The 69526-nt window shown below is 59.5% G+C and overlaps 2 protein-coding genes across 2 annotated transcripts; both read right to left on the reverse strand.

Moving 5' to 3' along the window:
• Window positions 1–12451: 12451 nt before the first annotated feature.
• Window positions 12452–21186, reverse strand: TNFAIP2 (TNF alpha induced protein 2; the record flags this gene model as incomplete). Its single annotated transcript, XM_082834953.1, has 11 exons — window positions 20949–21186; window positions 20008–20641; window positions 17678–17792; window positions 17398–17520; window positions 17134–17234; window positions 16418–16516; window positions 15737–15860; window positions 14778–14900; window positions 14428–14583; window positions 14118–14239; window positions 12452–12593 (listed from the first exon to the last, which is right to left on the reverse strand). The coding sequence occupies exons 1-11, from the start codon at window positions 21169–21171 to the stop codon at window positions 12452–12454; spliced, it is 1962 nt and encodes a 653-aa protein (XP_082691079.1). The 5' UTR covers window positions 21172–21186.
• A 13259-nt stretch (window positions 21187–34445) lies between these two features.
• Window positions 34446–42935, reverse strand: EXOC3L4 (exocyst complex component 3 like 4; the record flags this gene model as incomplete). The annotated part of the gene is made up of 11 exons (XM_082839393.1): window positions 42515–42935; window positions 41009–41645; window positions 39932–40043; window positions 39590–39712; window positions 39122–39222; window positions 38841–38921; window positions 37616–37730; window positions 36923–37042; window positions 36684–36836; window positions 35891–36012; window positions 34446–34638 (listed from the first exon to the last, which is right to left on the reverse strand). Exons 1-11 carry the CDS (start codon window positions 42918–42920, stop codon window positions 34446–34448), a joined length of 2163 nt encoding a protein of 720 aa, XP_082695519.1. The 5' UTR covers window positions 42921–42935.
• Between the last annotated feature and the right edge of the window lie 26591 nt (window positions 42936–69526).

The raw sequence follows: 69526 nt of genomic DNA on the forward strand, positions 1-69526 counted from the left end.
CATGAAAAAATGTTCAATATCGCTAATTATTAGAGAAATGCAAATCAAAGCTACAATGAAATATCACCTCACACCAGTCAGAATGACCATCATCAAAAAATCTAAAAACATTAAATGCTGAAGAGGGTGTGGAGAAAAGGGAACTCTCCTACACTGTTGGTGGGAAAGTAAATTGGTGCAGCCACTACGGAGAACGGTATGGAGCTTCCTTAAAAAACTAAAAATAGAGCTACCGTATGATCCAGCAATCCCACTCCTGGGCATATATCTGGAGAAAAACTTGGTTAGAAAGTATGCATGCTCCCCAATATTAATTGAAGCACTGTTTACAATAGCCACGACATGGAAGCAACCTAAATGTTCGACAGATGAATGGATAAAGAAGATGTGGTACATATATATAATGGAATATTACTCAGCCATTAAAAGAATGAAATAATGCCATTTGCAGCAACATGGGTGGACCTGGAGATTATCATACTAAGTGAAGTAAGCCGAACAGAGAAAGACAAATATCACATGATATCTCATATGCGGAATCTTAAAAAAAATGATACAAATGAACTTCTTTACAAAACAAAGAGACTCACAGACTTAGAGAATGAACTTATGGTTACCAGGGGGGAAGTGGAGGGAGGAATAGATTGGGAGTTTGGGATTGACATGTGCACACTGCTATATTTAAAATAGATAACCAGCAAGGACCTACTGTGTAACACAGGGAACTCTGCTCAGTATTCTGTAATAACCTAAATGGGAAAAGAATTTGAAAAAGAATAGATACATGTGTATGTATAACTGAATCACTTTGCTGTACATGTGAAACTAACACAACATTATTAATCAACTATACTCCAATATATATATAAAAAAAAAAGCTGCCTACCACATGGCTGGAGATGGGGGATGGGTAGCTGCTACTGTGCTAGGAGCTGAAATTGACCAAAATTAATCAGCAACCAAAATTAATCAGCAATCAAAATTTATCATCCAAGTACTTCCGTACAATTTGCAAGCCTTCAACAGACTCCAGAGGTCCAGAATAGTTACATCAGGCAGACTCTGTCCATGTGATTGTTGTCTAGGTGGGGACATAGATCCCTGGTGCTTCCTCTTCTGCCATCTTCCCAGGATCCTCTCCAAGGTGTGTGTATTTTATAAAGATATAACACAATGCACATATACGTGTACAATGCCCCCAAATGATACTATTGTTCACCCTGAAAATCAAAGAAACTAAATTAGAACAAATAGCACAATCTGGTAAGGTCACTGATTACAAGACAAATGTACACAACTCAGTAGGTTAACACTTTATGCCCAGGACCTCATAAGATGATTTTTATGGTAAAAGGTCTGATTCACAATATTGGCTAAAACCATGAAAACCCTAGTAATAAGTTTTAAAAGAAGTGTTCAAGATCTATACGATAACAGCTCAATAGAGAATATTTAAAGCTAAAAATCAAGAAAGAGGACCAGGGAATTCCCTGGCAGTCAAGTGGTTAAGACTGTGCACTTCCACTGCAGGGGGCACAGGTTCTGGTGCGATCCCTGGTCAGAGAACTAAGATCCCACGTGCCATGCAGCATGGCCACCAAAAAAAAAGGAGGGGGGCAGAATCCATGGGTAGAGTACAAGGGGCTGCCTGGGGTGGTGCTGGTGGCAGGGGGCAGAGAACTGACTTTTTAATTATAAGCCTAGAAGTGGTATTTGACTTTTTTGAACAATATTTACACTGTTAGTCTGTAAATAAAAATATAAAATGAAATTTGAAAAAATTCACAAGACAGAACAAATTTGTGAGAAGTTACAAGATAATTTTGAAACCTTGGAATTACATTTTTAAAAATAAATATTCAAATGCCCTCCAGAAATTTTGTGCTAAGTTACAGTCCCACCAATGGTGGGTGCATGTATTAATTTCCAACACTTTGCTTGTGTAACCCTGGGAGTGGGGGTTGCTTTAGGAGTCAGGCAACTAGGGCACAAGTTTTAAGTGCAGGCTTGGTATTTGCATGATCCTTAGAAGAGCACTTCCTTAAGTTTTGTGCCTTGGCGCCTCACTGCTTCATCCTAGTCCTGGCCCTGATTGTGTCCCTGGGTAATTGCAGAGATTAATGCCACCACTGAAGACTTGAAAGAAGCAGGAATGGGAATGCCTAATACAGTCCCATACATCTAACTCGCCAGCTTAGCCTGTGCAGATGTTGAATGGATCTTGGAGAATGACCGTGAACTGTAATAAATGTGATTAGGTGGTGACTCCACTTGTATCTGCTGTCCCAGATGTAGTAAGTTTGCTGGGGCAAATCAAAATGGCCCTGGTACTAGGTACATAGCTACTGGCCTAGCTAATAACTTTTTCTCTGTACTAATTTTCAAGGACCACCAGAGACAGTTTGCTTTTACCTGGCAGGGTCAACAGTAAACCTTAACAATGTTGCCTCATAGCTATGTAAATTCTCCTGCTCTCTGCTACAATATATTCCACAGAGATACAATTGGTTTTCCACTATGTCTAGAGTGAGAGATGGCTAAAGGGACAGATCTACGCTCATTTAGACAGTTGCTAACAGTTTGGCTGGATGGACCCCAAACAGAATTGGGAGTTTGGTGACAAGAAAATCTGGGGAAGAAGTGTATAGACAGACCACCTCTCAGAGGGGGTACAGACAGAAATTTGTGCGTGGTATGAATACCTATCAAAGGGCATTCACTTCGGAAGACGCTTATTAATCAGGTGAAAGAATGAAGCGCTGCAGTGGTGTCAGTCAGCCTCTGTAACAGTTTGTTAGGGTTTCCTTAACAAAGCACCGCAAACCGGGTGGCTTGAACACAGAAATGTATGTTTCACAGCTCTGGACGCTGCAAGTCCCAGATCAAGTTGTTGGCTTCCTTCTGAGGGCTGTGAGAAGACATCTGCTCCATGCTCCTCACCTAGCTTCTGGAGGTTCTCTGGGAATCTCTGGTGTTCCTTGTCTTGTAGAAGCATCAGCCCAATCTCTGCTTTCATCTTCACGTGGCATTTGTGTGTGTGTGTGTCCAAATCTCCCCTTTCCATAGGTCAGCAGTGATATTGGACTAGGAGCCACCCTAATGATGCCATTTTAACTTGATTACTTCTGTAAAGATCCTGTCTTTAAATGAGGTCACTTTCTCAGGTATTGGGCATTAGGATTCCAATATGAAGGCAGGGGGGAGAACACAGTTCTACCCATAAGAGCCTCTTTCTCCAGCCACCCCAGTGCTTTCTCAATGGACCCATGAACAAAGCAGCTATGGTAACAGGGATGGTGGCTATGCATGGGGTCAACAACACAGACTTCCTCTTACCAGGCAGCACTGGCCACTGCTGAGTGCCTTATCCGACAACAGCTGTAGGTCAGCACTTAGCTCTTGGTGGTACCATTCCCTGTGGACAGCGGCCAGCTGCCTGGTAGCAGGTTGATTACATTGGACCTCTTCCATCACGAAGGGGCCATGATTCATCCTCCCTGGAATAGATGCATTCCGGACATGGATTTGGCTTTCTTGCCCACAGTGCTTCTGTCAGCACCATGACTGACAGACTCATGAAATGCCTTATTTACCATCATGGTTTCCACCTGCATCGCTTCTGAAACCAAGGAACTCATTTCACAGCCAAGGAAATGCATCGTGGCTCCCGGCCGTGGAATTCACTGATCTTACTGCATACCTGATCACCTGGAAGTGGCTGGCCTGACTGAAAGGGTGAGCGACTTAGCCAAGTTTCAGTTATGGTGCCAGTTGGGAGACAACATCCAGGACAGATGAGGCTCTGTTTCACAGGGTTCTTTATATGTTTGGATCAGAGACAGTTACATGGGTCTGTTTCCACCGTGGCCATAATGCACTGGTCCAGGGACCAAGGAGTGGAGTTGTGCCGAGCCCTCTCTCTTATACCCAACATTGAGCTGCTGATTTCAGGGTCTCAGTCCCCACGGTGGGGCATACTGTGGCCTGGGGACACACAGAGGCTTCATTAAATTGAAAGACAATACAACCACCTAGCCCTTTGGGGCTTGTTATGCATGGAAGCAAAAAGCCAGCGAGGGATTGCTCTGTGGATGGAGTGACCAATTCTGATCACTGGGGGGAAACTGCATTGCTGCTTTGCAGTAAGGACAGGAGGGTGGGTCTGCAGAGCAGGGCATTCTCTGCAGCTCTTCGGACAATTTCCATGACCAACAGGAAGGGCTAACGGAGAATCACATCAACCATAGCAGGGCAGCATAGCTGGGGACTCAGACCCCTTGGGAATCTTCATTCAGGTCATTTCATCGAGTAAACATCCCCGGCCAGCTGAGGTTCTGACTGAGGGTGGGGAAAATCCGAGCTGGGTAAGGAAAGAAGGATGAGTAATGAGAGAAGGAAGCCACAGACACCGTAGGGCCTCTCCATAAGCTCTCCACAGCTCTTACAGAAACAAGGGCCGTGGTACCTCTGCCTCATTCTCTTTGCTTGTTTAATGCGTTTGTTTGCACATGCAAACCATTTCCCTCTTTTCTCCCCTTGACATTGTGATTGTACGTGCAGTTTGTGGGAGGTGAACTTTACAATTCAGAGCTCAGGTAACAGACTATCCAGTGGGCCGTGACTCAATCTGAGGGATAATGAGCACAGCCAGCGAGGGATACGGTGACGCTCGCGACTGCAGCTCCTCATTTTGGAGAAAGAGTGAGCACCTTCTCTTGTAGGAAGGATAGGGGTCTTGTGTTGAGTGGAAATGTTTATGGAAGGTTAAGTATGCGCAGAAGGTGCGTCTGGAAGCTGATTGCCCGTGGGCAGTCTACTGCCCGCCCAGCCCCCAGCTCCAAACTCCTCCTACATTGCCCTGCTTGGGGATTCTGGAATTTTCTCCCTTGCAGAGTGCTAAGCTTCGTCAGTAGAGGGCGCTGGAGGGACAGTGAAGCGCGAAGGGGTCTTCCGGTTCAAAGTGTTTGTTGGCTGCCACCTGGCACATCTCTCCGTGGACTGCCTCCTCCGCCACCTCCTGAGGTGGCCTTGCGGCCAGCTCCGAGCACGGCACCTGCCGGTGCACAACTCACCTGCCATACCAGGGAGTGACTTTCCAGCAAGTCCTACAGGCAGAGCACCTCACTGAACTTCACCGGGGCTGCATCCTCCCCACTGAGGCCTGAGTCCAGTCCCAGTGCCGGTGTGGAGGTGAGGGGACGCTTCCAGATTTGCTCCTTCCTTGGAACGGTGCCTCAGCCCTCAGCAGGGGCTGCTGCACCTGCACTGTGAGAGTTCTCCTCATGCTTAGTAGCCAGTCCCTGTCACTCCAATGCGCTGCTGCCGTCCTGCTTTAAATGCTTCCTGTCCCAATTACTGTGTGGTTTCCACCTCCTGATTGGACCCTGAATGACGCAAAGACCAGAAAGGTACTCAGCTATAAGCGTGGACCATTGTTATGGCCGAGGGATGCTTAGAGGGCAGAGCCACGGGTGGAGAAGAGATGGTGGAGTCCAGAGCTGGGGAGAAGGATGGATACTCAAGGGCACCCCAGGGAATAGCCACCCTCTCCCGGAATAGGGGGTCGGGCAGCACACAGAGGCTGGCCTTCAGAGTTGCCTCCGGCCCCTCCTTTTTTGCGTGGCATTGCTAACTGACATCATCCTCTCCTCTGTGTTGCGTGTATAAAGTCTAACTAGTCTTTATAGTTCACAAGACTCTGGGTCAAGAGTTGCTCCACCCAAGGAGCTGTACTGGAGAAGCCCGTCTACGTTCACAGGATCACGGGATCACAAACAGACAGCCTGATCCATGATAGTATGAGACTTTGGGAGATCTTGGGACGGGGGTGAATATATTTTTCATGAGGGAGGAATAAAATAATTGTAGTCAGAGGGTAGATTGTAGGGGAAAATGGCCACAGCATTCAGCTTCTCCCATCAAAAGGGAGCCAGTTTCTCCAGCCCTTGAATCTGGACTTGGTCGTGTGACTGCCTTTGACCACTGGGACCTTAGCAGATGTGACGCAAGCAGAAAAAGTGGGGCCTTCCCTGGAGGTCCAGTGGTTAAGACTCCGCGCTTCCACTGCAGGGGGCGCAGGTTCGATCCCTGGTTGGGGAACTAAGATCCTGCATGCTGAGTGGTGCAGCCAAAAAAAATTTGTAAAAAAAAGACAAAATAGAATTCATGGTTGAGAATTTCTATCTTCTGTATAACACAGGGCACTATACTCAATAACCTGCGATAAACCATAATGGAAGAATATAAAAAAGAATGTAAATATATAGGTGTATAACTGAGTCATTTTGCTGTGCCACAGACATCGGCCACACATTATTTTTTTTAATTAATTAATTTATTTTTGGCTACGTTGGGTCTTCGTTGCTGCACGTGGGCTTTCTCTAGTTGCGGCGAGCAGGAGCTACTCTTTGTTGTGGTGCACGGGCTTCTCATTGCGGTGGCTTTTCTTGTTGCAGAGCACGGGCTCTAGGCACGCAGGCTTCAGTAGTTGTGGCTCATGGGCTCTAGAGTACAGGCTCAGTAGTTGTGGCACATGGGCTTAGTGTCTCCGTGGCATGTGGGATCTTCCCGGACCACGGGCTTGAACCCGTGTGCCCTGAACTGGCAGGTGGACTCTTAACCACTGTGCCACCAGGGAAGTCCGGCACAACATTATAAGTCAACTATATTTCAATTTTTAAAATAGTAATAAAAAAAGAGGAAGTGCTCGTGCACCAGGCTGCCCTCTAGTGCTGCAGGAGCCTTCCCACCATTGTGTGAACAAGCTCAGGCCAGCCTCATGGGAGATGAGAGGCCCCAGCTGTCCCAGCCATCCTCCCCAACCCAGAAACTTCCACAGTTCAGGGCCCAGGGCCATCCGGACAAGAGAGGCTGTGAGTCCAGCCTCAGGGTCAGCCCTAAACCATCGGACCATCCCCCCATCCACCAGAAGCAGAGTCACAGTAGAGGAGGTCTCAGCTGACCATCCCTGCATCCTCCTGACCCCACCCCATCCCAGGCCCTCAGGGTGTCTCTGCAGGGGAATAACTGTCCGTGCAGGAGCGCAGTGCACCCGATTCACCTCAGTCCTTAATGCAGGTTCATCAGCTGCGGCACGCACCTGGAAGGCTCCCTCCTTCCTGGGGTCACCCCCACGCAGCCCTCCCAGGTGAGGCTCCAGCAGAAGCCTGACCCGTCCACTAAATCCAAGGACTATTTACCGCCCTGCAATGATGGGCAGAAGCCAGGGGCCGAGCCCGCTCCGTGCCCACTTACGCCGCAGGCAAGCCAGCTCCACTTCCCTCGATGTCGCTGTGGTCTGCCTCACCTCTGGGTCTCTCCCTGGCATTCTCAGGGAATGTCAGCCCCTGCCCGCTGCCCCCTCCACCACGTGGTCAGCATCCACCTCTGCCTCCCGGTTCCTGGAGCCCTCGGCTCCCCGCAACGTCAGCCACGCTGTCTCAGAGCCTCACCCCCGCTGTGTCTTCACCGGTAACGGCAGCAGTAACGCGACCTCAACTGTCCTCCTATCCCCACACCTACCAACTCACCCCTGCAACAGCACCCCAGCCCCCTGGGACCCCATCTTCTGACCCAGCACCATTTCACAGCCCCTCCCCATCTCACACGCCCACCAGCCTCCTGCCAGCTGAGACCCCAGGTCCACTGCTCTAACCTCTCCTGGGGGAACCCCTCACATCTCAGCTCTGCTCACCCCCTGGTGTGATCGCCTGACCCAAACCGTGTTCTCGGTTAAACCCGACTCTGTGACTCCAGGCTGGTACCTGAGCACTGAACTTGGCGGGAGAAAATGTCAGGCTGATGAACCCACTGCAAGGACCCTCGGCTTCGCTGGGTGATCCCACACCAGAGAGTCCCAAGTCTCCTCTCTCCTGGGACCTCCAGCATCTCAACGAAATGTTAGATTATAACATGTATAACACGTTCACATGGCTCGATAATAAAAAAATTAAAACAGGACACAGTGAAATAGCTCCTCCCCAACTTCTGTCTCCCTCCCCTTCCCCTCCCCCTCCCCTCCTCTCCTTCTCCCCCAGCAGCCCTGCACACGCACTTGTGTGCACGCACTCACCAACAACCATGCTTAGTTCCTGGTGTGTTCTTCCAGGCTGCCTTAATGCACACACAGGCAGACACGAATGTCTATCTTTTCCTACTTCTGTTTTTTTCGATGGCGGAACACCACCAGCTGTTCTGCGTTGTGCTTTTTTCCTCAACATTATATGTTGGGACAATTTTCAAGTCAGAACCGAGAGAACTTCCCCATTTTCTTTTCTGGCCGAATGGTACTCCACTGTCTGGGCGCACTGCAAATATTTCCCCGGTGTCTACTGATGGACATGCAGGGAGTTTCCAATATTTTCCTGCTACGATGGAAGCGACTGTCCTGATCCCTGTGTCGTTTTGCATGGATGTTGGAGTGTTGATAAGACTCATTTCTGCAAGCGGGATGGCTGGTTCACAGGAGTATTTGTGGGCTTCACTGATCTTATTGAATGGCCCTCCACAGGGGCTGTGAAATCACACTCCCAGAGCAATGAGGAGAACGCCTGGTGGCCGTCAGGCTCGCCAAACACTGTCGTCACCCATACGCTTGAGGTGTGGACAGTCTCATGAGCCACCCTCGCTTTCTGCACATCTTTCAAACTTAACTCCCCAGATTTCTCCCCCAGGGATCTCCTGTCTCCTCCCAGGCCTCCCCTGGCTGCGAGGAGGCCCCCAGGTCCCCGGCTGGGATGGGGATGGCTCTTCTCCCTCATCCTGCCCCAGCCAGGCTCATCTCCCTCCAATCACAGGACTCACAGACCAAGCTGTCTCTCCCCAGGCACCCCAGCACCCCTTAAGGGCTCCCCTGGCCTCCCCGCTGCCCCCCACGCTCCCTGCAGCAGTCAGCAAGGCCTTTCCCAGTCACACGTCACAGCAAACGGCCTCTTCCAAGCCCTCCAGTGCTTTTCCTCTACAGCTGGAGTGAACCCCAACTCCCCGCCCCAGCGAAGGCCCCCGGATCCCCGCCTGCTTCTCTGGGGGTGTCTCGCTCCACTGACCACTCTCGGCCACCCCCGCCCTTGAGCTCTTTCTTCCCCTAAAACCTGAGCCCCTTCCAGTTCCCACCTCCTGGCGTGGCCAGGCTGTCCACGTCCCGCCCCTCTCCCGTCTGTGCAAATGGGTCACCGCGCATGGTCCCCCCCTCAGTGAGCACTCCCCGTGGCCACAGGGAGAGCTGGCCCCCGCCCGCAACCGCGGCATCACCCCCTCCCCGTCTCCCCCCGCACCTGGGCCTGGACTGTCTACTTTCTTGCTCCCTGTTCTTCCCGGGCCTCCCAGGAACGTGAGCCCTTCAGGGCGGGCCCGGGCCAGCTCTCCCCCGGCCCCCAGCAGGGATGGGGCGAGGGCTGGAGGGTCCCACCCATGCTTGTCCCACCATCCACCGCGGCCTCCCTTCCAGTTCACAGGAGCCTGGATGGGGAGCCGGGTCTTGGGGCCCCTGCCCAGGCTCTGCCCTCTGTCCGCTCTGCCCAGTCACTCACTCCCCAACTCTGGGGCAAATCCTTCCCTGAAAGGAATTTTCCTGCGGTGACCGGGAAGTTACTGAAGTAGGTGGCCTGAGCTGGCGGCCCTGACGGGAACTCTGTACACCTCTACCCCTCCTACAGGAACAGCAAGGTGTCCCTAACTGCGACGGCCACGTCCTCTTCTCATTGCCCTTCGCCTGCCCCGCCGGGGGTGGCCCTTCCTGCGCTGGGTCCAGCAGGAGTTGACCTGGCCCTGCCCCCCCAACCCCACCCCAGGGTGCCTGCCTCCGGCTGCCTCTATTCTCCTCGGACCCCGGCCCACCCCGCTGCTGTGAGACTGGGGGTCTCAGCACCCCAGCACTTTTGAGTCCAAATCCATCCTCTTTGGTCCATTAATGTCTGCCCGGATTGATCTAAAACTTTCCATCTGGTCCTCAGCTCCTTTCACGTCCCCCTGTGCACCCCCTTCCCTCTTATCTCTCACCCCGGATTCTGCAGGAGGAGCCAGGGGAAACCCGCGGCCACTCCCACCCCGCACTGCAGGCTCAACGCGCCCAGGACCCCGCACTCGGAGCCCAAACGCAGGGCGTCCCCGTCGCCACTGTCCCCTCCCCTCCCCTCCTTGCACAACACTGCTTGGTGGATCCATCCCACCCCCATCTCATCTGAAAGGACCTTCCCTCCCCATCCAGGCCTTTCCTGCCAGACTCCAGACTCCACTCACCCTTGGCTCCCTTGGGCGGCCCCCTCAGCTCTGTGGAATGTGTTCACCCAGGTTCCCCTTTCCCTCCCAGGGACTCTGCCCTTCCCCCAATCCTGGGCCAGGATGGGGATGTAGAGGACAGCTGGGGTCAGCTCTGTTCACAGCTGCAGCCTTCAAGGTCAATTCCAGAAATATGAGAGTCAGTTCCCACTGGCCCTATGCGTGGAGCTGAAAGGATTGTCCGGAGGCCCCGCCTCCCCTTCCTCAGTAAAGGACAGTGCGGGGGATGGATAGGGTCATGACCACCCTTTACAGGTGAGGAAACTGAAGGGCGAAGTGATGGGCCTTGCCCCGCAGCAGACCCTCCCAAAACTCACGCTCACAGGTAAGAAGCGGGTAGGAGGCGCTGGGGGGCCGGACTCATTGGGGATTTGACACAGAAACTGGGGGCACAGGGTCTGCCAGACCCCAAGAGGCTGAGAAAGCCACTGATGGCCCATCCTTGCTCCCAAAATAAATCACTCCACAGCCACTTTTGAAATCAGCTTTGTATCAAGCTATAAAAACTAAGATCATGTTATAGAAAAACACATACAAAAGCAATACTGTCAAAAATAATAATAATAACATCAAACATGCTAACTCCTACAAATGTACAAAGGCCTTTGTGCACCACTTACACGGGCCAGTTTCTGGCCACAGTACCTGGAAAGAGGGAGCACAAACCCGAGAGCTGGCTGCAGACCCCGTCGCGGCGTGCCCGGCGCAGGTGAGGTGGGGCTCTGCCTACGTCTGACTGCCGAGAGCCTCTGGGGTAAGCAGAGGCCGAGGAGGGTAACTGAACCCATGTTTTCCTGGGATAGGACAAGGCACCCCACAGGGCAGGGGATGGGCGGAGGCTGAGGTGGGCAAAATAATACCCCCCTCCAAAGATGCCCACGCCCACATCCCTGGAACTGCGACTACGTCAGGTTCCAAGGCAAAGAGGAGTTACGGGGTCAGGTGGAATTAAGGTTGCTCATCGGCTGAACGTGGCATCAGAAGAGGATCCTGGATTGCCTGGGTAGGTCAAAGGTCATTGTCTGGGTGGGTCAAAGGTCATCACTGGGGTCCTTAAGGAAGGAAGATGGAGGCAGGAGAGGGGTGCTGAGATGTGAAAAAGAGATCGACCGGCCGTTGCTGGCTTTGGAGATAGAAGGGGGCCGCTAGCCAAGAAACAGGGGAGGCCGGCCTCTAAAAACTAGAAAAGGCAAGGAAATGGCCCTCCGGAGCATCCAGACAGGACCAGCCCGGCTGACACCTTGGCTTTAGCCCACTAGGCCCATGTCAGACTTCTGACCTCCACAACCGAAAGAGAGTTCTCGTTTTAAACTACTAAGCTTGTGGAAGTTTGCTGAAGTGGCAATAGGAAACTAATCCAGAGGCCGAGGAGTCAGAGATCAAGCTTGCCCTGCCCAGACCTCAGCCTGACTTCCGGGGAGGACCTGCGGAGGCACCCCTGGGCCTGTCTCCGTGGGGGGGAAGGCGGAGGCCGAGAAAACCCAGGAGGTCCTTGCCCCTCCCGGACCCGTCCTCAGGGGAAGCCCGTGGGGAAGCAGAGAAGGGTCAGGGGCTGAGCTGCAGGGGCCCCAATGCCAGCTCTGCCCCCAGCTTGCCATGTGACCCCACAGGCCCCTTTCCAGGTCCCAGATGAGAGCTCCTCTTTCCCTTTTCTCCCTCCAGTTCTGCCCTCCATTCCACGCCCTGGCGGAGCCCAGCTCAGCACAGCCCTGGACCAGAGGAGGCAGGAGGGGTGAGGCTCAGGCCGCCCCCAGGAGCTGGGGAGGCGCCAAGACCCAGGCTGAGGAGGGCAATCCGGAGGCAGCCTGTGGAAGGACCCCACAGACAGGAGGTGACCCTGGAGCTCCGTCCCCTGGCCCCTCCCCCTCCTGGCCCCTCCTTCAGAGCGTGCAAGATCCCCTGTCATCTACAGGGAGCTTCTCATGTGTGGCCTCCTTGGGTCCCCACAGCTCCCCGCCCCCGCCACGGGAGGGGTGAACAAGCCAGGGCCTGTCCAGTTCCCGCGGCCCAGGGACCTGCGCCTAAGCCAGGGCTGGTCAGAAGCAGCAGCAGAAGGCAGGACGTCCGTGAGAGGCCGTGTGGGGCTGTGAAGCCGGTGCTGGTCCGAACGGCCCCCGAACGGGGTGGCATCCGCTGCTCGCCATGAGCTCACAAGCAGGTCAGGCCGCGGAAGCAGCTAACCAACCTTTACAAGTGAAAACAGGGACTTGGAGGGCTCGCGCGCCCCCGTGTGGATGTCCAGGATGCTCCGGATGCCCCTGGATTCACTGTTGGTCAGGTTCCCCTTGATGGCCAGGATGGCACTCAGGTGGCCTTTGCTGGCAAAGAGAGTATCCTGTCAGTCCAGCCCGCTCGCCAACACCCCTGCTCACACCCCCTCCCAGCTCCCCAGACTCCGGGCGGAGCCACAGGGCACTGCAGCCAAGCCCCTGCCCACGAGCAGCACCCCCCACACCCGCTCCTTTGCCCGCTGAGCTCCAGCGGCGCTGGCCACCGTGCGTCTCCAGAGTGCGCGAAGCTCCTGCCCACCCGGGGCCTTTGCACTGGCTGTCCGTCCTGGAGTGCTCTTCCCCGTGCTCTTGAACTAACCCGCTTCGTCTCACCCTTTAGCTCTCAGCTAAAATGTCACCTCCCCTGAGAGGCTTTCCCATCTCTAAAGTCAGCACCTCCTATCGTTCACAACCTTGGTTAAACAATCTTTAAAACTCGCAATTGAACTCCTTTGGCTGGTCACCTCATCGTTGCTAACCTTAAACAGACTGTAAGTAACATGAGGGAGAATGAAGACCTTGTCCGTCTTGTACTTCATTGCATCCTGGTGCCAAAAACAGAGCCTAAGGAGACCAGTACCTAGTAGGAGACCACTCAGTAACTGTTGGTAGAATGGGTGGATGGGTGGATGGGTGGATGGATGGATGGATAGATCAGTGGATGAATGGATAGGTGGCTAGGTGGATAGATGGCTAGGTGGATGGGTGGAAGGGTAGATGGGTGGAAGGGTGGATGAATAGGTGGGTGGATGGGTGGATGGGTCAACGGATGGACAGATGAGTCGATGGGCGGGTCATCAGATGGATAGATAGAAGATGGGGGAGCCGGTGGGTAACTAGGTGCTTGTATGAGTGGGGAGATGGATGGGTGAGTGTGTAAGTGAGGGATGGGTAGGTGAGTAGGTGGAGTGGGTCAGCCAGTGGCTGGACTAGGCTACGCTGGGACAGGCCAACTCATATCCCATAACTGGAACAGTCCGACAGCATTAGAGGACTCAGCCCATAGAATCAATTTCCCTGACTCACCAGATCCTCAGGCAGCCAGGGGCTAAGCCTCCACTCCGGAACAGGGGTACTAGGACCCAGGGCACAGGTCGCGCCCCTGAGGGCCCCTAGGCTGAGTGGTGGACCCCAGCTTCACTACTGACTTGCCATGGCCTCCAGCAGGTCCCTGGTCTCTCTGATCTCCGTTTCCCCTCTGAGGGGCAGTATCATAAAGGCTAAGAATGTGGGCTGTGGAGCCAGACCCCCTGGCTTTGTCGTCTTAGCTCTACCACTGACTAGCTGTGTTACCCTGGACACATTCCTTAAGCTCGCCAGGTCTCATCTGTAAACGGGGATGAAGAGTGTCAGCCTCACAGGGTGGCAGTAAGGACTGAGTGAACAGCCACTGTAAAGATCTGGGCATGGTGGCCGGTCCACAGCACTCAGCAAAGGGACTGCATCACGGTGGCCGGTACCTGAGCTCTACCCACCCTGGAGGGACTCATTCTGGCTCCACCAGGCCCTGACCACAGCCGGGTACATCAGGGCCATGCTACCTGCCCAGGTCCTCTGGTGCCCTGCTCTCACCTGAAGTCAGGGTACCAGGCGGCACATGTGGCCACCTCGATCTTGATGGCGCTGGGGTCTTGCAGGCGAATAATCTCTGCGAGCATGGGGAGGGCACGATGCAGCCAGGTTGCCGGGGAGCCCTGCAGGCACAGGCCTGGTTGGAGGGAGGCTGTCCCTGCCCCGGAGGCCACCCAGGGGCCCAGAGAGGCTCAGGTCCGACCTGATTGGGTTTGGAGAGGCCCAGAGGGGCTGTCCTGGCCCGTGAAGAGCTTGGAGCGGGAGGGCAGCCTATGGGAGTGGGAGCTGGGAGGGGCGGGTGGGGGCTTACGTTCTGAGTGCAGAAGCGCTGGATGAGCTCAGCGTTGGCCAGGATGTGCCCCGCCAGCTGCTGCTGCTGCTCTGCCGTCTTGAGGACCAGGCGCCGCTTGCTGAGGCGGACGATGTACTCCTTCACCAGGTGCAGGTGTACAACCTCCATGAGCTCCTGGGTGGGCGAGTGGGCAGGGTCGTGTGAGCCAACACACAGGGAACTCACCACCTCCCTCGAGGCTTCGAAGCCAGGGTCCAGGGAGGGGCGGATGCCAGAGCAAAGGAGCGCGTCCGTGTGTGTGTGCGTGTGTGCGCGCATGTCCAGACCCCCCCCCTCCGGCTCCTGCCACCAGCTCAGCACCCCCTTACCTCCCGGAAACAGTCCTGCAGTTCAGAGAACTCGGGCAGCCTCTCGCCCACCACGGAGATAATTTCCTCCAGGGTCTGCGCGGGGGCCGCCCAGCGGGTCTGTGTGAACCTCTTGAACAGCGGCTGTGAAAGGAGAGAAGCAGGATGTCTGGCCACGCCCTGCAGAGGAAGGGCCAGCTGCAGAAACATGCACACACAGACACACACAGACACACGGGGCCCAGGACAGGGGCCGGGGACGTTAAGGACTCCCAGGGAAGCCAGGGAGCGCTCGGGCCCTGCTCACAGGCAGGGACTGGAGGCGTGGTCTGCACACCCTTCTCAGAGGCCGACCAGCTGCCATCTGCCTGCCCTGAGGCCTTTTCCACTGGCCGCCCTCCTTAAATAAATAAATTCCTGCATAAACAAAGCCTTGTGCTTGGCTGGGCCTGTGAGGAGCCGGCCAAGTCATCCAGGGTCACCGCCTGGTCACTCACAGCTGCTGGGCACTGAGGCCAGGGCGGGTTCCCATGGAGGGCAGGCAGGGAGTCCCTCCTCCTCGTTTCCTGGGACCCCTGCCTCATCCTCTGCTAAAGGCGCTAAAGGGTTTCTGTGGATTTCTTGGCCCACAGCAGACGTGGTGACGGCTGCCAAAGGCTCTGAGCATCACAGCTGGGAGTTAGGCACGGGGACAGGGCCTGGGCAGGAGGGTCTGGGGCGTCTAAGCGGGGGACGGGCACTGAAGCTTCCTGTCTGTACCCGAGGGCCCTGGGCGGCCCTCTGAGGCCAAGCCCCGGGGCTGAAGCGTTGGGGGTGAGGTCAAGGGCCGGCATGGCCCCCTCACCTGGTCTCACACCACACCTTCCACGTGCCAGCTCTTCGCTTCTGCCACCCTCCCTGCCCAGCCCCCTCCCAGGCCCTCCCCGCCCTCCCCCAGCACTGCACTCAGCATGTGACACATGGCGGGAGGCTCCAGCTACCTTCAGGGCCCCAAACAGGCTCTGGAGCAGGGTATCAACGCCATGACTCTTGAGCTCATCCAGGGGGCTCAGCAGGTGGCTCGGGAGGTCCTGTGGTGTCTGCCACTTCTGGTCCACGAACATCCTGGAAGGACGTGGGAGGCAGGGAGATCACACCGGTCCTGCCCAGAGAGCCAGTGAGCCTGAGGCTAATCTTCCTAAACCATTCCTCTAGAACCCTCCCTGGCTCCCCACTCCCCACGGGAGCAAGTCCACGTCATCCCACCCATGCTGCCGAAGCAGGCCCAGCCTTCCCACTCCCAGCACACACGTAGCACCACATCCTCTTCTAACTGAGGGCCTCTCCACAGCACCTCACTTTGCTCATCTGCCTAATGGACGTGATCACTGCACCTACCTAACAGGGTTGTCATAGGATGAAATAAGATAAAGTGAATCAGTCGGGCGAGTGCTTGGCCCACCAGCACTAGATAAATGTTCACTGCTGCCGCCGCCACAGGCCCTGGCATTTCCTTACGGACCTGCTCGTTTTACTTCAACATCTCTGCTGAAGCTGCCCCTCCCCCCCCCATCCCGGGCACCTCCCAGCCGCCTCCCAGTTACCCTCTCTCTCTCTCTCTCTCTCACAGGCAGGCAGCCCCAGTGATGCCGGCGCCCACAAACCCCACCCAGTGCCCTCACCGGAAGGAGAGGCAGTTGTTGATGTTGGCGATGACATTGGCCCTGTAATTTCTCAGCTGTTTGCTCCTCTCCAGAAATTCATCAAAGGCACGCTGGTAGCTGGTGAAACCCGAAAGGGAACATGCGGGACCAGCACAAACACCGGGACAGGAGCAGCCTCCCTGGGTTTACATGTGGGCTCCCCGCAGCACAGGGAGGGGCCCCTAGCCCCGAAGCATCCTGTAACTGGCTTCACGTGCTCAGGCCAGTGAGGCCAGGGCCCCTGCAGAGCTCCTGAAGAGGGTGTCCACCCCGCTCCGCTGCCTCCCTCCTTCCCCCAGGCCCCCTCTAGAGCTGGAAGACTGGAGGCCTGGGCCATGCAGGGGTCCTCGGAGGAGGGGGAGGGAGCTAGCCAAGAGAACCGTGAGGGTGCAGACTGGAGCGTCCCCGGATGGGGAGGCCAGTGTCTCAGTCCCTCACGGGGCATCTTCTTTGCACCTGGGGGCTGCTCTGCTGGGAGCTTTGCCGAGAGCAGGTGGTCAGATTACCTGAGGCTCTCAGCACCCAGGTGGGTGGTACAGGGGGATGAGGACGCCTGCGCAGAATGACAGACCCCCGAGGAGCAGGGAGGGGCACTGATCTACCTTGGATCCCCACCTGGGGCACGAGGGCGGGGCGGGGCGCTGAGAGGGGTGGCCGCAGGGACCCTTCCTGTGTGCGCACAGGCCGTCACCCACCTCTTGAGGAACGCAGCCAGCTCCACCAGCAGCAAGTGCTTCATCTGCGCACCCAGGTCAAGGGTGATGCTCTCGGCCTTGGCCTGGCCCTGGGAGATGATCTGCAGGGGTGAGGTGAACTGAGCAGGGGCCCACCCGGTCTAGGGCTGGGGCTGGGGTGGGTGCGGGGGTCGGTAAGACATGGAAAAGAGGGACTGTGCTCAGGGGCGAGCGTGTGTTTGCACGCAAGGATGGGCGCTCGTGCACGAGGGGCAGCTGTGCTACCTGGATGACGTCAATGGCCAGCTCACTGTGGCAGCGGCCGTCCAGCCTCTGCGGAGCCACATCCTGGGTCCAGCGCTGTGACTCCAGCTCCAGGGCACGGGCCATCAGCTCCTTCACGCTGGCCTTGGGGGAGGGGGGGGGCTGGTCAGGGGAGCGCGAAGCCCACGTGGACGTGCCTGTCAGGCTCCCTGCCACGTCCTGTCTGCCCCGGCCGCCCCTCCGCTTCCTTCCCGCCCCTCCTTTGCCCCGGCCCTGGCACTGGCGCTGGCGCTGGACTCACCACCTGATTGGAGAGGAACGTGGCCTCCAGCAGCCGGATCTGCTTGGGGGACAGGAGGCTCCCAAGCCTGACTCCTTGCAGCTCGCCTGCCAGCTTGGGGCTGTTGATGACGTCACTGTGGGCAGAGGGGGCTGGCATGAGGAAAGCTCACGCCACCCCTCCAGCAAGAGCCCTCCTCCTCGGCCGCAGCCTCTGGCAGGCCCAGAGCTCGGCTCTCCTCGGCTGCAGCCTCTGGCAGGCCCAGAGCTCGGCTGCCTGCCTCCACTGAACCCCATCCCTGCTTCCCCACCTCATGCGGTGGGTCCTGCACCTGCTCAGCCTGATCCAGGCCCCCAGCCCTGGAACCGTCGTGCCTCCTTTACTCTCTCACCCCCATCTGCTTCTGCTCCGAAATACCGCCCCGAAACTGATGAGCCGCAAGCTACCCGGCTAGAGGCACCCCCCTGCCCAGCCACCGCCCTCTCTCGCCTGGCTCACTGCAGGACCCCCCCTCCCTGGCTCCCCACTTCTGCCCTCACCTCCAACAATCCCTCCTCCACCCAACAGGCAGTACCACCTCTCAGGTCTGATCTCCCGGCTCTAAGGGCTCCCCGCTCTCACACAGACAGGATACAGCTCCTTACCCTCTGCCTCCTTCTCACCCATCCCCCACCACACTCCAGCCCTGCTGGCCTTGGGCACCCACTGGCCCTGTGCCCTCTTCCCCCCGCCCCCCCAGCCGGGTCTGCTGCCCCCAGAGGTGGGCCAGTCCAAGCAGGAAGGGCTGTTCCCGCACCACCCTGAACTGCTCTGAGGAGGCAGATCCAGCCATCCCTGTGGACCTCTGTTGGGTCCCAGAGCCCCCTGGGGACTGCCCAGCCCTGGGACTTCCTCAGGGACCTTGGTCCGCCTGGAGGCTCAAGAATGGCCCTCTCTGCCCCTCCCCCAGCCTGGATGCGCTGTGCCCCTTTGCTCCCCGCACTTCTGGCCACACAGGCCTCCACGGAGCCCCCCTGGACTCCCCCCCTCGGGGCTCCATGCCCGGCTGGCCTCAGTTTCCTGCTGCAGTGACCCCAGTGGGTCCCAGGCGAAAAGCCCCTGGGGTCACTGGGACAGGAAGGCTGAGGGTGAGGAGTGTGAGTGCCTGGCATTTCCTGGTGAGTCGAGTGCCTGGCATTTCCTGGTGAGCCAGGGCAAGCAAGAAGGAGCAGGCTCAGAGCCGCCCCGGCCCTCCCGCACCCCCTGCCCTGTGCCAATTTCCCTATGCCCTGCCGGCTCCTCACCCACCGCTCCCCAGCCGGCCCTTCCTCCGGCCCCCGCGAGGCTGACCCACCAGCACCAACCGAGGCCACTGGCCACCCAGATGTGTCCCCGAGATGCTTGGGCACTGCTCACACGGGCTACACCTCCAGGCTTCCTGTGGGCTTTACACTGGGTGCCGGGCCAGCCCCTATAGGAGCCCCTGGCCTCTCGTGCCCTGGCCATCTCCATGCTGCAGTATAAGTCTCTCCCCACCCAGCTTATGTGAACGACCAGAGGTCTGGGGAAATGAGGGGATGCCTGAGGCAGTACCCGGCTGGTAACCAGCTATCCTTCACGGGCAGAGCAAGCCTTCCAAACTGAGGGGCTCCAGGCCTCGGGGGCCAGAGCCCAGCTCTGTGCGGCCTCACTGGGTGACCCTGCACCATGGGGATCTTCCCAACAGGCCCAGCGGCCCCCCCCTGCCCCTGCTCCCTGTCCTGCCTGGGAGTGCCCCCAGGGGCCTGCTGGATAATCCAAACACTGACAGCTCCACACAGCTCCCAGAATGCTTCACAGCTCAGCCTCAGGCCCTGGAAGATGACTCCCTTTGCCGGAACACCACCCTCCCTCTTACTGACCTGTCCTCCTCTTTCCTGCCCTGCCTGACTTCTATTAGACTGTGCGCTGCCCCAGAGCAGCAAACTCCTGTGGCAGGCAGAAGTCTGCGCCGTCTCTTCTGAGCTGGCTTCCTGGGCTGACCCAGGCGAGGTCAGGGCCCCCTCCTCCGGGCTCCCCTGCCACACCCCTTCCTGCTCTGGATGGGCGCTGCTTCATGCCCTCCCCAGACTGGGAACTCATGAGTGAATGATGAAGTCCCTGCCATTCTCTGTGCCTCAGTTTCCCCAACTGTGGAATGGGGCCGAGGCCCAAGAGACTAAGGACTCCAAGTGCAAAGCAGACCCAGCCCAGGCCCTGCCCCCTTGAGTCCAAGCCCATCTGTGCTTCTCCCACCTGGAACTCCCTGCACGCGGTGACAGCCCCTGCAGAGCGGCCTCCCTGCCCCTGGGGCCCCGCCCAGCACCGGGGCGCCCGGCTACCCAGCCGCTCACTTGGGGTAGAGGTTCTGCACCCAGACCAGCAGCACGTAGGTGTCGCGTTCGCTCAGCTCGAACTGCGCCAACTCCGCCAGCTGCGCCGCTAAGTGCTGGTGGTAGCTCTCGGCGTAGGCCGCCACCACGGCGAACTCGGCGGGGAACAGCGGCTTCAGCCGCTCCACCACGGCCTCCAGGTCCTCCTTCATGGTGCGGCCCATGTGCAGGAAGGCGCGCTCGGCCTCCGTGCGGCCCTCGGCAGCCGCGGCCGGCCGCTGGCCCAGGCGCTCCTCGGCCGCCTGCGCCACGCCGCGCCGCCACAGCTGCAGCCAGCGCCGGGGCCGCGTGGCCGCCAGTGCCGAGGGCCCGGGCCCCGCCGCCGCCGCCGCGCGGTCCTCGCGCTCCTGCTCGGCCAGCACGGCCAGCGCCTGGCGCAGCCGCTCCGGCGCCGCCTCCAGCGGCCGGCGCAGCAGGCCGAGCACCTGGTCGCGCAGCAGCACGTACAGCGCCTCCACCTTGCTCTGGCGCCGCAGCAGCTCCTCCTCGCTCACGCCGCCCGCCGCCATCGCCGCCTGCAGCTCCCGCTCCAGCGCCAGCAGCGGCCCCGCCGCCTCCAGCCGCCCGTGCTCCAGGTCGGCCTTGAGCTCCTCCACTGCGGCCAGGACCCGACGTTAGCGCGGCCCGGGACACCGAAACCCACCAGTCACCTCCCGTGGGCCGAGACCTCAAAAGGTGAGGTGAGGCGCCGGAAGGGGCGAGTCGACGTCCCAGACAGGACCGAGGACCCCTCCGCCCGCTCCCTGCCCCTGGGATCAGGGCGCGCAGGGGAAGCTGGCAAGGGAGACACCTCCGCGCCCACCTTCCCTGCCCTCTCTGTCCTGGGTGAGTGGGGCGTCCACTCCAGTGAGCCCCGATCCTGCCCAGACCCTGCCCGGCTGGGACCTGGGGCCCCTGCCTACCTGTGGGCAGCCGGCCAGCCGGCCCGGACTGGGACTCAGAGTCGCCCTCTGTCTCTGCTGAGCTGGGCTGACTCTTCTTCTTCCTCCCTTTGGTGAAGACGCTGAACATGTTGGCCAGGCCTTTCGACTTCTTCTTCTTCTTCGCAGCCTCTCCTTCATCCCTATCTGGGGCTTCGTTGGCCTCCAGGGGTGGCACCAGGTCCTCGGAGGAGGCCTCGGACATGGAGGCTTCTGACTCTGCCTCCGAGGTGAAGGGCAACTTCTGGGGGCTTCGGGGCAAGTCAAGGGCCCCTGGCGCAGGCTGCTGGCCCGTAAAGCCTTGTAAGGTCATCGTCTTCAGCATGACGCCGGCTCGGGCCTGCGGGTTGGCAAGGCGAGGTAATGAAAGGCTCAGCGGTCACCAGGGGATGGGCCTGGCTCCCGGCTCCCCGGCCCAGGTACACAGCCAGGTTGATGCGTTTTCACCCGTATGACCACCAGGCTCTGGCATTCTCCTGGCCCAGATGGGCACCAACAACTCAACTCTCTCCCCGGACACCAGTTCCTCAGGACCCACCGGCCCTCCGAGAACTGCCGAGGCAGGGAGGAAGCTGGGCTTGGGAGGCATATTCCAGACAGAAGGCAAATCCTTCCTTGACAGCCCACCCTCTGGGCAGGGAGAAGGGACTGCAGTGCATGAGAACCACCGGGATTCCACGAGACCCCAGGGGAGCAGGCAGACCACGGGCCGCCGTCCCACGGCGCCGAGCGAGAACCAAGGTCCAGAAAGGTCACAGAGCACCAGCGGCTGGGCCGAGGCGGGAATCCAGCCCCAGCCCCGTCCTCCATTTTGCCGGTTCTTGTCTTGACTCGTACAGCTTTGGGGTCACAGAGGAGCGCTCTGAGCAGAAACACGGCTGCTCCGGCTGGGACCACAAGGTAGGCAGGGCCTGACCCCTATATGACCTTGGGGCTCAAGTCTACAGAAACCATAGTGCCCCTTCAAGCTTCAGGGGGTCTTTCCCATGTCCGTAGGGACAAGGGGCCCAGTGAGGCACAGGGCTGTCTGAAGTCACACGGCAACTGGCAACTAGGACTGGAAACCCAAGCTTCCCGGCTCCACAAATGGGGTGACATCATCGTCACAAAAGCTTCCATTTTCTGGGCGCTTCCTGAGTGCCCATCCCATCACTTCCACACTCCCTTCCAGGAGGCGTGTTATTTTCCTCATCTCACACAGCTAGCTCAGAGGGGCTTAAAATGCCCCCATGGTCAACAGCCTGGGCTTGGAACTCAGATCACCTGGCTCCGGGCACCCCTGCCTCGTGGCCCCCAACACCTCGCGAGCCGCATTCAGAGGGGCAGCACCCTCCCCAGCGCCTTGACCATTGTGAAAGCCAGGCCAGGACCGGTGGAGGGGAACATGGCTGACCCCAAAGGAGGGAGCGGGGCAGGGCTGGGCCTCCCTGGTAACTGGGGTGATGCATAACCACAGTGCCTGCCCCACCACCCGAGAGTAAACACACCAAGTCATGACTCACACAAACAGTGACTTCAGTTCGCCCCTGCAACGGCCCTGCAAGGCAGATGGGGTGATCCAATCATCCAGAGAGAGAAATTGAGGCGGCAGGAGGCGGGGTGGGATTAGGCCTGTCAGACTTTCTACAACCCCTACTGCCTCCCCATCGGCCCAGCCTCCTCTCGCATCCGCCCGGGGACTCGTCCCAAACCCCCGGGCTTGACCAGAGCCACTCAGTAGCCAGGAAGCCGGGCTTTCTCACACTCCCACTGGTTTCAGCAGGTGCCTGGGCAGAGTCCTACCCTGCTGGATCTCCGTTGCGTCCCCTGTGCCGTCTGGCCTGAGAGTTCCACTCCAGAACCAAGCAGGGGGTACTCTGGGCATTTCTGCCCTGCAGAGCCCTTGCCCCAGCTTCCCTCCTAATCCATCTCATTTTCATGCCAGGCACCCACAGGAGCTGGTCTGGCCGGCTGGCTGGGGCTGCTCAGTGCCACCCTGGGCCCCCAGGCCCCACCTCTGCCCCCCGCTGGGGTGAGGGTGAGGGCCATCTGACCCACTGTTCTCCCACCGGCCTCACTTCTGTCCTCACTGCCCCCCACCTCCTCCGTCCCCACATGTGCTAGGCTCTACCCAGCCTCCAGACCTGGCTCCTGCAGGTCCCCGCATGGCATCGCTGCCTCCTCGCCTCTGTGGCACAAACTCTCCTCACCCTTCAGGGTCCCGCAGCAGCCCCCTTGGCCCACGTCCCAGGCCTGGACTCTGAGGCAGCTGGTGCAATAGAAAGAGAACAACTGTGGGCTTAGCTGTACCACCCACTAGGGTGTGGACCAGACTTCACCCTTCCTTCATAGGCCTTAGTCTCCCCATCTGGGAAATGGGGATGAGGACCCCACCTCACAGTACTGCTGAAAGGATGTGAGGAAACCACTCAGACACATGCTGGCACCTAGCCAGGCCTCAGTAAGGGTCTGCATCATGTGTCCCAGTGTCTGTCAGGCTAACCCTGGCGTCCAGATACAGCAGAAGAGGGCAGGAGAGGGATCCTTTAAGGCCAGGCTCGCGGCTGGGCACACTGAGACAGGAAGGGAAGTGCTCCGAGTCATACCCTGTGGCCACAGCCTGTGGCCCAACAGTGGCACCCCTCGGGTCCTCCCAGCTCCCCCAGCTTCTCCTCAGGCACACACACCCTCACTCTCCTTTCCGGGTCAGGGCTGAGGTCCACCCAAGCCTCCCTGGCCCCTGTGCCTAGCTCCTCCGTGCCTATAGGTCCCGCTTCCTACCGCAAAAGGAAGGGACACCCGGCGCCTTTCCCCACAGCCCCTCCCTGATGCTTTTTGCGGGACGCAGTCCTCCGCTGGGAGCATCTAAGCCGGACCCTCTGCACCCTGACGCAGCAGCTCAGCCCGGGGGCCTCAGTTTCCCTAGAAGAGGGGCTGCCAGAGACCTGGGCTCCGTCCTGCCCCATTGGTCCCCTCCGTCGCGCCGGCCGCTCCCTCGTGGGATGGGGCCGGAGACTCGGGGTCGGGGCGGCCGGGCAGCCGCGCGGAGAAGTTGGGGACGGACGCACCGCGGGCGGAGGTCACTTACTGTGTCCGGGCCGGGCCGCCGCTGTCTGGGCTGAGCCGGGCGCCGCCTGAAATAGACGCAGACTCCGCCCCCGCTGGGCCCGCTCGCCCCGCCCGCCGCCTCCGCGGAAAACCCGCGGGCGAAGGCCAAAGCACAGCGTGGCGGGGGCTGCCTGTGTCCCCGTGTCCGGTGTCGCGCGCCCCCCCAGGCGGTGCGGGGCCTGCTTAGCAGGGGAGCGGGGGAAGGGGTCACGACCTCCCACCAGCCCGGACGGGATGACTGGGCTGGCCAAGCGTCGCCAGACTGTGTCGGGCGCGGGACCGGCACCCAAGGCGGACGGAGTGGGTCTGGCGCTGACCCGTTGTCCGACGACGGCTTCCGATTGGCTGGCTGGGAGGGGCCCCCGCGCTCAGGACCACTTTCGCGCGTCACTGATCCAGCACCCACCCCAGCTCAGCCCAACTGTGGGGAGTCCCCTTTCCCCCGCGGGGTGCTGGGGACAGTCCCACCTGACTCCCTCGGAGGTTGGCCGCGCGGAGAATCACCCCCTCTGGAGAGAGTGTTCCCACTCTGGGTATCACTGTGGCCGCAGAGAGCCATGGGAGGGGGCCTTCATGGAGGAGCCTCCCTAAGGGATCGGGGGTTGGTCAGCCATGGACAAAGCACCTGTGCTGGTGCCTTGCATACGCTGTCACCATCGAGTCTTGCTTAAAACGGAGAAATGGCTCACAAAAGTGAGTGACTTGGCTTCCCTGGTGGCGCAGTGGTTGAGAGTCCGCCTGCCGATGCAGGGGACACGGGTTCGCGCCCCGGTCCGGGAAGATCCCACATGCCGCGGAGCGGCTAGGCCTGTGAGCCATGGCCGCTGAGCCTGCGCGTCCGGAGCCTGTGCTCCGCGACGGGAGCGGCCACAACAGTGAGAAGCCCGCGTGCCGGGTGGGGGCCGAGGGCGGGGGGAAGTGAGTGACTTGCTCGAGGGCACACAGGCAGTAAATGGTGGTCGGTGGTCGGAACCCACACGCAGGCCTGTAGGACTCCCACTGAAACACTTTCCCTTCCTGGGACCGGCGCTGGGCCAGGACAGGCTCCTAAAGGCACCAGATGGGGACCCCGACAGCTCAGGCTTGAGTCTCACTCAGCCCAGCTTTGTCCGCACTCAGCGTGGCCTTGAGCAGGTCACATCCCTTTCTGGGCCTCCGTTTCCCTATCTAAGCCCTGTTTTTCTGTCAAAGGACCGGAGGGGTGCTGGTGAAGAGTACCCCTTCCCCGTTTCACATCTTAGGAATTCCTGCCCTCTGGAAAGGACCCTGTGGCTCAGGAATTTCCCGCCTGGGCACCAGCTTCCTTTTTGCTTCTTAATAGAGCCTCTGCTCCTCCCTCCCTTTTGTTTGCCACCCCTCCCCCTCCCCACTGGTTCCCTGCTCCCCCTGGGAACTGGGCACAGATCTCTGCAGCCTGGGAGGCCTGGCCAAGTGGGCAAGGCAGCGGGGAGATGGGGGTGCCCTTTGGAACTGAGAACTTCCTCTTCCTCCTTAGGAATGGTGGCGAAGGGCCAGTTTTGGGCTTGGACATCGATCCTGTCCCTCGGGGGGAGGGGGGTGGGAAGGGGGGGCTGCAGTAAGAAGGGCTCCACCCCTTCTCTCCCTGTAGCCTCAGGGGTGACATTTTTCAGATCTGAACCAACTGGTCACAGTGCCCCAGCAGCTGGAGGGTCATTCCAGCTGCTCCCAGTGCATAGATGGGGAGACTACAGGCCAGAGCCCCCCTCCCCCCAAGTTCATCCAGCCAGACAGGGTGACAAGGGCAAGAAGCAAGGGGTCCTGGCCCAGTGCCTCCGCGGCTGCCTGCTGTGGCCTCATTGCACAATCCCCATGCCTTCCCACCAGGCTGCTTCTAACCCCAAACAGATTGGGAATTTGCTGGAGAATCCAAAGTGCTCTGGGTAATGGGGGGAGGGGACAGTGTCAGGCTCAAAGACCCCACCATCCCCTCAGAGCTCCAGACCCTGGTCTTCAGGGACAGGAAGGCTGCTTCACCGGGCAGATGCTGGGCAGCCACCCTCGTCCCCAGCTGCCATGACACCTGCGCCCCTCTCCATGGCCTCACTGAGCTCCAGGCTGCGGCTAGGGGGTGGGAAAAGCTGCCCACCCCTCCTGTGGCTGCACCACGCACTTGTTTCCCTGAGTTCAGGCATGAGGGTCAAGCGTCACATACGTGAAGCCCCCGACTCAAGGGAAATCCTCTGAAAATAGGGCTGCATAGAGGGCCAAGGGGTGTGACTGCCAGCGGGGCCCATAGGGCAGGAGCTATTCTAACCCCTCTTGACAGATGAGGAGACTGTCCCCAGGAGACCACACTTCCAGAAGGAGCCAAAGGCCAGCCAAGAATTCCACCCTCAGCAGGAAATGAGCATCAGATGCTTGTTGAGAGTGTCCCTGGCCAGCTGCTCTCCCATCCCCCACCTCCCCAGGCGATGGGTGGGGGGGCTGCAGGCCAGTTCCACCTGGCAGGGAGGGCAGCACGCAGGAGCGGACTGGCAGTAGACCCTTCAGGCCAGCCCGGAAGTCAAGTGTGCCAGCACCTGGCCAGGAGCTGTAGTCAGCTCCTTGCATGCAACTCAGGGCTTGGGAGGCCCAGGACACGTGCCTTCCCTCCGCTTGGAAATGACAGATGACTTTTTTTTTTAATTGTGGTAAAATACACATAACCAAATGTGCCATTTTGACCATTTTAAATATATAGGTCAGTGGCATGATGTCATATGTTGTTATGCAACCGTCACCACCATCCACCTCCAGAATTTTTTCACTTTGCAAAACTGAAGCTCTGTACTCATTAAACACTAACTCCCCCTCGTCACCTTCCCACTAGCCTGGCACCCACCATTCTACTTTCCATCTCTATAAACTTGACTATTCTAAGTAGCTCATATCAGTGGAATCAAAAGGATGGTAACTGTCCTTTGGTAACCGGCTTATGTAACTTCACATAATGTCATCAAGGTTCATCCATGTTGTGGCATGTGTCAGAATGTCCTTCCTTCTTAAGCTTGAAGAATGTTTCATTGTTTATCTTTTCATCTGTCCATGGACGCTTGGGTTGCTGCCGACTGTTGGCTGTCGTGAGTAATGCTGCTCTGAGCACGGGTCGACAGCTGACATTTGTCGACAGGTGCCAAGCTCTGTTCTAAGTGCTTCGCATGCACTAACTGATTTCATCAATCTTATGAAATGGGTACTCCTTAATTATCCCCTTTTCACAGCTGAGGAAATCGAGGCACAGATAGTTCCAGTCGCGTGGTGGTCAGCGGTGGAGCTGGAAGCCACACAGTAAGTGTGGTGCTGTATTACTTATCCCCTAACGTTGATCAACTGAAATACAGCTTGATGCATTTAAGTCAGACACAAGGAAGGACTGACTGCTGGGCTGGGAAGCTTCGATGCAGAAATGGGAGCTTTTACTGCCCTCTACCCCTTTTTCATCTTTGGAAAAAAAAAAAAAAAAGATTTCCCAATCTCTTTCACGACCTGGTCCAGTCAATTAACTGAGTCTTCACCCTCACCCTGTGGGGCAGCAGGAGGGGCTGAGCCAGTCCTGGCAGCCCAGCCAGAGAATAATGCAGGCGGTGTGTGTTTCATGTCCTCCCTCTATTCCCCCTCCCGAAGCTCCCTGGAAGAAGGGTGGGAGGCAGAGGGAGCCCGTTCTGGCACAGGGCTCAGCAGGTGCAAAAGCCGGCGGGGGGATGGGACTGGAGCCGGGGGCACTGGGAGGACCTGGCTGGCAGGGCGGTGCTGACCGCGGGTGGACTCCTCCTCACGGCCCTGCCAACTTCCCTCTGTGAGATGACTTGCACTTCCCACTTCCCCAGCCCTGGCTCTCACGGCGCTGCTTCTCCCTTCACTCCTCAGGCGGTCACCTGACCTGGGACCCTTCCTGGAGCCTCTTGTTTCCTGGGGATGTCCCACTCACTAAGAGCGCTGGGCAGAGCCATCGGATCCTCTGTTGACAGGTGAGGAAACTGAGTCCTGGAGGGGTAAGTGAATGCAAAAGCTGAGGCCTTCAGGCTGGCATCTCTGCTGCCACCCAGCCTTCCCCAAAGGGGAAGTCACTTGCTCAGGGTCACTGGCAGCTGCACCTGACCTCGGCCACTCTCCTGACCCCGCTTAGGACCATGGAATGGCCAGGACAGCTGACCAGGCACCACCCTCCCAGGCCAGCCCCTCCCAGGGGGACACCCATCAGAGCAGGCGTACCCCGACAGGCAGTGCCCCCCAACCCCCAGGCAGCCGTCTACTTGATAACAGCCCCTCCCTTCCTCCCCAGAGGAAGTTAGACCCCACACTCCTTTCTGTGTTTGGCAGATGGGGAAAATGAGGCCTGAGGAGGAATGGCTTCCTCTGGTGCTCGATGAGCCTGGCCCACTTCCCGTGCTGGAGGTGGGACCACTTGGGAGAAAGCAGGGCCCACTGGGCAGCAGGACCCTAACCCCAGTGGCCTTCTAAGGAGTGTAATGCAGGAGGGCCCCCTGGAGGGATGCCCTTCCAGGGCATCAGGGAATCTCCGTACCAGCCCCAGTGGCCTGGCGTCTTTCCTAAGTGGGCCTGGCTTTTCACAATGGCTTTCGGTGGTGATGCAAGATGGCCAACTTCACCTCCTAGCCCTTCTGACCCGGGGCTGCCCTGGTCCAGCAGCCTGCGGGCCCTTCTCCTAGACGGCATCATTTCCAGGAAAACAGCCTTACTCCACATAAAGTCCCACCCGGTGACAGAGGCAGGTCACGTGGCAGGAGCTCTGGTGGGAATCCCAGTGCTGTGTAGAGCCCGCCAAGGCTGAAGGGGGGAGGGGCGGAGCCTGCCCCAAACCTCCACAGGGCCCACCAGTTTCTCAAATCCGGGTGTTGGAATGCCTCCTCACCCGACACCAGGGAGCTCTGCCCTCCTGGACTTTGGAGAAGGAAGGCATGATGGCGGGGCTCGGGCATGGGACCACTTGGACCCTGGGGCACTCCACCACTTACATCTATGTTTTTTGTTTTTGTTTTTTGGCCATGCCTCGGCTTGTGGGATCTTAGTTCCCCAACCAGGGATGGAACGCCGGCCCTTGGCAGTGAATCCACTGGACCACCAGGGAATTCCCACATCTGTGTTTTTAGGTACATTGCTTCACCCCTTGGGACCTCCCAATCCCTTCTGGAATTGGAGCAGACACTTGCTCAGGGGGTTGCCAGGGAAGGCTCCAAGGAGGGAGTGCATATAAATAACAGGAACTGCTACTCGAGGGAGTGCAAACCCCAGGCCAGGCCCTTATCCAGCACATCAGCATTTTCTCCTGTAATGCTCCCAATTTTACACCAGGAGCTAGAGCCCAGAGAGGTGGAGTAACTGCCCAAAGTCACACAGCTAGGAAGGTGCAGAGCTGGGACCCCAGCCCAGAGAGGTCTGAATCCAGAGGCTAATTCTTTTTCTTTTAATTGAAGTATAGTTGATTTACAATATTATATTAGTTTTAGGTTACAACATGGTGATTCGGTATTTTTCCAAATTATACTCCATTTAAAGTTATTATAAAATAAGAGGTTAATTCTTAACCCCTGCACCGAATCCTTAGGAAGGAGGAAAGCCATAAATCACTGTGCAGAGCCAGCACAGAGTGCACCCCAGAAACAGTGGGACTTTTCACAACATTCCTCTTTCCCGCATGCTAAGAGTCCAATATTTGGGGATCCTATCAATCTAAGAGAGTTAGGTTCTCTACCGTCTGCTTTCACAGGGCTCAGGAAAGACTGCCGTCCCCCCAACACAACTCCCTCCAGCAAAAGCAGGTGCTTCACCAATGCCTGAAATGTCACTATTCCCATGGATGTTCCGTGTATACAGCCTGCTATCCGTGTATATATCCATGTGTATAGCCACATATATTGCTTCTTACAAACTCAAGGGTCCTATAAGGAGCCCTCATTGTTTCTGGGGAAGGACACAGGGAGATGGGAATAAGGAGACGTTCACTGTATATCCTTTTTGTACCTTTTTAATTTTGAACTATGTGAATGTATCACTAAAACATTAAGGTTAAAAATGAAAACATTTGGGCTTCCCTGGTGGCGCAGTGGTTGAGGGTCCGCCTGCCGATGCAGGGGACACGGGTTCGTGCCCCGGTCCAGGAAGATCCCACATGCCGTGGAGCGGCTGGGCCCGTGAGCCATGGCCGCTAAGCCTGCGTGTCCGGAGCCTGTGCTCCGCAACGGGAGAGGCCACAGCGGTGAGAGGCCCACGTACCGCAAAAAAAAAAAAAGAAAACATTTAACAACATTTTATTATTTTTATTTTTTTAAACATTCATTTATTTATTAAACATTCGGCTGCACCGGGTCGGGCCTTAGCTGTGGCACATGGGATCTTTAGTTGCGGCATGTGGACTCTTAGTTGCAGCATGCCTGTGGGGTCTAGTTCCCTGACCAGGGATTGAACCTGGGCCCCCTGCATTGGGAGTGCGGAGTCAGCCACTGGACCACCAGGGAAGTCCCAACAAATGCATTTTAAAAGCCGCTAATGAGCGGGTGGGTGTGTGTGCACCCAGAGGATGGAATCCCTGGAAGGATGAAGGGTTTTGTAATGACCCCATGGGTCCAGGAGAGGAGTGGACCCAGAGGTGGGTGTGATCTGTCGAAGTATCAGTCCGCTGCAAGCATTTCACTAGAGCAGGGGCCCAGGGAGGCTGCCCTGAGTCCCTAGAGGCGCTCAGCCACGGGGGTGTGACGGCTCCCAGCAACTCCGCCAAAAAGGGCCCTGCGCTGTCACCCAGCGGGCCCTGATTCCCCCAGACCTGGAGCTCTGTGGCTCAGCCCTCGTCAGCAGCCCCCTCCGATCATCTGATCGCAGTGCCTGGCACAGGCCCACTGCCCAGTGTTCTGCACCGACTGGCTGGGGAAAGACTGTCCCATCTCCTCCCCCTGGGCCGAGGATGGACAGTGGGCAGACACTGACCTTGGTGGGCGGGGCCTCTGACCTGCTGGAGTTGCCTAAGTGACTCAGGGGTAGCAAAGGAAGGGAGGGGACGGAGAGTGGCCCTGGGGACCCCGCAGCTCCTCTCCCCTCCAGGGCAATGCTGAGGGGCCCCGCCAGGACCACATCCTAGCCGCTGAGGGTGCTGCCCCTGTGTCTAGGGGCCCCATGTGGTCCAGGGCCTGGAAGGAATGGGCCGGGGTCACCAGGCAAGGAAGGAAGAGGGAGAGGCTGTGTAGGCACGGAGGTGACACGATGACTGCCCCTCGCAGCAAGCCCTTGGTGCTGGGTCTCTTTGGCCAGTGTCATCTACCCCTGAGTTCCCTCACCTACTGGGCGCTCCCTCCCACATCGCAGATAAGGAGACCGAGCCTCAGAGGGGCAAGGGCCCAGGTCACCAGCTGTGGGAGGGCAGCGCTGAGACCTGAACACGCTCAAGCATGGGCGAAGGGCCACAGAGGGCACAAGTCCAGGTGGAGCTAGGGGGGACACCCAGGTCCCTCCTGTCACCCCAGGCTGTCCTTGGGTAATCAGGCTGGGTTCATCCTGTCCTCGGACCCAAGCACCCTGCCTTGGGCAGGCGGCCCCCACACCCTTTCACTGCCCTCCAGCCTCATCAAGTACCCACAGGCTCAGGGCCAGAGAACAGACGTGACCCTCAGTCCATGAAGGAGCCCCAGGAAACATGGGCACTGGGGGAAGCCAAGCTGAGCCGAAGCGGGAGGAGTAGGGGGCCATGCGGGGGGAGGGAGTGGCCAGGCAGAGGTGCGACCAGGGGTCAGAGGTAGGGCCCAGGACCCGAGATCTAGGGGCAAACAGGATGTCCTGCTGCACAGGGGAACACAGACACCAGGCATGGCCCGGGCGCTGACAGGGGCTGGCACATTCCAGGAACGCACACACATGTGAACACACACACACACACGTGCACACAAGCACACACGTTTCCTTATCAGCCAGACAACATGGTTCACAAGTCCGGAAGCAGCTCTGAGAGCCAGCCCCCTCCCCCCATGCTTGGCCTGGACAACAGGATGGCCACGGAAGCACTCTGGCCCTTCGCAAGGCCTCATGGGACCTGGTGGGCAGAGGGGTCCTGAGCACAGCCCCCAAGCCCGGGGCAGAACAGCCAATGGCCAGAGCCCTGGACCTGAGCCAGCCCCGGGTCCCCTGGCCTCAGCCCTCCCTCCAGTCTGCAGCCTCCCTGGCTGCACCCCCGTAGAAGCTGCCGTCTGGCTTCCTGCTCACCCCAGCTTGGCCTTGGGAAGCTGACCCCAGCCCCCAGACTCTGCTGGGCTCACAGGCACATCCACAGGGCACACATACCCACCGGGCACGGAGGCTCCTGCCGGGAAAGCCCTGACTTCCTGCCTCTGGGCCTGGGTCTCAGCCTAAGTCCTTCCCACTGCAACATGAGGAGTCTGCTCGGACCCACACCCCTCCCCAGCCTCCTGCTGGGGGCCTTGCCCACTCACTGACACCATCCACCTCAGGATTCGCTGACAGAGTCCCCCACCCCTGCACCCAGCCTCTCTTCGGCTTTTTCTTGCAGATGGTGGCCTGGCCAGACACCTGCGAACATGGGGTCACGGTGGGGCCAGAGCCTGGCTTTACGGCAGGCTCTTAACTTCACTCTCCCCGGCCTGGGAGGCACAGACAGAACCCCTATTTCACAGCTGGAAAAACTGAGGCACAGAGAGGTGAAGAAACTTGCCTACAGTCTCCTGGCTGGAAAGTGGTAGAGCTGAGTCCCCTCCCACCTCTGCAGCCTGGCTTAGAAACCCAGCCCCAGGACCCTCAGCCTGCAGCCAAAGGGCTCAGGGAAGGTCAGGCCTGTCAGGGTCAGGGCGAGGAACAGGGCCTGCAGGAGGGGGCCTCCCTGAGGGGCCTGGGGACTGGGACTCAAATGTGGGAGGGGGTGGCAGGGGCTTCCGGGGGAGAACCTGGCCAGGACCAAACCAGATCAAGGCTTCCTATACCCTCACCACCCCCCCCACCCCCCGGCCTGAAAATCTCACCCAGACCACTGCCAGCCCCTGGGCTTACATGTGGGGTCAGGCTGACCTGTCAATCACCTGCCCCTCCCTAGGAAGAGAGGTGCCCCTCCGATACCTCCCCTCTCCCTGGCTGTGAGGATCCCAGGCCACCAGTGCTGGGGCCTGTTGTGAAGCAGTGCCAACCTCCACCCTCCGCTGGCCTCAGTTTCCCCACTGACACAAGGACCGCTTGTCAGCATCAGCACTCACACACCCCGCCCCCGCACCTGTTCCCGGAGCCTGGGAGCCCCATCCTCTCTGCTTCCTCCTTCCTGCCTTGCTCACCCCACCCCCGCTGGATTCCCCACTTGGGAAGATCTGGACACTCCCTCGGCCCCCGGCCTGCCCCACCCCTGGCCAGGTGCCCCCATGGAACAGGCTGCCGCGGGGACCTGTTCCTGCTCCCCCGGGGACCCCGAAAGGGGACTGGGGGGAAAGGCACCTATCGCTGCCTCCAGCCGCATCCTGTCCGTCTCCCCATCTCAGAGCTCAGCCTTCCTGGCAAGCCCGAGGTTATGGACGCAAATGGGTTCCAGAGCAGCGTCAACTGCAGGCTGGAGCCCAATTTCAGTGCCAACTATTGTGAGAGGAGAACGAGGAGGGGCGTGCGCGAGGGTGCAGCGCGGTGATCTCCTTGCAGCGCCCCGTCCAGAGCCGAGACCTGCAGGGGCACCCCCCATACACACACTCCAGGTTGACACTTGCCCTGCCGCAGCACACAACTCTCACTGCTGGGAAGTTCCTCTCACAACTAACCCAAATACCTCAAGCTGCAGAACAAGGCTTGGCCTTTTCTTGTCTCCCAGGGCCCAGGCCTGCTTAGAGCGGGACAGAGCAGCGCTCACCCCGCTGGGCAAAGCTCACTAGGCACGCGGCACTGGGGGCCCGGGGTCAAAGCCTGTCTTGCTCTGCAGCCACAGGGGTGGGCCTTCCCAGTTCTAGACCTGCCTCAGTCTCCCCATTGGTGCAGTGAGCAGGAAGCAGTCATCACCAAATGGAGTCACCGCGGAACTTCTGGCTGGACCCTGGGTGCATGGGAACCCAGGCCTCCTGCCTGAAGCCAACTTGGCCTGCCCCTCCTTAGGGAGACACCATTTTCATTCATGTTTATTTTAAAAATAAATACTCTGTTCTTCACTTTCAGACTGGGGTGGCGCTGGACAGTTAGGCAGGGAGGCCTTCCTGGGTGGGCAGTACCGATGGGAACTTCTGACACGCCCGAACCCTCCCCCGCAAATGCCTGAGATGCCTCTCATGGCTGTTCATTCTGGTCACCAGCCATGCGTGGCTGAGGACGGGAATTCCACGACCATGGGCTCCTGACTTGGGGCTCAGTGCCTGGGGGGAAGATGGCCAACCCTCCACCTGGGGTCGGCCCCTCTCAGGCCCAGGAGCACTAGATGCAGGTGATTAGCACATCCATGGAGGTGGGCACCTCGATCTCCTCGAAGAGCACGTGGCCCCCAGCAGCGCCGGGGCCCCCTGCCTTGGCCACGGCCCTCAGCAGGTCCTGGGCATGCGTCAGGAGGTGCTGGTTCCGACGGTGGCCCAGTCGGCGCAGCGCTAGAATGGCCAGCACGTGGTCCCGCCTGCAGAGACACGCGGACCCTCACTGCAGACCCAGCAGCTTCAATGACACCCCAGACCCCGAGGTGAGGAGAACCCTGGGGGCTTGGGCTGGAAGTACGAGTGCACCCAGCATTCCTGGAGCCTGGTCTCAGAGAGACTGAGAATGAGCCTGGAGGAGCCGTGCTCCTGGAAGAGGTGGCTGGGCCTTGAAGGGTGCGAAGCCACGTGGAGCCAGGAGGGCAGGCCTCTGTGGCCTACGCAGAGGTTCAAGAAACCTAGTGGATTGAAGGATGCAGCAATGCAGCCACATGGGGGCGGGGCCGGGGGAGCCGCTGGCCTCAGAAAGGAGTCAGGGCCTCCCGCTTCCAGCCCTGTGCAGGGAGCCACAGCCAGGCAGCACGCAGAGAGGCAGCATGGGGGTGGGAGGCCTGCGCCCAGTGGCATCAGGAGCTCCCCCTCCCCTCCCGAGCACCCCAAGAAGCTCGAAGCACCGCCCCACAAGCTAGGGAGGGCAGGCCAGCCCAGGGCAGGAAAACAGGGACGGGCCAGAAGGGGAACCTCGGGCGCTTGGAGGGGAGGGGTGGTCACTGCAGGCTGGGGGCCTGGAATTTTCCCCGGGGGGTCGGGGTGCAGGGCAAGGCGGTGGGTCCAGGAAGGAGCTAGGCCGGGGGTTTTCTGCAGTCTCCCCACCCTGGAATCTCCAAGGCCATGGAGAAATTCGGGCTGGGATTTCCATGGGTACCATGACTCACCCCCCCCCCCCCACACCCGGGATCAAAGCCTCCTTCCTCCTGGCCAGGTCTGGGGCTTCCGGAAAGAGCCTTCTCCCAGGGGTGGGGGCCGCGGCCTCCCCTCAGCCTCCCAGGGGAGGGACGTGTCCCCACCATCAGACACGGGAGGAGGGTCTCCCACTCCCTTCAGACTCCAGGGGTGGGGACGTGTCTCCCCATCTCACCACAGGACTGAATGAGGATGGTGAGAATAGACCACGAGGGAAGGGCAGCCCCCATCCCACGAGGCTCCGCCACAGCCTGAAGGCCGGGGGCCCTTAGCTGCTGCACCTGCACCTGCGCACTCAGGCCGGCGCTAGTCCGAGCCCCGCCCGGGAGGCGCCCCTTCCCCTCCCCCTCCCCTCTCCCCTCCCCCGAACCAGCTCGCGCCGCCCTCAGGCTCGTCGCCCGCCCACCTGCAGCCGCAGGGACACTTCTGCAGGCACGAGTCCCCTGACCCCAGGGCCCCGCGGGGCCCGCCAGAATCTAGTGGGGAACGGACCTGATGTCGGGGTAGCTCCGGATGAGTGTCTCCAGGTGCTGCCGGATGTCGTCTTTGTAAGTCTCGCCCAGTATGTCCGCCACGCACGGGATAGCTCGGCCCAACCAAGTGGCCTCAGAGCCCTACGGACACAGGGAGACGCGTGCGGGGCGGGCCACTGTCCCCCCACCCCGGAACCCCCTTGCCGCCCCTGCCTGCAGCCCATCCATTAGAACCCCGTAGAGCCCTCCTGAAGCCACCACCGCGGTCCCACTGGGTTGCCTCCTGCATCGCGGAAGGGGACGCGGGCCTCGGCACCGTGGACTCAGTCGCAGCTCAATAGTCATCTTCCCTCCCCCACGATAGAGCACGGAGGCGTCTTCCAGAATCTGCTCAGATGGGTAAACCGAGGCCCCGCGGGCAAGTCCTGCCTGGAGTCGTACAGCGGGTGGGGGACCAGCAACCCAGATAAGAGGTGTATGTGTAGGGAGCAGACCCTCGAACTGCTCAGGGTCAGGGGCTCAGGAGAGGTCTTCCATAGTTCCCGCCCATCAGACGGGGCTGCGACCCTCATCCCTTCCCCACACATCCCACAAACTACATGCAAATGAATGCAAACGTATGCAAAGTGTCGTCCCCACCGGCCCCGCTCCGCTGGGGGAGAGTGCGCAGAATCACTTCCGACAAAGCCTGCCCCGCAGGGGCTCTTACAGGGGCGAGCGGAAATGAGAATGGGGGATGCTAGTGGAGGGTCCCCACGCTGGAGGCCCCCCGAGGAGGCCGGCACGCCGGGGCAGCCAGACAGTGCTCCTACCAGGTCCTGGAAGGTGTTGCCAATGGCCTGGGCGTCCAGGCTCATCTTCTGGGAGCCACTCACGCGCTCCACACCCCGGAACCGCTCGCGGGGCCTCAGCGCCTGCGCCAGGTACTCGCGGACGACGTAACGGTGTACCTCCTGCAGAGTCTCCTGGGCGGCCAAAGCGGGGGTCTGGGTCAGGGTCAACAGTAGGGGCCCTGGGCATGCCCCCACCACAGCTCGCCTCCCCCCCATACCTGCGCCCGGGGCGGGACCACATGCTCGAGGTGGCCGGCGAATGCCACCACCTTGTCCAGGAGGGGCTGCAGCACATCCTGTGTCAGCCAGGCCTTGGTGCACAGGACCTTGAAGAGCGGCTGGGGGCAGAGGGGGTCAGGAGTCTTCTAGCCAGGTGTCCTCCCCACGCACTAGACCCTCCCCTGGGAGCCCCGTGCATGGCTCCTGACAGGGGTGTTTCAGGCCAAGGGACAATCTGTCAACAGGAAGAAATTCTGGGGAGCTATCTGACCCCCTCTCTACGGTACCTTGGTGACATCCCCTCTCCTGCCACAAATTATGTCACTAGGCCTTTCCCAGGGACTGCCTCCTCCAGGCCCGGAGCCCCAGTAGGCAGAGTTTGAGTTTGAGTTTGAGCCTCTAGCCAGGCCTTGCTTGGGGAGTCCTGGGGGGGCCTTGAGGGGCCAGATGAGGAGAAGTTCCTTGGACACACCCACTCTGAGACGCGGAGACTGAAGAAGGTAGTTGTTTCCCAACTGTTTCTGCTCAGCTGGGAACTTGTCTGGGTCCCCCGCCAGCCCCCCGACACACCACCCCACCCCAGCACTGCCCCCACGGTAAATGAATGCCGTGACTTGGGCTTCCAGGCTCCAGGACACAGGGGGCACCTGCTGGGCATGGAAAGTGGGGAGAGAAGGGCCCATTCCCCTCACCTGCACATCACCCTGCAAGCCCTGGAGTAGCCGCTTCTGAAAGGCGCAGGTGGCAGCCACCAGGGGCTTCTCCAGCTCCTCAAGGCTTCCTGGGAACCTGGCCAGAAGATGAGTTCTGGGGAGGGGCCAGGATAGGGGACAAAGTGAGCAAGGGGGAGCAGGCTGGGGTCAAGGCCTGGCATACAGCCATGAAGACTGGTGCCACACCAACTCCATTCGCTTAGACTATAATGTGAAGGGCAGACCCCTGGGGCTGGGAGCAGAGTCAAGTGAGGGGACAGCACTGTGCCCCAGATCATAGAGGGGCAGGGCAGTGGAGTGGTGGTGGGCCCACCGCATGGCAGAGCTCCCCTGTGGCAGCGCTGAGCCGAACCTGCATCCCTCTTGGTGACAGAACAGTGCAACGCAGCCATTCCTGACACAGGGGCCCCTCCTTTGAGCCTCATAACTGCCTCTCCAAATATTATAATGTCCCCATTTCACTGTTGGGTAAACCGAGGGCCAGGCTCTGCCCGGTCCCCAGCCCAGGGACACAGAAAGGCAGGCTAAATTTCCATCAGGGGCTTGGCCAGAGGCTGCCTACCGAGGAACAGAGAATGTTCCCTGGGGCTGAACCCCAGGGTTCCCCATGCCCAGGGCCAGTCTGGCCCAGGTTAGGGACAAGAGAGTGTTACAGAAGCAGTGCCTCAGCGTGGTCAGGCTTTGGGTTCACACAGACCTTGTTCACGTCCCAGATCCAGCCCGTCCTGTCTGTGTGACCGGGGACAAGTGGCATTTCCTTTCTGAGCCTCCACGTTCCCATCTGTACATGGGGACCCCACCCTTGCGCTGCAGCAGCTGATGCATCTTAAGTGGGGGGGACACTAACGCTTGGCACAGAAGGGGGACAGCCAGTGCCAGCCCACGGGGGGCCTCTGCCTTCTGGGGGTAGATAAACCCAGGCCCCAGCACGAGCAAAGCCCTGGGGGGGAGTGTCAGGAAGGGCTTCTTGGCCTCTGCTCGGCCTTGAAACTCCCTGCATCCCTTCCAGGGCCTCAGCTCTGCGGGGCCGAGACAGGACCCCACAGCGGAGACGGAGGCGGAGAGGCGAGCTATCCCTGGAGGCCTCCTGGGAAGGCCGCCTGAGGCCGCCGCGGTAGCCTTCCCGGTCCCGGTTCCCTCAGTTTGCGCGCCCCCTGCCGGCCGTGCTCGGCACCGCCCCTGCGGAGGAGCGAGATAAACCCACCTGAACTCCTCGCAAGCATTGATGTTGGCGCACAGGTTAGGCTCGCTCACCGCCCCCGACTCCAGGAAAGCCTTTTCAAACCTGGCGGAGAGGTACGCAGAGGTCTTGGAAACTCTTTCTGGCTTCTATGACCTCGCGTCCGCCCTCCCTCCGGCCTTACGATGAGGCTTGTCCGGGGATCTCGGACCCTGAGCCAACAGGATGGGCCCTCCCCAGGGACGACCACCGTCCACACCCTGGCCACTCCACCCACCACACCCCGGCCCAAGATGCGCCCCTACCTGGGCAGGAAGAGGCCAAGGGCCCGCGTGCAGATCTGCAAGGTGGTGGCCTCCAGCTCCGCGGAGATGACGCCGGCTGCCTTCACGTGCTGTGCCACGAGCTGAGAGCGATGCCACGCGCTGAAGGTGCGTCTGAGCCCTCAGTCCCGACGCCCCCAGCCCCCCACCTCGCAGCCCCGTGATGTCTCCAGCCTTCCCTGCCCTTCCTCGACGTCTCGCCTGCAACTTCCAGCGGCCCCAGCCTCGAGGTCAGCCCTCCCAACTCCCCCCACCCACGGGGCCGCCTGCTAAGCTGGGAGCTGTGGCCTGGCGCTCCCAGCTTGGCCAGGCAACCCGAGGGCCTCTGATCCGGCCCCATATGGGGCCTCAAGCTCCCGTCTAACGGGGAGGCGGTTATGACTGTATTTTACAGCTCTGGGTGTCTCTACCGCCTGAGGCCCAAACACATGTCCCTCCTTCTGGGCGCACCATGTGTACGTCGACGGACAGCGACGTACGGTAGTGGCCCTGCAGCATGTGGGGGGCCTCGGCAGCCACCCAGCGACTCTGTTCTTCCTGCAGGATGCCATCCAAGCAGCTCGCGATCTTGGTCTGTGCGGGGTAAGGAAGGGGCCGCGGTGAGACCCTCCCAGGAAGGAGGTCCCCTACCTCCCGAGCCCAGAGCCCCGTCACGCGCCCTTGGAGACAGGGGCCACCCTGCTGGTGCACAGGCCCACGCCTGAGGGCACGGAGCCTCCCTGCAGTGGGGCGGCGGCGGCCACACTCAACCTGGACCCCGCCCCCTCCGGCCTGGCCCCTCGTGGCCCTTACCTCCAGGAAGCTGGCGTAGTCGCTCTCGAGTCGGGCCCACACATCGGGTGCCAGGAGTGGGGGCAGCGGCTCCGAGGGCAGAGCCAGGTCCTGGGAGCCCAGGAAATCAGGACTGGAAGGCAGGGTGGGGCCTGAAGTTCTGAGCAGAACTCTGATGGGGCAGCCACTGCCCCTACTCCCCTCTGGATAGGCTCAAAGCCTAACGCCATCACCGTGAGGGCCCCAAATCTGGGCTGTTCACATCCTCAGCCCCCCAGCACGCCCTCCAGGTTTCCATGCCAGACACCCCTCCCCGCGGCTTCTGACTGCAGGACTTCCTGTTACCCTCAGCAATCAGCTGTGCATGCACAGAGTGCATAAAGAGGGCCGTCCAGATGGACCTTGACCAGGTTGCCTCGGGTGTGACCACTACCCTCACGGTCAGGGTACACCCAAGACTGAACTCTAAACGCCCCCAGGACCATGCAGCTCAGGGACCAGCCACTATCCTGTCCACACTAGGGAGGCCCAGACAGGGGCGGGTACTTGTCTGAGGCCACAGGGCCTAGTAAGGAGCCCAGAACTTTGGCGCCCTCCTCCGGCTTGCCTGTCTGCCCGTGGGGCTGGGGGGCGCTCAGCGGGAGAGGTGACCCACCCCACGACGTTCTGCAGAGCCCTGAACCCAGGTGTCCATCCAAAGCGAGAGTGGGGCTGAAAGCCAGCTCACGCCAAGCACTGTGAGCCCACGGCTGTGTCCTGCCTGGAGGGGTGCCCGTTGCGAATTCACTCAGAGGCACCCTGTGGACTAGCTTGTGCCTAACTGGGCTCCCTGCCTCATAAGCAACCCCCGCCCCCCACCCGGATGCTTTCCAGCTTCAGGAACCGGGGGCTGATGGCCCCCTCCCCTTTCGGGAGAGCACCATGGTCTAGAACGGAGAGGAGAGAATGTCGAAGCCTCCCGGATATCGCCAGCACTCTCCGGGGAGGAAAAGGGGAAGAAAGGTGCCCTGTGCTCTTTAGAGCAGGTTCCTGAAGGCCTCTCATGTGGGCAGTTCCAGCCCCTCCTTGCCCCTCATGGCGTCCTGGCTGGGGCCTCACCTGCTGTAGACATTGGAGGCCCAGTCCAGCAGGACGTAGAGCTGCTCGCAGCTGTGGGTGTCGTGCGCCAGCTCCTGGAGGCGCTGGGCCACTGCGCCGTGGAAGGCGCGCAGGTAGGCCTCCCACGCGGGATAGCCGGCGGCCGCGTAAGCCGGGTGCACCTCCAGCTGCACCTTCTTCAGGTCGTGGCGAACCAAGCGGCCGAGCTCGTCCAGAAGCTGGGCCAAGCCGGACCCCGGGGCCTCCCCCGCGCTCACCTGCTGCACACGCTCCCGCGCGCTCCGGCGCACCGCGTCCTCCCAGTGCTGGCGCCAGTGGCGCGGAGTGCACAGAAAGTCGCCGTCTGCAGGGGGCTCTGGGTGGGCCTCCTCTTCCGCGCGCACCACGCGGGCCAGCTCCGCGAGCACGGCCGCGTCCACGCCGTCTGGGCCCAGGGTCTCGAGCACGATGGCGCCGATCTCTGCAGCCAGCCCGTCGTAGTGCAGGCACAGGTCCATGGCGCGCCGCGCAAAGCCCGTGGGGTCCTGCTCGAAGGTGCGCGAGGCTTTCTCGGCCACTAGCCGAGTCTCGAGGTGCCGCAGCTGCTCGAAGGCCGCCAGCAGTTTCCGCTCCGTGATGAGGTCAGCCACAGATTTGTCTTTTGCGAAGTCAGGTGAGAAGAGGGGCAATGAGGGGGACGCCTCAGCTAGGCCTGTCAGCCCCAATCCCACACATCCGGAGCCGGGCTGCCGGGCCCCAGAGCTGCATCTGAAGGCCTGCTCCAGGAGCGACAGCCCCAGGTGCCCTGTGTCCTTTGGAATCACCTTTGAAGAGGCGGAACCCCAGGTCCCAAGCCTGGCTCAGAACAGCAATTGGGATCAGCCCCTGCCTTCCCCCTCCCCCACTCCCATTCCCACTCCCAGCCCTACAGAACTGGACCTGGTGGCTTCAAGTACAGTCCTGACTGCAGGTCCATTGGGGTCAGAGCTCAGGGTGGGCATGCCCAGGCTCCTGCCACAGTGTCCAGCTTCAGCACTTCTTGCTGTTCCCTGCTCTGGGCCAACTTCCAGCCCCTAGGAGCGCTCTACCTTCACCTACATTCCCCCTTCAGGGCCCTACTCCAATGTGTCCTCTCCTGGGCAGCCCCCTGACCTCTCCTCTGCCCCATGGCTCATAGGCACCCTCTGTGACGCTGTGATCTGAGAGGGCCAGTGCCTTCTCCACCACTCTGGTTTGGCCAGGAGCCAGGCTGTGGAAGCCTCTGGAGTACTGGGGTCCTGCAGATCTGGGTTCACATCCCATTTTTCCACTTCCCAGCTGTGAGACTTGAGGCAAGTCACTTAACCTCTCTGAGCCTCACTTTTCTCAGCTGCCCTTGTTGGAATGTTGGAAGAATTTAACGTGAGATTGTACAGGGGCAGGGGTTTGGGGTAGCTGGGGAGGAGAGCCTGTCAGGAAGCCTAGGCCCCACTGCCCCCCTCTCTGGCCTCGGTTTCCTCCCCCGCTTAGCAGTGAGGAAGCCCTCACCTTCTAGTTCTGCAGGCCCCGCCCCAGTGGATGACTGCGGGCTGACACCGTCCATGGCCCTTGAGGGCGCCTCCCGGCCATGGGCCACCCCTGGCCCAGTGGCAGCCTGGGTCTGGTCAGCAGCCGGGCCCTCGTCCCGAGCACGCCGTAAAGACCGGAACAAGAGGCGGGAGCTGCGCCTGAGCAGGCCTGGGTCCTCCTGGGGGGCGCAGCCCGAAGCCCACTGGCTTGCCTTTGAGAAGGCCCGCCGAAGGGTGCCCAGGCCAGGCCTCAAGCCCTCACGATGGGCGCTGGACGCATCCTCGCTGCTTGCCTTCCGAGTGCCGTGAGCTGGGATCTGGGGTACCACAGGCTCCCTGGGGTTGTGCAGCTCCGGCCCAGAGGCCACTGTCTGAGGCGACGGCATCTTGGCGGCAGCAGAGCTGGGGGCAAAAAGGAGGCTCAGGAAGCCCTGGGGGGTGCCTAGCCCCCAGGAGCAGACACAGAAACCCATGAGAGCCCTGTGGGATGTGCTGGGGCCCAGTAGCTTAGTCAGGGAAGCTTTCCCCAGGAGGTGACCCCAGGGCTGTCAAAAAGGAAATGTCACCAGGCAGCTCCCATGGCCAGAGCCCTCTTTGTGCCAGGCTGCAGCTACTTCTGCAGACACAGACAGCTGCTTCCATCAGGAAACCTTCGCTGACACCATCTTCCAAGAAGGTCTCCTCCAGGTACCCACCTCACCGGCTTTGCCAGGCCAGACCCTCCCATCGGAGCTGGAGACCCTCCCATCAGAGCTGGAGAACGCGTGGGTTCCGGGGCACAGCCCGACCCGCAGCCCACAGTCCCTGGGGCTGGGCCCAGAAACCACGTCCAGGACTTCCTGGACCTTAGGTCCTGAGGCTAAAATGCCCACCCCCTCCACAAGCCACTCACTGCCCCCCACCCCATCCTTCAGCTCACCCCCATTCAGCCATCAGGCCTAACTGCTTCTGCTCAAAGCGGAGCTCAGGGACCCCCGTGGGAGGCCATGCCTTTTCCCTGGGTGTCTCAGAACTGGAGGGAGGTGGGGTCAGGCCGGAGGGGGCTGGCCTAGGCCACCGGGGGCTTATCGGGCCTTGCAGCCTGCAGGGAAGGTTGTGGGAGGGGCCATGCTTCTATATTTAACCAGGGGCGGGAGGTTCCCAAGCTGTTTCTCACCCATTGCATCTCCTCCCCACCACCCAGAGAGGTATGCTCTGGCCCCTCCCCGACAGAGGGTGGGGAGGGGGTCCCCAGGGCATGGGGGTGCAGAACAAGGGCTGCCCCTGACCCATCCCGAGAGGGGCCCTCACCACCCGGGCTCCTCCAGGCTCCGCCCACACCCCACCCCCTTTCCGCCCAGCCTGGCTGTGTTTGACTTTCTGCCTTTAGGTTAAGCTAGGGGTGGGAGGAAGGAGAGAAACTTCTTGGCTGCTGGAACCTCCCACCCACCCCATTGTGTTAAGAGGGGTTGGAGATGGTGGGGGGCCAGCAAGGTCTCACTTTGGCCTTGAAGAAACTGGGGCCCAAAGAAGGGCAGGACCTGCTGAAGTCACTGACCAACCAGAGGCTGAGACCCCCCCATCCCCAGGTCACCCCCCACCGTGGGGACAAAGGCCAGGCTGGAGCCAGCACCTGACTCTTGGGTGATAGTGGGCAGGAATGGCCCCTCCCCGGGCCTCAGTTTGACACCAGGATGGGCAGGACCCAGACCCCTATCCACCCCCTCATGCCCTCCAGCGAGATGTCTGTGCGGGGGTCAGACATGCAGGGGGTCTGCTGAGGCCTACCTTCCTCTCCCAGAGGCCACTGAGCTGCTGGAAGGAGGCCCCACTGAGGGAGGGGCAGGCTCAGTGATTGATGGGGGCCTTATCAGCCCCACCCCGGCCACAGGTCGCTGTCCTCCCCTGGTGCCAGGACTCGGGGACCCTGCCCGCAGACCAGCCCAACGGCAGGGAGCATTGTCACAGGAGCCGGCCATCCCCTCCACCCACTGCCGCCCCACCCCACCCCCGGTGTCCCCCAGTGCCCAGCAGGGGCAGGTGTGGTGATGAAGAAAGCCATTCCAGCTGTGCCCAGCCTGCCGTGCTCCGGGCTCTGTCTCCAGGGAGTGTGGGGGAAGGACAAGCTGGCCTACCTTGGCTGGGAAGAGCTCACACTTAGTAAGCACCCCTTGCGTGCTCAGCCCAATGCCCGACACACGTCAGATCCCCATGACAACAAAGTGGCAGGGTGTCGTTCACCGCATTTCATACATGAGGAAACAGGCTCAGAGAGGGACAGGGTCTTGCCTTAAGCCACACAGCTCCCGGGTGGGGAGCCTGGGCCAGCCCAGGTCTGTCTAGGAACCTGGGAGCAGAGGCTGGACTCCTGTGTCTCCCGGCATCAGCAAGCCCTGCTGCCCGAGGAACCCTTTCTCCTGGCAGAGGTTCGGAAGGTGGGGTCAGCTCCAGATGCCCGGAGCGGGGTCGGACTTGAAGCTCTCCCAGGAAGCCTAGAGGCAAGTTCTGGGGGAGGAGGGGCAGCTGGTGGCTGGGTCTCATGGGAGGTCACAGAGGCAGAGACTTGGAGCCCACCTACCCTGCTCAACCACCCTCGTCCCAAATCAGAGCTGCACTGAAGGCCCATCGAGGCCCCCAGCTGGTCCCTCTGCCCCCTGTTCCCTGAATCCCGCTTCTGCAGCTTCCCAAGTCATTCTTGACCTTCACAAGGCACAAGTCAACCCGGTCACTCTCCTACTTTAAACCCTTCCGTGGCTCTCCGGAGCCCTCAGGCCAAGCCTGAGCCCCACAGCCTGGCATTCGAAGCCCCCTGTCCTGGACCGAGCTTTCTGCAGCCTCATTTCTGGGCCTCCTTGACCTGCACCCATCCAGCCCCACCAGCCGCCTCGTGCCCATCCAGCCTCCCACCTTCTACTTAGGCTGCTCCTTCTCCCAGCCTCCCCCTCTACTCCCCGAATCTGACCTGGTCTTCAGAACCTCGGGCGCAGGTGCCTCCACCTCCAAGGAGTCCTCGGGCTGTGCTGTGCCACCTGTGTGCTCGCCAGGCCCTCGGACTGTCCCTGTGGCGATGGGGCCTCGTCACTGGCCTGCGGACCTCTGTTCTACCCGCTGCCCGTCACCCCAGAGCCAGCCTGGCGGAGGAGTGAACCATCAATGTAAGGGTCACCCCCTGCCTGGCTGGCCTGGCCAGGCGTCACGCTGGTGTCTTCTGGGCTGCAGACTCCTTGCCGACTCTACCTTGGCCCCTGCCCCGTGCCTGCCTCCCCACCCATGGGGCCTCTCTCTGGCTTTCTTTCTCTCTGTTCCATTGCCCTGAGTGTTCAGAGGCCCTTGTGCCTGGGACGCGGTGCTGGATGAGCTTCAAGGCCCAGGAGGCCCAGGCCTAGCCTGAGCCCTGGGCCCCATGTTCTCCAGGTCAGGCCACGGCACCCACACTGCAGGGCCAGTGGCAGGGGCAGGAATGCCACCCAGAAGACATGGCCACCGGAAGTTCCCATCTGGGGCCACCCTATCTGTGACCAAGAAGTCAAGTTTGGGCTTCCCCCAACACTTACTATCCCCAGCCCCAGCTTCCACCCCCTTTTCCTAGGCCTTCCCTCCTATAGCATCTCCTCCCAGGTATCCCGTGGTGCCCTTTCCACTCCCAGCCTCTCCGCCGACCCTGGGCCTGGACTGTCACCCCATCCTTCAAAGCTACAAATTAGCCACCTCGGGCAGAGGACTGTGTCTCCCTCATACCTCCCACCTGCCACCCCCCATCACCTGGTTACAGGTCCTAACTGTACCCCTTCCTAGACCCTTTGGAACCCATCTCGTCAGAGCAATGGGGGGGTCTTGCCAAAACATAAACCTCCCTTAAAACCCTTCCTTGCAAGGTAAGGTTCTTCTCCTGAAATACGGAAGAAGACAAGCGTGTGTTCTCACACTATTCAACATTTGCCTAGAAGAACTAGCGAAGGCAATAAGGCAAGAAAAATGAATAAGAAGTATAAATATTGGGAAGGACCTGATAAAAAATGTCATTATTTGTAGGTGATATGATCATCTGCTTAGAAATAGCTTTTCTATACTCCAGAAAAGCCTATTTTTAAAAGGCATTTAAAAGGCTTCCCTTTTTAATAGCAACAAAACATAACCCCTCTCCCCACCCTGGGCTGCCATCACCCTCGGGAGAAGCACAGATCCTTAGCTGGGCATTCAAGACCCTTCCTAACTGGCCCCTCCAGTTTCATCTACTCAATCCCTCACCCACTCTGATCACTTGGGTGCACTCACCTCTCCTCCACACCTTTGTACAGACTGTTCCCTCTGCCAACAGTGACCTCACCCCCACCTTCTGCAGCTACTGACTCCTTCAAGGCTCAGCACATGCGGCTCCTCCCCCAAGAAGCCTTCTCCAACCAGCTGAGCCCCAGATCATGGTCAGCGCCTCCTGCTCTGGGCCTGGTTCCTGCCCTGGGCACACCTTCTCCCATGATCGGGGGACAATGACAGGGTTTGGGACATCTGCCTCTTGACCAGAAACCCCCCCAGGGCAGAGATTGGGCCTGACCCAGCCTCCAGCCAGGGCTGGTACATGGCAGGTGCCCAAGGAAAAGAGATAAACAATTTCATGTAGGCGAATCAGCCCATAGGTGTGCCACTACTTTGTGCATATGGGTTTTGCACAACTATGGGTTAACCTGAGTGTGTCTCCCGGTACGTGTGTGCCTCAGAGTGTCTGTGAGTGGTTCTGTTCGTGAGTCCATGTAGGTCTGCATGTCTGCATGTTCATGTCTGTATGCTTTCTATCTCTGTGTATTGTGTGTGCATGTGTGCACGCGTGTATCACTGTGATTTGAGCTGGCATTCTGGCCTGGGCTCCGAGCCGGGGTGCTCAGCCTGGAAGGCCACTAGCAGAACCAGAATTGTCCTCAGCCCCTTGAGTCCCCGCCTACTCCCCACAGCACCCCGGTGGCCCTCCTGCCCCACCTGCACAGACATACCTGCCGGGTGAGTAGACACTGGGCCCCAAACAGAGCAGGGCTGCCAGGAGAAGCTGGCCGAGCTGGGGCCTCAGAGCGGGGCCCAGGCGCTTGGGCCTCCGGAGCAGCCAGAGCGAGTGACCAACAGCTGGGACTCCCCAGCTACCGCCAAGCTGGCCACGGCCCCCAGCCCCCCGCAGCCCCCCCCCCAGCCCCACCCTCCACCGCAGCCCCATGCTTTCACTTGTAGAAATGCTCCCACCCCCTTCCCACTCCAGAGGCAATCACTCCAACCTTTGACTCCTGGCAGCGCAGGCTCAGGTTCAGGCCAGGGGCCATGGAGGGGAGGGACGAGGAAGCAGCGCTCCGGAGGCCATGGAGGGGGTGGACACGGCTGGGGAGGGCTGGTCAGACTGAGGCCAGAGGCAGCAGGCGCCAGCTGGCTGGAAGGGGGCACCCAGCCCACAGCGGCCAAGCCCAGAAGGACCCCTCCCTCCAGGGCAGAGTCGCCAGCGCCAGCCCTGTGCCCTGCCTGGCGCTGAGAGACCCGAGGGCAGAAATGGGGGGGAGACGGCGACAGCCAAGGGAACATTGTAGGCCACCTGCCAGGAGCTGGAAGAAGGAGAGGGGCCCTCGAAGACAGATAGGATTACGCTCAGGGACAGGAGGGATAGCAGGGGTCCGCCCGTGAGGGAAGGTGAGGAGGTGGGCCTGAGCCTGAGTGGCCAGGAGCACAGGTCCCACTCCTCCAAGGTGGCTCCAGCTAAAGACATTTTGTGGGGAGGGTCACTGAGGAGACGCTGGCCCGACACCCTCCTGGGGGGATTCCGCTGCTGGCGTCCTAGGGAAAAAACTTAGGGAAAATCCAGAGAGGACAGATCCAGGCCTGTTCACTCGGGCTGGAGCCACAGGGGCGTGGGGCAGAGCAGGGGAGGTGCTCTGGGCAGCGTTCTGAAGAGAGCAGACGCAAGCCCCTGAGCTGTCCCAGGGCCGCCATAACACAGGACCATGGGCTGGGGGGCTTAAACAGCAGACATTTATTTTCTCACAGTTCTGGAGACTGCAAGGTCCCAGATCAAGGTGTTGACAGGGCTGATTTCTCCTGAGGCATCTCTCCGTGGCTTGTGGACGGCCGTCTTCTCCCTGTGTCTTCACATGGTCATCCCTCTGTGGGTCTGTGTCCTCATCTCCCCCTCTTATAAGGCCATGTTGGATTAGGACCCACCAAAATGGGCTCATTTTAACTTAGTCACTCTTTACAAAGACCCACCTCCAAATACAGTCACGTTCTGAGGTACTGGGAGGTAAGACTTCAACATAAGAATTTTTTGAGGACAAAATCCAGCCCATAACAGATTGGAAGGCACCTGAGATGCTGCAGTACCTTGCTGACATCTGCACATGGACCAAGTTGTACCTGGATATACCAGCACCTCCTCCAGGAAGCCCTCCCTTGAGTCATTAGCTCCCAGAGCCCTGGGTTCCCCTCTGTGAAGTGGGGCCATAAGAGTCCCAGCTCAAGCCTATGAGGCACCCCGCTGGTTGGGTGGGCCTTCCCCCCCACCCCCACTCAGGCCAGCCTGCCCGATGGCCTCCTGTCCCATGTGTCTCCAACAGTCAGAGACTAAGAGATGAGGGGGCAAGCACAACTCAAGAGACCGAAGTGGGGGGGGCCCTCGAGGTGATCACCCAGGGCTCGTCGGTGGAAGTCCTGGGACCCTGTGGGGTAGCTGCTCTCCACCCATATTGCACTAGGACACCAACTCAGAAAGGCATAGGAACCTGCTCACGGCCACACATTTGGCAAGAAAGAGGCTAGGCTTCCAGCCTAGATCTCTGCCTCTGAGGACTGGGTCTTCCCATGGGGCAGGGCCCTGGTGGACACTGGGGGCTCCTTGGTCTGCCCCTCCTGTTCTCCAGGTCACGGGGCACATCTGAGTGCTGGGACCTCCCAATGTAGGTCACCTCCACTCAAAAGACAGGTCCCTAAAAAGTTGGTGGTGCCCAGGCCTGGGGGGTTGCCCCCAGACCTCTTCCCAACCCCCAGCTGCACCCCACCCCTGCCCAAACCTGTGCCCGCTTTTCAGCATGAGGCTGTGCTGTTTCTTTTACTCTATTTCCATGTTGTTTTCCCCCAACTTTCTCAGTAACATCCCTTCGGAAAAGTCCCAGCCTTGTCTCAGAGGAGCCTTGGGCACAGGGCCGGTCTGGCCCGGGTCAGGAGAAGGCCGAGCAGAGGGGGCAGTTGGGAAGCGGTGGAACAGCTGGGGACCCCAAGAAGAGAGCAATTCCTCTGCCCCATGTTGGGCTGCACAGCCCTGGGAGAGGCATTTCTCATTCAGCCTCAGGTTATTCCTCCATAAAATGGGGTTGTTGTTGGGATCCAGTGGGCTCACCTCAGCAGAGGACCTGGCACCCAGGGCAGGAAGGGAGGGAGAAGGACCACACCACCAGATGCTTGCGGGTCCTAGGGGTTCCTGGGGAGCCAGGCTACTACACGCTGAATGTAGAGGCCCAAAGCGGCAAATTCCACTTACACTGCCGCCGGGTCCAGGGCAGAGACCGGCCTGGGAACAGGACACCAAGGCTCCAGCCTCTGCCCCTAACCGGCTGTGGGCCTGGGCAGGGGTCAGTGTCTGTCTCTGAGCCTCGATCTCTCCGAGGCCGATGTTGCAAAGTTTAGGTTGGCCAGCTCCTGCGTGCTGGGGGCGGGGCCGCAGGAGGAGGGGCGGAGCATATATCTCTGGCACCGCCCCCTACAGTTACGCGCAAGCTCGCGGGTCAGTCGTTGTGCGCGTGGTCTCAGCCTGCTGGTCTTGAAGGGCCGAGGCCCTGCGCTGTGCGGGACAGCAGACCCACAGGGTGAAGATCGCCCCCACTGGGCTGCCTCCCCGGGCCTGACACCCCCTTATTCTCCAGCTCACGGAGCACGACGGGGACCCGGGACCTCCAGGTGGGTCGCCTCCACCCAAGAGCTGCCCTGTTAGGCGGTGAGCTCCAGAGTGGCGTTGTGGGTTCCGCTAGGGCTTAGGCCTCGGGCGCACCTGGGATCCTGCCCCAGCCCGGCTCTTTGTCAGCTGTGGGACCTTGAGAAAGTCGCGTTTAAATGGCTGCAACACTCTGCCTGGGAGGGGCGAGGATGAAATCTCAGTAAATAGCACCATCGTCCCGCCCCTCCCCAGCATTCCACACCAGGAACCCGGAAATGACTCCTGCTTGCTCAGGCCCTCGACCCAATCCCATGTGTCAGCAAGTCCTGGCAAGGCTTCCTGTGAAGTGTCTGCCCCCTGCCCCCTTGTGGAGCCGACAGGAAGGGTCTGTGGAGGAAGAGGGGCGGGACCTTGAAGGACTGCCCAACCCCCTCCTAAGAGGACCCATCCTGGGCCTGTGTACTGGCCGCAGGTTTAAAATTAAAGCAGGCTGCCAGGCAAACTTCTGCACCTCGCCTCCCACCTCTCCTGCATTTGGGGGGTGGGCTATTTTTAGAAAGAAGGCGGGTAGGAGACAGTGCCTTATTCATCCTGGAGGTTAGCAAGGCCTCCAGGAAAGAACAGAGGGGCCTGTGTCTCCCACCTCCTCCTCCAGGTTCACCAAGACCTCACGCTACCACCCACCTGGGCCTGTGGATTTGTTGAGCTAACATCTAGGCAGGGCTCCACCTTGCCAGGCCCTGAGCTTCCTCAGGCCTGGGTCAGCCTGGCTGAGAGCAGGGGGCCAGGTTGGGATGATGGGAGGGAGTGGGTCCAGGCAGTGATCAGGTTTCTGCGCCCCACACCCACCCCAACCGGCCAGCAGAGCCAAGAAACGATGTCGCTGTACCCCATGGAGGGATAGGGCCCTCGCGTGGCCCAGGAGGAGGTGCTACCCAATCTCCCACATGGGCACGCTGGCTGGATCAGTGGCTTCCCAACTTCAGGGATGCCGTCATAGCTGGGGCCAGCAGTAGCCTTGGGCACCTCACTTGGCACCTCCGCTTCCTCATCCATACAATGGGATTACGCAGGGATTTAATAAGATTCAAGCTGGAATAGTGCACCCCACCCATGTACCATTCCTGTGCCCTACTGCACCCAGAGTGGGTAGGGGGTGACAAGAGAAGTCCTGCCTCGGGGTCCAGCCAGGGCTGGAGGCCCCAAGGAGGGGGGGAGGCCACCTAGAGGAAGCTGGTCTATCCTTGGACAGCCTCAGCTGAGGCCGAGCAGAGCAGAGGGCCCTAGGCAGGGCGCCAGAGCAGCAAACACGACAGTCCCGCCAACCACCCTCACCCCCAGTGTGGAACACCCAGTGGTCACTCACTGGGCACTCTGGTCTGGTCAGCACGGGCTCTGAACAGAGGCCCTTGCCTGGAAGGCCACTGGCAGAACCAAAATTGTCCTTAGCGCCTCGAATCCGCACCAAGTGCACCCCCTGACCACCAGGAAGAGTCTTTATTTCTGCTTCCAACCAGAGAACAAGGAGGGGTGTGATCCGGACCCTGGGCTGTGGACAGGAGAGGGCAGGGGCTTGCAGTGCTGGCGGAGCTGGTGAGGCCGGAGGTGGTAGCTCAGCTCTGCCTACTGGGCGCCCGGGCAGGCCCAGGCCGCTCTGGGGCTGAGGCCCTCCCAGCTGTCAGAGCCCAGGGACAGCGGAAGCTGGCCATGTCCTCGTCCCATCACTGGGTGCAGGGGGACTGGTCCTCAGAGCTGGCACGCTTGCTGCCAGCGTCATCTGGAACCTTCCCTGGTGCTCCCGGCAGACGCGGTGAGGGAGGCTGCAGAAACACAAGGGCCTCCGTGTTGGTGGCTGATGCATTTCTGACAGGTCTGCAAGGAAACGTGCGAGGGTGGGGCAGGCCCCAAGTTCCCCACGGGCGAAGGAGAGGAGGTGCTGGGTGCGTGGTCCTCGGCGAGAGAGGGCGGATGAGGCCAGGCTCTGGGAGCCCCCACCCCAGAGCTTGCCCACCAGAGCTTGGGAGGAGGCCCGGGGACCTCCCCAGAGCCCATGTGTCACTGGTTACCCGAGGGGCGGACCCTGGACAGACCTGGCAGAGGCTGAGGGGAGTCTGGGGAGAGGTGGGCGGCACGGCACGGACAGGCTCCTTCTGGGCCCAGGCTGCAAGGGGCCTGCGGGCCAGGGAGGGAGGAGCAACCGGCAGGCGGGGGGTCAAGCAGCCCCAGCTGAGGCTGAATTCCCTGGGACAGACTCCCCAGGGGTCTCCAGGGGACAAAGCTAGCCAGGGCGCAACGCACGCCTCATGCACCCTCCACAGAGGCCCTCACTGCCCAGCCCGCTGTTTCTTCCGCGCCGCAGGGCTGGCTCCTGGCTGACCCCTCTCCTGCCCGCATCCCCCTCCCAGAAGCTCCGCTGGCTCTGGCAGCCCCTCGGCCTTTAACCAGGGCGCCCACGCCAAGACAGGCACCTCCCACCAGGCTGGCCCATCTCCCCGGCCTCGCACCCACACCCGTACCCCGCGCAGGCCCTGGTGGGCAATGCACGCCTGTCCCAAAGGTAATGAATCGTGAGGGCGAGGGGAGAGGGGTCGGGACCGGGTGGCGAGGGGTGAGAACAGACGCATACCTGTGTGCCAGGCCAGGGGCCACAACAGCGGATGAGGGGACCTCGTGTGCCGATGGGAGGGGGACGGTGACAGGGAGAGGGGCAGGCCAGGCAGCGCCTAAGCGCCGAGCAGAAGCTCACAGGGCAGGCAGATGGATGGGTGCGGGCAGGCTGGAGGGCGGGGGACCCGGCTCCTGACTCCTCTCGGGACCCCTACAGGCAGCCCCTCACTCAGCAGCAGCAGCCTGGCTCTGGGCGGACCCCCTCTGGGCGCCCTCCAGAGGCCAACACAGCTCCCCGCTCGCCACGGCACCCCCCTCGCCGGGCTCCACCACGATTGAGGGCAGCCGCTGGCCCACCCGAGGGCCCTTCTCCCGGGCACCCACCATGGCCTGCAGGGAGGGTGGGTGGGGGTCAAGGCAACGCCAGGCCTGGGCTCCCCACTCCCTGCCATGCCTGTCCTGCACTGTCCCAGTCCTCAGGGCCAGGAGAGCACATGCGCACACATGCACATCCCCCAGAGGGTCCCGGCCCCTCCCCCATCCCACCACTGGAGCTGGGGCACTCAGCACCTGGGATTGCGGGCTCTCCCTGGGGCAACACAGGACCCACCTGGGCTCAGCCCTTAGGCCCATTTAACAAACAGCAGCCTGAGACCAGAAGGCCAAGGTCACATGGTGAGCGAGCTCAGGGCTTTTGTGCATCCCCAGCTGTCTCCGGTATCCTGCAAAGCCCCTTCCTGGGGTCTTTCCTACTGGGCCCTTGGCCTCCTCCCCAGCTCGGAGGAGCTGGGAAGCTGTTGCCATGGCAACCTGAGTGACTTGCTCGGGGCTCATTGTTCAGTGCCCACAGGAGCCCTGCGGGGGGGCTGCCTCCCCAAGCTCTCCTGGTGCCCTCAGCATCTCCGCCTCCCATTCAAGGCCTTCCAAGGTAGAGGCCCCAACCCCCAGTGCCGCGGCACAGGCCTCCGGCCCCGGCGCCACAGCAGCCCTGACTTCACTCTGTGGCTTTGCCTCGGCTGGTCCCCTTCCTGGAGCTCCCCATCCCCCCTTCTTTTACCCAGAAAGAGAACTGCTTGCTGCGTGTCTGCCTTCCCCCAAAGGTGCATGGAGGAAGGGCAGGCACACAGCCCGCAGGACTTTGTTGAATGGCCCTGAGTGCCCCCAGCAGAACCATCTGAACATGTGTTTAAATGCACTCTCTGGGTGGGGGCCCAGGAAACAGCATTTTAACAAAGTACCACAGGTGACCCTTAAGTGTGAAAACAGGTGTCACTAGGCTGGGACATCTGCGGAATCGGAGTGACAACAGAGCAGGGACCCCAGCATGGCCCAATGACTGGACCTCCTGCTGGCCTTGCCAGTCCAGGGGCTCCTTCTGGGAATCCCTCTCCCCCCATCCCACCCTGCCATTCTCCTTCCTGCCCTCCTCCAGGGAACCCTGCTTGTCCCCGCCCAGGGGTGCTCCTCTGCCCAGGCAGTGGGGGAAGGCGATCCGGGCCCGTGGAGTTTGGTGTCCACCCTCCCCGTCCGCCCCGCCAGGAGGGCAAGCCCAGGCTCCAGACTGGCCCTCGTGCAGCTCTGGGCTGGTCCCCCCACTCTGGTCCCACTGCCCCCAACAATGAGAAGAGCCCAACTCCAGCACTCAGGATATCAGGACGGCACCCCTTAAGCAGGGACCTCACTTTTCAGCTCCATCAATACCACCCGGAAAAGTAGCGCTGAGGGCAGGGGACCCTGGCATGGCCGAACCCAGCAGAGAGCAGACTGTCTTGGGCACAAGGTCTGCTTTGCAGATCAGACCCCCGTAGAGGAGAACCTCCACCCAGATGGGTAAACCGAGTCATGCGCTGAGTCACAGGCCAGGGCTCCAGGGTGGCAGACCGCAGGGTCCCGACTGCATACCTTTCCTGCCAGGCCTCCAGCCTCCTCAGCTGGTTCAGCTCTGGCACGGCGGGCTGGGGGGCACTCATGCTGCTGTCACTGTTGGGCTGCTCGGAGACAAGGAGCAGAAACGGGGTGTCTGCTGTGGGCCAGATGCTCGATCCCACCCTCCTCCCGGAAGCTTCAGACGACTCCAGCCCACACCCGCCCCACCCCAGGCCCAGCACCCACAGCCCAGGCTGGACCTCTCTCACTGCTGCTCCCTGCCTGAGCCCACCCTCAGAGGGGGCGCTGAGGGACAGGTCCCACACGGTGTGCCCAGGCTGCAGCGGGGTGGTGGCAGGAGTGCTCAGTCCTCCCTGAGAACAGACACCCTGCACACCCAAGGCGAAGGGAAACTGACCTCCTGCCTGCGTGTGGCCACGCCCACTCAAGCCAGGCACAGGGGCAAGGGAGCCCCGCCAGAGACCACACAGCGGGGGCTCTGGGAAGAGAGGTCCTGCCAGGACTCGTGGGCACCAGCCTCAGACTCTCCACCTGCACTAGGCCAGAGGCAGAAATGGGGGCGGGCTCTGGCAGGCAGACACCTCGTTGGGCACTGGCTCGGGGGACAGCAGCGGCCACGTGCAAGGGGCAGGAGTGCTGGGAGGGAGGGCACTGACCGGCAGGCTGGAATGCTTGTGATGCCCTGCTGCTTGTGGGGAGGGGATCCTGTGCCCACCCAGCAAAACAGGATGGCTGCCTTTCTGGGAAACGAGGTTTCTTTCACCCAGCACCCAGCTTAGGTCAGCTGAAGTCCCACTGGGACCCAGGGAAGGCTGCGAGGGGACCACACACTGCAGTGGGCATCCCAGGGCATACCCACCTGAGCCTCCACCCAATCCCAGAGCTTGTGAAAGCCCCTCCCCCCAGGCTGATGCTCCCAGGTCAGTCCCTCCAGAGGAGCCCTTCATGGGGGATCCCATCCCAGGACCCCAGAACCTCAAGTAGAGCCCGGGGAACCAGGACAGAGACCAGGAAAGTGGACTCAGAGATTCAGACAGATGCGAGAAAGAGCCAGAGGGACAGGCAGGAAAAACCCACTGGCCACAGAGACAACGCAGAGCTGATAGAACTGGAGAAAGAGAGGGACAGAGAGAAGACAGAAACTGACCCAGAGAGATTATGCGGATGGAGAAGGAGAGAGGAGGGGTGGTAGAGACAGGTGATAGAGCAAATGCCTGAGGGCTGCCACCCCGCAGCCCGGCGCCAGTGCCAGTGGGGCATCCGCACATCTAAGGCTCCGCCACCCACACCTCCCTCAGCTGCCAGGTGTGTAGGGCCAGGTATGGCCGCGCACAGCCCCCACATATACTGCTCTCGCCCAAAGCGCAGCGTCCAGCAGCCAAGGGCTGACTGTGGTCCCCACACCCTCCCCTTCTCAAGGGAGCTCCGACTCAACCCCCCCACTCGCCCCTTCCTCCTCTCCCACCCACGCCGCGCCTGGCCGCCCGGGCGCCCCGCGGGGCCCCGGCCGGGACAAGGGTGAGGAGGGGCGCCCCTTGTGCCTCACTCATACTCACCCGCCCGCGCTGGATGCCCGCGCCGGGGCTGCCACGCCGGGCTTGGAGCTGCTCGCCCCGTTCGCCCTCCGTGGCTCGCTCCCTCCCTTCGTCCCCCCCCCCACCCCCGCGCTCTCCACCCACGGGCTGTCCCTCGCCCCGGCCCTTCATTCACACTCACGCCCCTCGGCTACCGGCCACCGCCCTTCCCAGCTCCAGCTCCCAGGTAGCACCCCGGCCTCAACCTCCCTTTGACAAGACCGCATCCCCCAGAACCTGATCCTGGTCACTTGAGGCGCCCAGCCTCAAGTTTGAGGTGCAGGAAATCAGGGGGCAGAATTTGGGGAGGCCAGATACATAGAGGACGCCCTCCAGTTGGAAGGGGGAGTGAAGAGGACTACACTCAAGTGTGAGGGCCAATATATGTGTGTGTGGGGGGGCGTGTCACTGCACCAGTCCCCTCTTCACCCCTGATGCCATTCCCCAAAAGGAACAAAACAGCCTTGGGACAATCAGTCTCATTCAGCCTGGTGGATAGGCCTGACACCTGAGGCCAAGATGCCTAACCTCTGATCCACATAATTCCCCACCCTTCTACCATCCGGCACCTAACATCCACCATCATTTATCCAACGTCCAATGTCCATCCAACAACCACAATCTATCACCATTCAGCATCCACTTATCCAACCACCGTCATCTACCATGCGCCACTATTCATGTCTCTTCTACTATCCAATCACCATTCAACCACCACCCAATATCGACCATCCATTACCCTCCATCAATAAACCAACATCTGTCCCATCCACAATCCACCACCTAACTTCCACCATCCAGTTACCATCCATTCACTATCCACCAACCACCGTCCAACCACCATGCATCCATCCATTCCCCACCACACCCACCATTTCCCAAGCATCAGTACACCATGAAAATACCCACCCTCAGTCCAACCTTAATTCACCATCCATCCATCCACCACCTACATATCCATCATTCACCAGGTAACAGCTTTCCATCAATATTTAACAACTATCTATCCATCTACTGATGATTTATCCATTCACCACATATCTGGCTGTGAATCATCAATCTACCATCTACTGTCTATTTATCTGAATTTATTCACCACCCAACCATTAGCCTCCAGCCAGCCAGCCACAATTCACCCATTCACAATTCAGTCACCAGTCATGCCCCTCCCTAATCCATTCATATTTCTATGAACCATAATCTACTGTCCCCCACCCACTAGCCATCTACCATTCACCCACCTCTTATCCCTATTCACACATATCTATCCGTTCATTGCCCACCTCACAATATCCTCTATCATCCATTCATCATCTATAATTCATTATTCATCCAAAACCCATTCAAGTGTCATCTACCACCCAACCATATTCATCCATTCTAGAAAAACTTACTGAGTGCCCTCTATGTACCAAGCATTACTTTAGGTGCTGGGGATAGAATAGAGAGACAGCAGTGAGCATTCATCCACCATAACTCCTCCACCACTACAATCCATTCACCATCCAGCCAGTCATTATCTGTGCCTCATCCCCCATCCATTATTCACTATTCACTCAACATCCATGTTCATTTATTATCCATTCACTGTCCATTTGCCATCTATCCATCTTCCTCTATCTATACATTAAACCCTGCATTTACAGTACACTGACCACCTACCAACCATCTACCATCTCTCCACCATCTTCCCATCCACCATTCACCTTTCATGCATCTATATTCCAAGATGTAGCCATTTATCATTTAGCCATCATCCATTCATCCCCTAATCATCATCTATCTATCCAGAATCCACCCATTCATTATCTGTCCACCATCCACCTCTCATCGACACGTCCACAGTACACAAACCATTATCTATTGACCTAGCAACCATCCATTTATTTGCCATTCATGCACCTTCCAGCCACCATTGACTTGTTCACCATTGATGATCCATCCATCACATATCCATTCACATTGATCTACCATCTTGCCATCCATTCTCTACAGCTAGATCCTTCACAAGCATCCACTTACTATTTATCCACCCTCCATCCATACTCCCATGATTCATTCACCCAAGCATCCACCACCCGCCACCTATCACCTGTAATGCATCCACTATCTATGGACATTTCAGTATCCATCAATCCATCAATTTAGTGTCCACATTCACCCACCCTCCATCTATCCATCTACAGACTATTTATCTATTCATCATCACTTAACTACCATTATGTAGGTGCATCCACCATCTTCCTACCATATACCATCTAGCACCACTATCTACCATCCTTCCAATACTTATCCAACCATTATCTATACACCATCCTCCCCACCACACACACATCCTGCCATTGCATCCATCACTCATCCGTTAATTCACCTCCCATGCAGTCATTCATTCCTCACCAACCACCTACCCACTTAGTAACTTACCCATCCATCATTCTGAGATGAATTCATCTATTCCTATATTCTTATGTTATCCATACACAGAAACAGAAGTAAATCATTCTCTCTTCTCTTTTTCCACCACCCATCTCCATCATTCACCCATCCACCCATCTTCTCACCATTCTTCTGCCCATTTGTTCATAAACTAAGCATTTATTTATTAATAAATCTTAATATTAAACATAAATAGTAAACACTTATTACTCAGTGCTAGCGCTGGGTTCTGGGATCATCAAAATGAATAAGATCTCATCTGTATTCACAGTCTGATGAATTCACAGTCTGATGGTTCAAAAAAGGGAAACATCACAATAGCCAAGACATGGAAACAGGGTTTCCCTGGAGGCATAGTGGTTAAGAATCCGCCTGCCAATGCAGGGGACATAGGTTCATGCCCTGGTCCGGGAAGATCCCACATGCCGCGGAGCGACTAAGCCCGTGCGTCACAACTACTGAGCTTGTGCTCTACAGCCCGCGAGCCACAACTACTGAAGCCGGCATGCCTAGAGCCCGTGCTCTGCAACAAGAGAAGCCACTGCAATGAGAAGCCCACACACCACAACGAAGAGTAGCCCCCGCTCACTGCAACTAGAGAAAGCCCTCGCGCAGCAACAAAGACCCAACGCAGCCAAAAATAATAAATAAATAAAATTTAAAAATACATTGGAAAAAAAAAAAGACATGGAAAGAACCTAAATGCCCATTGACAGATGTATGGATAAAGAAGATGTGGTACATAGTACTCAGCCATTAAAAACAATGGAATAATGCTCTTTGTAGCAACATGGTAGGACCTAGAGATTATCATACTAAGCGAAGTAAGTCAGACAGAGGAAGACAAATATCATATGATATCACTTATATTTGGAAGCTAAAATACAATACAAATCAACATACCTACAAAACAAAAATAGACTCACAGATATAGAGAACAGACTTGTGGCTGCCAAGGAGGTGGGGAGGGAGGAAGGAGAGTTTGGGATTAGCAGAGGCAAACTAGTATGTATAGGATGGATAGACGACAAGGTCCTACTGTAGAGCACAGGGAACTATTATATATTCAATATTCTGTGACAGACCCTGGTGGAAAAGAATACGAAAAAGAATTTATATATATGTGTATATCTGGGTCACTTTGCTATACAGAAGAAATTAACACAACATTGTAAATCAACTATACTTCAGTACAATTAAAATTTTTTTAAAAAAAGGGGAATCAGGCCAGACAGAGAAGTGTCAGTGTCAAAATGCGTACTGCGTCCAAATCTTCGTGCCTCCACCTCCTGGCCATGGAGTGGCTGTAGCTCTTCGCACAAGTTTCCAAGGAGGATGACCTGGAAGGCGGCATCACGTCAGGATCAGCTGAGGCCTGATCTGGGCAAGGTGGCTGCAGCGTGGGAGACTTGATGATGTGGGTGAGAAAAGAGGTGAGAATGGGAAAAGAGGTTGGCAGACATGAGGCAAGGCTGGGAGTACCCGGCTAAGAGACTGGTCCCTGATGATGGGTTCCTGGTGACAACGGGGAGCTCTGGGGGGCAGTGTTTAGGCAGGCAAGTACCCCATTCAGCTAAGTCCTGAGAAGGGACCCCTCCCCCAATATACATACACTTCTTCATTGGACAGTACCTGGACCAGAAGGACAGGGGCAAACCTGCGGTGGTCACTGTGGCTGCAACCACACCCTCTCAACACCCAGGCACCCTGTGTCAGGAAAGCGTGTGTGGGCACACTCCCCTCCCACCACCCCTTCCCCCCAGAGGCCATCCCACCTCCTTTCCACTTGCGCAGGATTTTCTCTCCCTACTTGTTAATGAGGGTGTTAGCTGTCACCCAAGGTGTTGCCTTTCACCCAAGATGTTAGCTGACAAGGGCCTCACGGCTCCTGGGGTTCGCTCACTCCTAATAGGGCTCTCAGGAAGTGCTCAAGGCCCTTGAGGCTTAAAGCTCTGATGGTGCAGCGGCGGCTTGGGACGGGGAGTATCTTTAAGGACAGGCCTGGAGGCCTGTATCTGAGCCCACAGAGTCCAGTCTTGGGGCCCATCTTTGCCTCCAGCCTCCGATTCTGCTTTTCCTCCCCCCTTCTGCCCTCCACCATGGGCCCTTCTCCACAGGAGACGGGCAGAACTGGAGGCAGGAGCTGTGTGTCCCGGCTGCTCCCAGCCTTTGCTGTGTGCCGTTGGGAAGCCCTGCCCCTCTCTGGGCTTTGGTGTTCCCGCCAATGCAGTAAGAGAATGGAGTACCAAATGAAGAGTAAGAACCAAGTATCTCTGATGTTCCCTGGCCCCGGTGAGGCTGGAGTTAACCCCTTCCCAGCCCCCTCACATACACGCACCCTCCAAAGCTTGAACGGGGGTGAGGGCAGCGCCCGGCTGGGGGTACTCAGAGTGGGTGGAATCCTGGCTCTGGGCCAGGAAGGTTTGCTCTTGGCGCCATCTTGTGGCCATTCTAGAGTAAAACATCCCAGACTCCCGCGAGGGCCACAGCAGAGCAAAGGGAAATTCAGGTGTTAATTTGAATGTGAGCACCTTGGTCCTATACTTCGTCCTCGCGTGCTGATCCTCTGTGAGAGGCAGGTCCAGAACGGAGTCCCTCTGCCCTTGGTGGGCTGCTGGGCGGAGGGTCCTAAGTAAATGACCCCAGTGGAGGAGTGGACGGGCCCAGGGGGTGGATTGACAGCGAGGGAAGAGGGAGGTCCGGCTGGAGAAAACATCCCACCCCTACCCCGCTAGAACGAAGGCCCTGAGGCAGGGATTTTCAACCTTCGCTCCAACACTAAATCCCCAGCCCCTAAAGGTTGGTTGACTGCACAAAGTTTCTGGACATTTCTCTCTAATGTAAATAATCAGATTTCAGAGTTTTAAAAATGCCATAAGAGAATCACACCCAGAGAGCACGGGCGAGCAGGTGTGCAGAACACAGGTGCACGGCGCCCTTCCCAGCGTCTATAGGACCCCAAGAGCCGCCGGCCTTGCCATCAGCCCTTGAGACCTGTGATGTGCTCCGCCTACGCTGAGCGCCGCGCCGGGACAAGTGCGGGGACAGATCCCGGAGGTAGGGGGAATCTGTCCTCCCGGTGAGGCCGGAGTGGGGAGCGGAGAGGGACCGGGGCCTGCCCCCAGACCCGAACCGCCCTCCTTGACCTGCACTGCCGCTGCGCTGAGCCTGACAGGGGGACCGGGTGGATTGGGGTCCTGAGACGGGGCGTCAGCTGGGGTGGGCGGGCCGACGGCCGGGAGGCTGCAGGGGTCGGGGCTGGGCGTTCACTGCTTCTCTCGAGCGCCCCCTCCCGGTCCGGGCGACGCCCGTCCGCTCGCCTTCTCCAGCGCCCGCCGGCCACGAGGCGACCCTGCGCGGGCGGGGAGCCCGGGGGCGCCCAGGCCCTCCGCCCCACTCCTCGCTCCCGCGACCCCCGACCAAGGAAAGGCAGATTGAGGGCGGCTGGCCTGGGAGCCTCGCCCCGCCTCCGACGGTAGGAGCGGGCGGTGGAGGAAGCACCGCTCGCGGCCCGGCACCCGCTCTCCCCTTGGACGTGGGCGGCCCGGAGTCTGCCTCTCGGTCTCTGTTTCTCCGGGTCTCCGGCCCTCCCTCGGGCGGGGATTCCGGTTGCAGGAGCCAGAGAAGGCGAATCCAGTTGACCTTCCTTCCTCGCTCAACGCCGCCGCCTGCAGCCTCTACCCCAGGCACAGCCGGAGAAACTGGGGCCCGGAGAGAGCGGGCTCGCCCGCGAATGGGAGGCGGAACCGGACGGGAACCAGCGCCAGGCGCCCCGCGCGGCGCGAGCACCCTGCCCTCTGGGGGAGGAAGGGGCTTGCTCCCTATTTCAGAGGCGCGAGGCGCTCGCTCGCCCCCCCAACCCCCCCAACCCCCACCCCACCCCGCGCAGGGAACTCAGCTTGGGCGGAGAAGGGAAGCGGGGGGTGGGGGTGGGGATCTGTCTCCGCCGGGCCCGGCCTGGAGGACAGGTGACCTGGGACAGGTGGGGATGGAAACGAGAGAGGCAGCCCAGGTGTAGGGAGAGCGCGGCGGGCAAGTGACCGTGGGGCTGCTGCTGGAATCCAGCGCCGGTGCCACCGCAGAGCTGACCGAGGCAGCAGGGGAGGAAGGGAGCTGTCCAAGGCCACGGCCGCAGAGGCCACCCGGTCATTCCGCCTACCATAGGGGACAGTGTTGTCTCTTGCCCTTCCCTGTGCCTCACTCCAGCCCTGCCCGATGTGCGCAGGGAGAGACTGGGGCTGGGCAGGGCTCATGGTCCTGAGTTTTTTGTTTTTTTCTGTTTTTGATTGATTGGCTGCGTTGGGTCTTTGCTGCTGCGCGTGGGCTTTCTCTAGTTGCGGTGAGCAGGGGCTACTCTTCGTTGCAGTGCTATGGCTTCTCATTGCGGTGGCTTCTCTTGTTGCGGAGCACCGGCTCTAAGTGCACAGGCTTCAGTAGTTGTGGCGTGTGGGCTCAGCAGTTGTGGCGCACGGGCTTAGTTGCTCCGCGGCACATAGGATCTTCCCGGACCAGGGCTCGAGCCCGTGTTCCCTGCATTGGCAGGCGGATTCTTAACCACTGCGCCACCAGTGACGTCCCTCACCGTCCTGAGTTTTAATCTCTAAAGCCCCCGAGGACTCGCCCAGTGCCAGGAGCAGAGGGCAGAACCCAGCTGGCCAGCCTCGGAGACACCCCAGGTCTTGCCCCACGTGGCCACCCCACTAAGCTGAAGTTCCTGTTCACAGAGGTGGGGACAGATTGTTCTCCAAGACGCACTGGTAAATTAGCAATGCCTGTCCTGAGCCCCTTTGTGTAATAAACATGAAGTTTAAAATATGTGCCCTTTTATACGTATATATGTTTGTATGGCATTGAAATGTTCTGGAAGTACACCAATATTCTAGCTGAGCCTGCATTGCACGTCCCGTGTACAAGGCACTGTCTGGTGCTTTGCCAAGCTCACTTAATCTTGGAAACCTTGTGAGGATGGTATATTATTATCTCATTCTAAAGAGGAGGACACCGGGCACAGAGAGGCTGAGGAAACTGCCCGGGGTCACAAGCTGAGAGGTGGGGCTCGGGTTTGAGTGGGCACGTGAGACCTGCTGCAAACCACTGGGCTGGGCTGTCGTTTTCGGGGTACTGGGCGCGAAGGGGTCGGGAGGCAGACCTCTCACCGCACCTCCATTTAACACTGTCCAGCCACACCCCAGCTGTGGCCCGGCCAACCCCGTGGGTCCTCCAGACCTCACAGCAGCCCTGGAATCAAGGGCGGTTAACTTCTGTTCCCGGATACGGGCTCAGACACTGAGGATCCGAGAGGGAAGCGGCTTGCCCCAGGGCTCCCAGCGCAGAAGTGAAGCTGGGACTCGAGTCTTCCCGGCCCCTCCTGCCCTCCAGGGGGCGCCCCGGAGTCCTCCCTCTCCCCACCCCACCCCCACCCCCGCCCCAGGGGCGTCGAGTCCCTGCCGGACGGACGGGATGGATGTTAGGCCCTTGGACGGCGCAGAAACTGCCCGCTCCCCGGCACCCTCGCGTTTAACCGATTCTCGGGAGCTGGGCTCTAAAAGCCCCCGCGTGACTCTCCTGCGCGCCTGGGGGCAAAACCCTGACGGCCGGCGGAGGCAAGGCCCGACCTGAGCAGACTCGAGGTGGGCGGCGGGTGGGGCGGGGCGGGGTTCCCAGCCTGGAGGCCCGGCGAACGGTGACCCCGCGCGTCAGGGATGAGCGGCGGGGCCTGGCACCCCGGTCCCACCCGGCTTCTGCGCCCGGGAGCCCCCGGGAGATCGCCAGCCCAGGCCTGGACAGCCCACGCCCGCCACACTCTGCCCCGGCCCCCCAGCCCAGGTCTTCTCCGCTCCCTCCCCGCCCCTACCTCCGGCAGGTCCTTCAGCCGCGCGGCCACCTTTTTCTCCCGCATCCGTTCCCCAAGCCCCCAAGCGCGCAGCGCGACATCCGCCGTTCCAGGCGCACCTCGCCAGTGGGAGCCCAGGCCCCCAAACCCCGAGCCGCTCCCGAGCGGCTCTGCGCCGCTCCCTAGTTGGGTGGGAGGGTGGGGAAAGGCCGGAAGCTCTGCTGGGAGGGGCGACCCAGGCGGCAGGCCGTGCGGGCAGAGGCCAGGCCTCCAGACTCCCTGACCCTGGAGAGTCAGTGGGGGCCCGGAGCCCTGGGTCTTGGAGGCCGATTTAGGGAGATTGTCCTCTGAGCTCTGCGGGCGGCACCCGGGGGAGGTGTGGGAGCGGGTACGGGTTGGTGGCATGGTGGGGTTAGATCCATGGTAAGATCGGCAGCTCTAATGGTGATGGAGACGTGAGCTGTGGAGTGCCCTCGGTGCCCACCCTGCACATTCTCTCACTTAATCCTCACAGCCTTGGGAGGTGTGGACCCTTATACCCTTGCAGCAGATGAGGGATAATTTGCTGACAGGTGTAATCATCCCTTGGGTTCAATCAGGTGAAGCGGGGACTGGCCCAGCAGTCTCCCTCCCTCCCCTTCTCACTCAGCCCTGGGGGACTGAGGGGAGTAGCAGGGAGGTGAGCGCCCACCACGGCCCAGAGCAGAGGCCCTGGAGGGAAAACAGCCACCGATGGTCCCCAGGCTTCAGCGTGCAGCAGAGTGGCACGGAGGCCCCTGCCCCTGTGGGTCTGGGGTGCATTTGTAACAAGTTCCCAGGGGTTGTGCTGCTGGTCGGGTCCAGGGACCACACTTTGAGAACCACAAGGTGGAAGGGTGGCCACAGCGACCGGAGTGTCATCAGCCTGCCTCTTCCAGGCCTCCTCTGTCCACACACCAAACAGGACATGTCAGCCTTGCAGGCTGTGCTCAAGGTCAATGCTCAGACCTCTGCTGGCCACACAAGCTTAGACGAAGCCCTAGCTCCTCCAACTCCCTGTGCGCCCCTGGACAGTCTCTCACCCACTCTGGGCCTCAATTTCCTCATCTGCACAGTGGGGAGGAGCTCAAGGCCGTGTGCAGATAAGCGAGGGGCCATGTGGAAAGTGCTTGGCATGCAGAAGTAGCTGGGGTTGGTACTCCTTACGGAGTTACTCTTTCTTCCTGGGAAGAAGACACCAGCCTGGGTTAGGAGGAGGCCCCTGCTGCTTTGAGGGAAGGTGGCACCGTGGCGGGCCAGGGTGCCTAGGCTCGGAAGCAGGCCCTGCCTTTACCAGCCCTTACTTCGCTTCACCGAGCCTCAGTTTGCTCTTCTGAAAAAGGGGGCGATTCCTGTCCCTGCCTCGTTGGGTTCTCAGCAGATTAGTCTGCAAAGAGCACAGGGCGCTTAGAGTGTTTGCAGTCTTTGCTGCAAAGCCTTGATGTCCTCCCCAAAGACCCCCCATCCCCACCCTACGCCTCCTCCCTGACTTTCTGGTCTAGCCGCCACACCAGCAGCAAGTAATTCCCTCTCGAAGCAGCAGTGTAGACTCTGGGAGGGGAAGTCCTAGGTCAAAGGCTCAAAAAGGGGACTCCCCTGGTGATCCAGTGCTAAGACTCCACGCTCCCAATGCAGGAAGCCGGGGTTCAATCCCTGGTCAGGGAACTAGGTCCCACATGCCTCAACTAAAGATCCCGCATGCTGCAACTAAGGCCCGGCACAGCCAAATAAATTAATTAATTTTTTAAAAAAGGGCTCCAAAGGGCCCGCTTATCCCTGAGGCAGCGGGGAGCCTTCCAAGCAAGAGAGAGATGTGATCAGAGCCAGGCTTTGGGAAGATGCGTCTGGCGGCCAGTGGAGGATGGGGGAGACCAGGTAGGGGAGGGCGGCCGGGTGCGGATGAGGCTGCACTGGCTGCATTGATCGCCGCCTCCAGTCTCTCTCCTTCCATTGCCATCACTGTCATCAGCTACTATTAGTGTGACTGGGACGATCTGCGTTAATGTATCCAGTACGACTGCAGGTCACCCGTGACCTCGCTGAGGTCTCTCCGGGACCCTGTAATGGAGGGTCTCCCTCTCTCTTTCAGAGGAGGAGCTGGGGGTCACAGAGTTGGGCCTCGGTCTAGTCCTCTCACCCAGCCCTCAGAGCAGCCCACGTGGGCAGCTGCTGGATACTGCTGGGTTCAGTGGTTTTGGATGCAGAGAACATTCCAGGCAGCCACGGTGCGTTTCGCGCAGGGAGATGCATGGGGAGGGGCTCACAAACTTGCAGCTGGTTCTGTGCCAAGGTGCCCAGGCAACAAGAGGCCGCACACTCGCGACAGGACCGCCTGACGTCCCCTCGCCCGCCGCCCCCCCCCCGCCACTGCCCTCACCGTGGGCTCCCTGACTCCTTCCTTCCTGTGCACACGTCTGTGGGGACACTTTCTTTGTGTCTGACCTTGGCAGAGTACCCGTTCGTGCCCCTGACCTTCAAAGTTCTCCACGTCGTCAGCTCGGAGGCTGAGAAAGCGGAAGAGAAACACCCCTCAGGAAGAACTGTGGCCTAGGGAGGCCGGCAGCAGGAAACCTCAGGAACCACTATCAGGGTCACAGCGGCCGCAGGACCCAGGCAGCGACTGTCAGGGAAGGTGGAGCCGCTTGACGTATCAGCTGAGGCCCAGCCACACATCTGGGCCTGCCCGCCTCTCCACCATTCCATGCCGGCTGCCTTCTGTTCCCGCTCTGTGACAGGGATTTCTCTACCTGGAAAGCCTCACAGAGCTCCTTCCTTTTTGTTCACTTCTCAGCTACAGTGTCCACGCCGTAGAGGCCGCCCCGTATTCCCCATCTGGAAGGCAGGCACTGCCCTATCTCATTACCAGGTCCACTTCCTTCCAAGCCCTCATCACTCTCCAAAATTCTCTCTTTCTACTCCTCTGTAATCTGTTCCTGGACCAGAGTGGACGCTTGGGCAACCATCTGGGCCGCTGCTGCATCTTCAGCACCTAGAACAGTGCTGGACCTGTATCATTTTTTAATGGCTACGTGGAACTCCATATTTTGAAGGTACCATCATTTATCTGTCTGTCCATTGATGGACATTTAGATTTTCATTATTTTAATTGCAAGTAACCGGTTCATGAATATTACTGTACACAGGACTGCATTGGTCAGAGTCCCAGCAGGGGCACACGAAAGCAGGGAGATCCAGGAAAGCATAAAATGGCCTGTTTACTGATGTGTGAGCAGGATTCCGGGCAGTTGGGGAGGGATGGGGGGGGCAAGGCTGGCAGCGGCAGGGAGCTATTACCACCTATGGGGGGGAGGGGCAGTGGGGGGGAGGGGTGGCTGGAACCTGGGGGCAGCTGTTTCAAGGAGAGGGGCCTGGAGCAAGCCGTGGCTGCAGCGACGGGAAGGGGGAGGTGGGGACAAGATACCCTTCTCGCTCTCCTGAGCTCCGCCTCCCATGGGTACAGCCCATCTGGGGCACAAAACAGGCAGAGAAGGACGGAGAGTGGACCGGGAGGGGCACCCACCCCTCGGCCTTCAGCATCCACCCCTGTTCAGTGGGGGACATGTGTCCTCAACACCCAGGGCGCACGATGCTACATTAGCCTCTGATCGTGCTGGGTGATGGGCAACTGGGGAGGCAGCCAACCCCGAAGCCGGAGGTGGTGAGCTCGTGGTGAGCATCACAGCGCTCCCCATATAAGGTCGCAAGGGTGGAGCCGGGCAGGTGAGAAGGAAATAGCCCCCAGGGGGCTTGCTGGGCCAGTGCCTGCTTGCACAATGTCCTGCAACCACTGAACCCTGGGTCAGCCCAAGGGATGACCCAAACTTTTGTTCCTTCAGGACCTGAGCGCTCTGTGGGCCCATCATTAAGGAACTCCCTTCCTTTTTCCCAGTAAGAAGAACCACAGTGCAGTCCCCGGACTCCACACGTAACCTACCTGCCCCAGTGTGTGGACTCAATTCACATTCCCTCGGCTGACTGAGATCAACATCCCCTTCCATGCCTGCTGCTTCAGTGGTATAAGGAACCAGAAACAGCCCATGGGGGAGGGGACAGCCTCGGCTTTAATTCACTTTAATTCATTGGAAGCATGACTGTGTTTCCTGATGGAGGCATTCCTTTCTTGGACACTAGCCCAAGGTCACAGGAAGGAAAGCAAAAATTCCTCCAGTGCGTTCTTTCTTTGGTGTAATCGTGGGGAGGGGCCACTCCCACCTCCATTGCTTGGTTCCTGGACCCATGCGTTTGGGCTGTGGGGGAATGGCACCATATAATGCCTGCTGGGTCAAGGCATACACTACACCCTGGAGAAGAGCGCTTGAACCTTGCAGGGTGTTGGCTCTCAACAAGCACCATAACTAGTCTTCTACGGACCCTTCCACCATTCTCCCCAGCCAGCTGCTTCTGGGTGATGGGGCACATACATGGTAAGTCCAGGGAATTTCATGGGCTTGAGCTCTCTGCCACACTTTCTTCAACAAAAAGTGAGTCCCTTGGCGGTCCACTGGCGGCCCAGTGGTTAAGACTTTGCCTTCCAATGCAGGGAGTGCGGGTTCAATCCCTGGTCAGGGAGCTAAGATCCCACATGCCTCGTGGCCAGAAAAACCAGAAAACGTAAAACAGAAGCAAAATTGTAACAAATTCAATAAAGACTTTAAAAATGATCCACATCAAAAATCTTTAAAAAATAATAAAATATTTTTTTAAAAATGAGTCCCTCAGTCCAAGGCAATGTTGCTTCAGTTGCCATGGTGATGGATAAATAAA

The sequence above is a fragment of the Leucopleurus acutus genome, assembly GCF_964270905.1.
Source record: "Leucopleurus acutus genome assembly, chromosome: 1".
NCBI lineage: Eukaryota > Metazoa > Chordata > Mammalia > Artiodactyla > Delphinidae > Leucopleurus > Leucopleurus acutus.